General features: G+C 36.8%; 1 long non-coding RNA gene, 5 other non-coding genes and 2 pseudogenes across 6 annotated transcripts; all 8 read right to left on the bottom strand.

The window, feature by feature from the left end:
• Positions 1-8,929: 8,929 nt before the first annotated feature.
• On the bottom strand, positions 8,930-9,094 carry LOC141363465 (U1 spliceosomal RNA). The gene has a single exon (XR_012368956.1). It is a non-coding gene; the product is annotated as a U1 spliceosomal RNA (small nuclear RNA).
• Positions 9,095-10,168: 1,074 nt separating this feature from the next.
• On the bottom strand, positions 10,169-10,359 carry LOC141363477 (U2 spliceosomal RNA). Its single transcript, XR_012368969.1, has one exon. It is a non-coding gene; the product is annotated as a U2 spliceosomal RNA (small nuclear RNA).
• Positions 10,360-22,447: 12,088 nt separating this feature from the next.
• On the bottom strand, positions 22,448-22,612 carry LOC141363464 (U1 spliceosomal RNA). The gene has a single exon (XR_012368955.1). It is a non-coding gene; the product is annotated as a U1 spliceosomal RNA (small nuclear RNA).
• Positions 22,613-23,685: 1,073 nt separating this feature from the next.
• Positions 23,686-23,876, bottom strand: LOC141363476 (U2 spliceosomal RNA). The gene has a single exon (XR_012368968.1). It is a non-coding gene; the product is annotated as a U2 spliceosomal RNA (small nuclear RNA).
• A 9,642-nt stretch (positions 23,877-33,518) lies between these two features.
• LOC141363463 (U1 spliceosomal RNA) lies at positions 33,519-33,683 on the bottom strand. Its single transcript, XR_012368954.1, has one exon. It is a non-coding gene; the product is annotated as a U1 spliceosomal RNA (small nuclear RNA).
• A 2,254-nt stretch (positions 33,684-35,937) lies between these two features.
• On the bottom strand, positions 35,938-36,114 carry LOC141363422 (U2 spliceosomal RNA; annotated as a pseudogene).
• A 3,837-nt stretch (positions 36,115-39,951) lies between these two features.
• LOC141363428 (U2 spliceosomal RNA) lies at positions 39,952-40,075 on the bottom strand (annotated as a pseudogene).
• A 15,088-nt stretch (positions 40,076-55,163) lies between these two features.
• On the bottom strand, positions 55,164-63,071 carry LOC141363366 (uncharacterized). Its single transcript, XR_012368877.1, has 3 exons — positions 62,804-63,071; positions 62,063-62,101; positions 55,164-61,857 (listed from the first exon to the last, which is right to left on the bottom strand). It is a non-coding gene; the product is annotated as an uncharacterized lncRNA (long non-coding RNA).
• Between the last annotated feature and the right edge of the window lie 3,738 nt (positions 63,072-66,809).

Genomic DNA, 66,809 nt, shown 5'->3' with positions numbered 1-66,809 from the left:
ATTAAGTTTATTTTTCTTACCCCACCGGCAGATATTTTTACTTGTTTTAAATATAAACCTGTTGCTTTTTAGAATGTATTTCAATTATTACAACACATAATATCTTAAGCCACTTTGCTTAACAAGTAAATGCATCTCGATTTAAGAATGGTCAGATATTTACTAGAAAACAAGACAAAAACTTCCAAACATGAATTTACAGACGGCTGGAAATTTTAAACAAAATAACTAGACATACCTATTCGGGTCTGCTCCCGTTTGCTGTGATGAAGGGGGTCTTAGTCCAAAGCACATTTTGAGGAATACTTACACATTTTACTTCTTATTTCTTTAGAATTAATTATTATTTATTTTCAATTACAAAGTATGCGATCTGATTTTCTAATCGCGGTGTGTTTTATTCCTCGTTTGCTTGCATGGATTTGCTTTATTTATTTTGCTTGTTGCATTTAAATGCACATTTGATTTGTTGCCGCATTATCCTGTGTTAATGTATTTCAACGTGCTTATAAACAAAAAGTGCGTTATTATAACCAATTATATAGCTGTGAAATATATAAAAGTATTCCCAAAAACCCAGGTAAAAAAGTAAAATAAAAAATAAACCATTTTGATTTAGCAAAAGTTTACAAATAAATGCACTCCCTGTACACAACAAGCACGTCTGGTTACCATTCATGTTTTGCATGATTTAAGTCTCGTCGCATACATGTTTGCGTAAGGATTTGATATTTATTTTTTGTGGAAGTTTATTAAACTAAAAGGCTTTGTATTTTTGCTCCGTGAGCCGCTTGGACGCTGTTTAAATAGTCATCGGGAGTTAACTGTATTTTGCTGTCCTGCAGTTTTTTTCTTTCTTTACGTGTGTATATAAGTGTATGTACCATTTATATAACTATTTCCACATGTAATATCTGAGCGGTGGTTTTTGAGACTTAAACAGAAGGCGAGAGTATGTTTGTGTGTTTTGGTTTATTTTTGGTTCGTCACTGCTTTTAAGAACTATGCACTGATTTGCTGTGTGGTTTGTCCCTTCTGTTAAAAAGTGGATTTAATCTAGTCTCTCCAATTGTGGGTAAATAACCGGTGGGCCGTAAATTTTATCTTTTAAATATTTTTAAGCACTTTCTGTAAAAAATAAATTTGTACTATTTTTGGAGAGTCACGTCTCTGTCTTTAATCCCATCCGAACCAGCAGGGTCCTTTTCATATTTTTGTAACTTTTTTGTTTGTTTATTTTTTCTCTTGGGTTCAATCTATTTTCCTGTGTGAATAAATAACCCAGGTGACCTAGTCGGTTCCTTTTCATACCTTTAACCAAAGGTTACACATGCAAGCAAACGAGGAATAACACATACGATTAGATCATCACGTCACATACTTTGGAATTAATAAGAAACAATTATTCAGTCTAAAGAAATGAGAAGTAAAACGTGTATGTACTTCTTCAAATGGGCACACTTTGGACAACGACCCCCGTCATTACAGTAAAATGTTTCCCTACTTCCGGTCAAAGCCGCCATTTTGTGAAATGGGCATATAGGCGACGCTGGAGCATGCCGCCATTGTCTCTGTTCAACAAAACAATTGTGTTTATATATAGATCTATTCGATTTTTTTTCGATTTCAATCACCGAATACAAGGTACAACACGATGCCATCTGGCCCTTCTCTCTGGTTTATGTTTGTAAGGAAAATAGAGGGCGAAATTCCATTTCAGTCAAACATTCCTTCGTGCCACGCTGCTTTTTTTCTTTGAACGAAAAAAAAACCCGTGTGCTCCGCCTAAGTGCGTTATTATAATTCATTATATAGCTGCGAAATATATAAAAGTATTCCCAGCAAACACAAAACGTTTTTATAACGTTTTTGTATTTGCTGGGTTGGCATCACTTTCTTTAGCTCACACAAAATTCTACCAAAAAACAGCATATCATTTTCTACTAAATAACTGCATACACTGTGGATTAAAAATGTCCGGAATGCGAACCTGGTAAAACCCAGGTAAAAAAAGCAAATAAAAAATAAACCATTTTGATTTAGCAAAAGTTTACAAATAAATGCACTCCCTGTACACAACAAGCACGTCTCGTTACCATTCATATTTTGCGTGATTTAAGTTTCGTCGCATACATTTTGGAATAAAATAAGGCTTTTAATGTATGCAGACTTCATTCTCCATTAAGGGCTTATCAATCATAATGAACGCTGTTAACTATTCTCATTGAATGGTCTAAATCCAATGCTGGTAAAGAAATCAAATGTCCATTTAAACGCAACAAGCAAACAGCTATGCTTCCAGGTCTGTCGACGTTGCTGTGGTTTTTCGACAGCTGTAATATGAAGGGTAGAGTGAAAAAAGTGTTTAAGTGTTTTAACATCCAAATCTGTTCGTTTACTTGCTACTTTTTTCCTGTTTTCGAGTAAAAAAATAATTCTTAAATCGAGATGCATTTTCTTGTTAAGCAAAGTGGCTTAGATTTTAAGTCTTGTTTACTGAAATCAATTCTAAAATGTAATAGGTTAAGGCCTAAATCAAGTAAAAATATATGCCAGTGGGTTAAGGGAAATAAACCTAAATTGAGTTTATTATTGAATTCAGTTGAAACTGAAATTAAGTTTATTTTTCTTACCCCGCCAGCAGATATTTTTACTTGTTTTAAATATAAACCTGTTGATTTTTGTAATTTATTTCAATTATTACAATACATAACATCTTAAGCCACTTTGCGTAACAAGTAAATGCATCTCGATTTAAGAATTGTCAGATATTTACTAGAAAACAAGACAATAACAGCAAGACAGACCTTAATTTACTTTTTTCTTCCAAACATGAATTTACAGACGGCTGGAAATTTTAAATAAAACAACTAGACATACCTATTCGGGTCTGCTCCCGTTTGCTGTGATGAACGGGGTCTTGGTCCAAAGCACATTTTGAGGAATACTTACACATTTTACTTCTTATTTCTTTAGAATTAATTATTATTTATTTTCAATTACAAAGTATGCGATCTGATTTTCTAATCGCGGTGTGTTTTATTCCTCGTTTGCTTGCATGGATTTGCTTTATTTATTTTGCTTGTTGCATTTAAATGCACATTTGATTTGTTGCCGCATTATCCTGTGTTAATGTATTTCAACGTGCTCATAAACAAAAAGTGCGTTATTATAACCAATTATATAGCTGTGAAATATATAAAAGTATTCCCAAAAACCCAGGTAAAAAAGTAAAATAAAAAATAAACCATTTTGATTTAGCAAAAGTTTACAAATAAATGCACTCCCTGTACACAACAAGCACGTCTGGTTACCATTCATGTTTTGCATGATTTAAGTCTCGTCGCATACATGTTTGCGTAAGGATTTGATATTTATTTTTTGTGGAAGTTTATTAAACTAAAAGGCTTTGTATTTTTGCTCCGTGAGCCGCTTGGACGCTGTTTAAATAGTCATCGGGAGTTAACTGTATTTTGCTGTCCTGCAGTTTTTTTCTTTCTTTACGTGTGTATATAAGTGTATGTACCATTTATATAACTATTTCCACATGTAATATCTGAGCGGTGGTTTTTGAGACTTAAACAGAAGGCGAGAGTATGTTTGTGTGTTTTGGTTTATTTTTGGTTCGTCACTGCTTTTAAGAACTATGCACTGATTTGCTGTGTGGTTTGTCCCTTCTGTTAAAAAGTGGATTTAATCTAGTCTCTCCAATTGTGGGTAAATAACCGGTGGGCCGTAAATTTTATCTTTTAAATATTTTTAAGCACTTTCTGTAAAAAATAAATTTGTACTATTTTTGGAGAGTCACGTCTCTGTCTTTAATCCCATCCGAACCAGCAGGGTCCTTTTCATATTTTTGTAACTTTTTTGTTTGTTTATTTTTTCTCTTGGGTTCAATCTATTTTCCTGTGTGAATAAATAACCCAGGTGACCTAGTCGGTTCCTTTTCATACCTTTAACCAAAGGTTACACATGCAAGCAAACGAGGAATAACACATACGATTAGATCATCACGTCACATACTTTGGAATTAATAAGAAACAATTATTCAGTCTAAAGAAATGAGAAGTAAAACGTGTATGTACTTCTTCAAATGGGCACACTTTGGACAACGACCCCCGTCATTACAGTAAAATGTTTTCCCTACTTCCGGTCAAAGCCGCCATTTTGTGAAATGGGCATATAGGCGACGCTGGAGCATGCCGCCATTGTCTCTGTTCAACAAAACAATTGTGTTTATATATAGATCTATTCGATTTTTTTTTCGATTTCAATCACCGAATACAAGGTACAACACGATGCCATCTGGCCCTTCTCTTTGGTTTATGTTTGTAAGGAAAATAGAGGGCGAAATTCCATTTCAGTCAAACATTCCTTCGTGCCACGCTGCTTTTTTTCTTTGAACGAAAAAAAAACCCGTGTGCTCCGCCTATACAATTCGTTTTCCTGTTTATGATTATTTTATGCTTAAAACAAGCAAATAAATCTGCCTAAAGGGTAAGAAAAAAAGTCGTGAACTTTTCCCATAAATACTATTTCAAGAAAAACTGTCCTACCCCACTGGCCGATTTTTTGCTTGTTTAAATTCACTTCGATTGCATATATAAAAATATTGTCTACAAACTAGATCACCGGGCAGATGTTTATCTTTTTAGTATCCACCGAAGACACATGCGAACCTGCATATGGGCCAAACTTTTCCACAATACACATTCGTTGTGTGCACGCGCCATTGTCTTTGTTCAACGCGACAGCGTGCTCCGCCTAAATAATTTGACCCATTTTAACATGGGTTTGTTTCTCGTTGTTGTTTTTTCTTTGAAAACAATCTATATAGCGCTCTCCACAATCGTTTTGGTGTTAGCTTTACGTGGAATAGAAACACACAAAAGTACTGAGCGAACGAGAAACATATTATAGAACGCGCAACATCATATAGATCACGGATTGGAAACCAAACTGGCAACCACGCACAAAAGAAGCAAACTCTGGTTTTAAACTCACCTTATTTGTGCCCGGAAAGCGCCCGAGTCGATGAACGGAGTGGACGGAGCAAGCCTCGCTTCCATTTCCGAAGGTCAAAAATCCATTTAAACTTGTAGTCCCCGGTGTCCACTTGTTCTTGTCCAAAAAGCCGAGAAGCGATACCGCAATGGGAGCCGGAGAAGGCGCTGGCTGTCGGGATGGAGGTTAACGGGTCAGAGGTCTGGCACTGAAGGTCTGGGTCCATTCCTCACCGTGTGCATTTCACTCTATACGTGTAAAAAACATACAAATACATAAAATACATACAGAAACAGTTATCACTTACACAAAAAGAACATGAAGGTAAAGCTTCAGTTAATTTGCCTGCTGATTGCTTTTTGCATGCACATAAAAAACTGAACAAAACTGATATACTAAACAAAATAGGCCCTAAAATTGAGGAACACCAGTTGTATAGCTATTTTTTAAATATGAAATAAGACAATAAATTACAAATAACATTTGAATGCCTGCAGCTTGTTCATGTCCACTCCACAAAAAAAAACAGTGTGACCCTTCTATTTGGTTTCAAGTTTGAAAGTTTCGAACCTATGCAACACTCTTAAGACAAATGCTCCTAAAAAGTACCAAATAAGGGTTCCTCAGCATGTAACCACAGCAGAACCCGTTTTTTGGTACTATATGGAAACTTTTTATAAGGTTCTATAAAGAATCTTGCCTTGAAAAGTGCTCGCCTCAATGGTGCTATAAAAAAACATTAATTTATCAGCTGTCAGGAGTGACATTTTTGTTACTTATCCACTTTTTAATGTATAACACTTGATAAAGATTATTTATTGTCAATTCTTCACATGTTTCAAGCATACAAAGCAATCGAAATACAAGGTGCATCAGCATTCAGTTAATATGCCACCTGGAGCTGGAATCAGCTTTCAGAAGAGATCAGATGTGTTTCAACGGTAGACACTTTTAAATCTAGATGAAAAACACGACGGTTTAACTTTGCATTTACTGAATGATTTAAAACAGTACGAATGAAACAGTATAAAAGAATACAACAGTATGAACCTGTAGCTGGAATCAGCTTTCGGATGAGATCAGATGTGTTTCAACAGTAGGCACTTTTAAACCTAGATTAAAAACACATCAGTTTAACTTTGCATTTACTGAATGATTTAAAACAGTACGAATGAAACAGTATAAAAGAATACAACAGTATGAACCTGTAGCTGGAATCAGCTTTCAAATGAGATCAGATGTGTTTCAACAGTGGGCACTTTTAAACCTAGATTAAAGACACATCGATTTAACTTTGCATTTACTGAAGAATATAAAACAGTACGAATAAAACAGTATAAAAGAATACAACAGTATGATCGGTTTAACTTTGCATTTACTGAATGATTTAAAACAGTACGAATAAAACAGTATAAAAGAATACAACAGTATGAACCTGTAGCTGGAATCAGCTTTCAGATGAGATCAGATGTGTTTCAACAGTAGGCACTTTTAAATCTAGATTTAAAGACACATCGGTTTAACTTTGCATTTACTGAAGAATTTGAAACAGTACGAATGAAACAGTATAAAAGAATACAACAGTATAAACCTGTAGCTGGAATCAGCTTTCAGATGAGATCAGATGTGTTTCAACAGTAGGCACTTTTAAATCTAGATTAAAGACACAACGGTTTAACTTTGCATTTACTGAATAAACAGTACGAATAAAACATTATAAAAGAATACAACAGTATGATCGGTTTAACTTTGCATTTACTGAATGATTTAAAACAGAACGAATAAAACAGTATAAAAGAATACAACAGTATGAACCTGTAGCTGGAATCAGCTTTCAAATGAGATCAGATGTGTTTCAACAGAAGACACTTTTGAATCTAGATTAAAAACACATCGGTTTAACTTTGCATTTACTGAATGATTTAAAACAGTACGAATAAAACAGTATAAAAGAATACAACAGTATGATCGGTTTAACTTTGCATTTACTGAATGATTTAAAACAGTACGAATAAAACAGTATAAAAGAATACAACAGTATGATCGGTTTAACTTTGCATTTACTGAATGATTTAAAACAGTACGAATAAAACAGTATAAAAGAATACAACAGTATGAACCTGTATAGCTGGAATCAGCTTCAGATGAGATCAGATGTGTTTCAACAGTAGGCACTTTCAAATCTAGATTAAAAACACCATCGGTTTAACTTTGCATTTACTGAATGATTTAAAATAAAACAGTATAAAAGAATAAAACAGTATGAACCTTGCCTGTTATAAAGGGAATGAAGCTTACGGTATGGTGCTTACCTGCAGAAATAAAGTACAAAAAGAACACACAGAACTTCAATTTTCAACCTGTTTGTGATTACCACACAATCCCGTCACCTGGCTGTGGTCTTCATTTGGTGAACGGTTCTTCACTCATAATTGACCTATACAAGAAATAGAGAAGAATATTAAGCAATTCTGCTCTTACATTTAGATGTGCCCCAAGAACACAGACACACCGGCTCCAAAATGTTGAAACAGTACATTTCTGTTATTTTAATGTGGCAAATGTGTCAGCTTTAAAAGAATCATACCTTACCTTTTAAACAGGATGCGCACTGCATTAAATACCTTTACTCCCAGCATAAGCAAGCAATTTTCAAAATGCTTTAAAAGTAAATGGTGATTATTTTACTTGTTTGCCTGTTTTTGACTACCATAGAATCCTGTCGCCTGGATTCCAACCTATCATTTTCAGGCTTGTAAAGCAAATAATGAAATACATTATCATTGACTTCCATAGTAGGAAAAAAATATTTTGGAAGTATCGTGATAAATGATGAAGAAAATATTTTGAAAAATGATGGTTAGCACACAGTCGATGGTACCTATTAAATTTCATCATATTTTTTTATTCCTACTATGGAAGTCAATGGTCACTATCTGCTGTGGGTTTACCATCATTCCTCAAAATATCTTCTTTTGTGTTAATCAGAAAAAACGAACGCATACAGGTTTAAAACAACACGAGGATGAGTAAATGATGACAGATTTATCATTATTATAAATTGAAATATTTTCTTACTGCAAGTCATTTAGGTAATCAAGAAAATACTTTACCCGTTGTCTTTGCAAGTTAAACAAATACAGCTTTGCTTCCAGGTCTGTCGACGTTGCTGTGGTTTTTCGACAGCTGTAGTATGAAGGGTAGCGAATGAATGAATACATTGCACAAAAAATCCTTTTTAACTATGCAAATATCTAAAAAGTCTTAAAATAAGATGCATTATTTTGATGAGCAAAAGGACATAAGAAAATAAGCCTAGCCTTTCGGGAGAAAAAACATAAAATTTAAGTGAATTTGGGCTTAAAACAAGCAAATAAATCTGCCAATGGGGTTAGAAACAAATCTAGATTTAAACACCTAATTCAAGAAAAATTGTCTTAGCCCATTGGCAGATTTGTTGGCTTGTTTTAATGTACATTCATGTACAATATTTCGTTTTGTCTTGTATTTCTAAGCATTTTGTACTGCCCAACGTTGTCTAGGTTGTTTAACGGTTGTCATTTTCTTTTAAAAGCTTTATAATTTATTAGTTTGGATGATTGCCATTCCTGAGAACCGCTTACATTGTAAGTAAAAGAATCATCTAAGCATTATTTTGTTGAATGTCTCTTAGACATGTAGCTGTTTGATTGTGGTTCTATTTAATGGCCAGTCTATACTTGGGGAACGGTCAAACGTCTATTAGATTTTCACTGACAGCCCAAATTAAGCCTTGTTTTAGCCTAGACACATATTCGCGGTCTATTAGAAGTTATGTAGTCGTTTAATAGCCGCTTTTTGATGACCAATGCGTTCTTGTGCCGTGGTTAGGCGTCTCTTGGATTTTCCGTAAAAAGACAAACGAATCTATTTTTAACACAAAGGCCAGGGGAGAGCGCGAACGCAGTCCCCCACTATCAGAAATTTTGCAGTCGAGATTCCCACATTTGGGGAATTCGCAAAGGGTCAGCACAACCGGAGTGCAATGGCTGAGCCTCGCCCTGGGTGAACCACCTTCATGATCATGGTATCTCCCCTGCCAGGTAAGTATGAGCAACAGCCTTTGAGGCCAGACGGCCGCATCTTCCTGTGACCGATCGCATCGACGGCGCCCCCGAAGGCCGTCCGACTACCATTTCATTACTGTGTGTGACCAGGTGGAAAGGCGCACGAAGCCAGGTCTGAAACCAAATATTCTTCGAGATCTACCCATTTTCCGTTTCCAGCCCGGTTAAACCGTGCAGAGAGAAAAACGTGAAACAATTTAAATCAAATGGATTTAAATAGCGCATTTCAATATATCGTTTCGTTATTACAAAGTAACTTTACGTGGAATAGAAACAAAGAAATGTACAGAGCAATCGAGAAACAACGAAAGCATAGCAATTTTAGAACGTGGATAAATAAAAACACAAGGGCTCAATGACTTACCCGTTGTCGTTGTGAGTTAAACAAATACAGCTATGCTTCCAGATCTGCCGACGTTGCTGTGGTTCTTCGACAGCTGTAGTACAGTGAAAAAAAAAGTTTTCAGGTGTTTTGAACATCCCAATCTGTCTCGTTCGCTTTTTCAGCTGTGTCGATGATGTTTAAGTCGTCATCGTGTCACCTCCAAAATACGAATGCATACAGGTTGAAAACAACACGAGGATGAATAAATGATGACAGAGTTATCATTATAAATTAAAATATTTTCTTACTGCAAGTCATTTAGGTAATCAAGAAAATACTTTACCCGTTGTCTTAAACAAATACAGCTATGCTTCCAGGCGTGTCGACGTTGCTGTGGTTTTTCGACCGCTGTAGTATGAAGGGTAGTGGAAAAAAAGTTTTCAGGTGTTTTTAACATCCCAAACTGTCTCGTACGATTTTCTTGCGCCTTCAGCTGTGTCGAGGCTGTTTAATTCGTCCTGGTATCACCTCCGCAAACTGTAAGGAAAATAATTAAATACATTACAAAAACATTTCGTTATCAGCGTGTTCATTTCCATGCAAGCTTTTCGTTAAACCAATAATGCCAACGAATACACAGCACTTTTAAAACACACGAATTAAAAAACACTCTGTCATTCACGCACAAAAGAAACAAATTCTGTTTTTTACCTAACTTATTTGTCCCCGAGAAGGGGAGCGCACCGTTCATGGAAACACTGCAATACCACGTCGATGCATGGAGTGGAAGGAGCAAGCTCCGCTTCCATTTCCGAAGGTCAAAAATCCATTTAACGTATAGTCCCCGGGTAGGAGACGTATCAGACATTAAACTGATAAGAACAGATACTACACTTGATCTTAGCCAAAAGGCCGAGAAGCGATACCGCAATAGACGCAGCCAAAGGGGAGCCGGCGAAGGCGCTGGCTTTCGGGGTGGAGGCTAGCGGGCATTTAACTCTAATATGAAGTAGTATGTAATATGAAGGGTAGAGTGAAAAAAAAGTGTTAAAGTGTTTTAAACATCCACATCTGTTCGTTTACTTTGTATTTTTTTCCTGTTTTCGAGTAAAAAAGAATTCTTAAATCGAGATGCATTTTCTTAAGCAAAGTGGCTTAGATTTTAAGTCTTGTTTACTGAAATAAATTCTAAAATGTAATAGGTTAAGGCCTAAATCAAGTAAAAATATATGCCAGTGGTTTAAGGGAAATAAACCTAAATTGAGTTTATTATTGCATTAAGTTGGAACAGAAATTAAGTTTATTTTTCTTACCCCACCGGCAGATATTTTTACTTGTTTTAAATATAAACCTGTTGCTTTTTAGAATTTATTTCAATTATTACAACACATAATATCTTAAGCCACTTTGCTTAACAAGTAAATGCATCTCGATTTAAGAATGGTCAGATATTTACTAGAAAACAAGACAAAAACTTCCAAACATGAATTTACAGACGGCTGGAAATTTTAAACAAAATAACTAGACATACCTATTCGGGTCTGCTCCCGTTTGCTGTGATGAAGGGGGTCTTAGTCCAAAGCACATTTTGAGGAATACTTACACATTTTACTTCTTATTTCTTTAGAATTAATTATTATTTATTTTCAATTACAAAGTATGCGATCTGATTTTCTAATCGCGGTGTGTTTTATTCCTCGTTTGCTTGCATGGATTTGCTTTATTTATTTTGCTTGTTGCATTTAAATGCACATTTGATTTGTTGCCGCATTATCCTGTGTTAATGTATTTCAACGTGCTTATAAACAAAAAGTGCGTTATTATAACCAATTATATAGCTGTGAAATATATAAAAGTATTCCCAAAAACCCAGGTAAAAAAGTAAAATAAAAAATAAACCATTTTGATTTAGCAAAAGTTTACAAATAAATGCACTCCCTGTACACAACAAGCACGTCTGGTTACCATTCATGTTTTGCATGATTTAAGTCTCGTCGCATACATGTTTACGTAAGGATTTGATATTTATTTTTTGTGGAAGTTTATTAAACTAAAAGGCTTTGTATTTTTGCTCCGTGAGCCGCTTGGACGCTGTTTAAATAGTCATCGGGAGTTAACTGTATTTTGCTGTCCTGCAGTTTTTTTCTTTCTTTACGTGTGTATATAAGTGTATGTACCATTTATATAACTATTTCCACATGTAATATCTGAGCGGTGGTTTTTGAGACTTAAACAGAAGGCGAGAGTATGTTTGTGTGTTTTGGTTTATTTTTGGTTCGTCACTGCTTTTAAGAACTATGCACTGATTTGCTGTGTGGTTTGTCCCTTCTGTTAAAAAGTGGATTTAATCTAGTCTCTCCAATTGTGGGTAAATAACCGGTGGGCCGTAAATTTTATCTTTTAAATATTTTTAAGCACTTTCTGTAAAAAATAAATTTGTACTATTTTTGGAGAGTCACGTCTCTGTCTTTAATCCCATCCGAACCAGCAGGGTCCTTTTCATATTTTTGTAACTTTTTTGTTTGTTTATTTTTTCTCTTGGGTTCAATCTATTTTCCTGTGTGAATAAATAACCCAGGTGACCTAGTCGGTTCCTTTTCATACCTTTAACCAAAGGTTACACATGCAAGCAAACGAGGAATAACACATACGATTAGATCATCACGTCACATACTTTGGAATTAATAAGAAACAATTATTCAGTCTAAAGAAATGAGAAGTAAAACGTGTATGTACTTCTTCAAATGGGCACACTTTGGACAACGACCCCCGTCATTACAGTAAAATGTTTCCCTACTTCCGGTCAAAGCCGCCATTTTGTGAAATGGGCATATAGGCGACGCTGGAGCATGCCGCCATTGTCTCTGTTCAACAAAACAATTGTGTTTATATATAGATCTATTCGATTTTTTTTCGATTTCAATCACCGAATACAAGGTACAACACGATGCCATCTGGCCCTTCTCTCTGGTTTATGTTTGTAAGGAAAATAGAGGGCGAAATTCCATTTCAGTCAAACATTCCTTCGTGCCACGCTGCTTTTTTTCTTTGAACGAAAAAAAAACCCGTGTGCTCCGCCTAAGTGCGTTATTATAATTCATTATATAGCTGCGAAATATATAAAAGTATTCCCAGCAAACACAAAACGTTTTTATAACGTTTTTGTATTTGCTGGGTTGGCATCACTTTCTTTAGCTCACACAAAATTCTACCAAAAAACAGCATATCATTTTCTACTAAATAACTGCATACACTGTGGATTAAAAATGTCCGGAATGCGAACCTGGTAAAACCCAGGTAAAAAAAGCAAATAAAAAATAAACCATTTTGATTTAGCAAAAGTTTACAAATAAATGCACTCCCTGTACACAACAAGCACGTCTCGTTACCATTCATATTTTGCGTGATTTAAGTTTCGTCGCATACATTTTGGAATAAAATAAGGCTTTTAATGTATGCAGACTTCATTCTCCATTAAGGGCTTATCAATCATAATGAACGCTGTTAACTATTCTCATTGAATGGTCTAAATCCAATGCTGGTAAAGAAATCAAATGTCCATTTAAACGCAACAAGCAAACAGCTATGCTTCCAGGTCTGTCGACGTTGCTGTGGTTTTTCGACAGCTGTAATATGAAGGGTAGAGTGAAAAAAGTGTTTAAGTGTTTTAACCTCTTAAACCCTGAGGACCCAGTCCCGGGTACAAAATTTCGTATTTTGACTCAAATAAAATATTCTTTTAATCTTTAATGGTCCACCATGGACCCCAGTAACACATATGAGATACTGTTTGAAAGCTTAGACTCTCTACTTTCTCCAGATATGCATCACTTTGAGAAATCTTTTACTGTAAGAAAGTTATTTACACTTAATTTACACTATCACCCCCCCCCCCCATAATTTTTTATATGATTTAATATTCACATATTTCATATTTTTCAAGTATGACAAACATGGGCAAGTCTTATATCAAATGAAAGCTCTCATTCTCAGGAATAAGGCTACAGCGTTATTTTTGTTCTATTATCAACACATATCCAACAATAGTTGAATGAATAATAAGGTAAAAAACCGTCTTTTGTAAACATATGGGATAATTGAGTGTGGACTGCCTCAGATAGCACATATAGCCACAAATGATACACCATCTTTTCTCTTAGGTCCTACTCTAAAAAATGAGTCCATTCACAGCATTTTCTTAGGTTGTGTGCATGAATAATCCCTTGTTATTTATTATATGTCCAAAACAAAAAATTAATATTTATATGAAAAATGTATTTTCGGACACTTCAGTAAAATGAAAATAACTTTTAAATGCGACATGCTAAAGAGATCATTCTTTTTTTGGGTGTTTACTGTCTGCTGCTGGTAACAACCAGAACTGTCTGCAGTCTGCTAGAGCACCCAGAACCAGAGTTATACACTATCAGAGGCAGTATTTACAACATATAAAAAGAAAATTTGGTGTTTCATCATATGAAAAACAACATAAATAACACTATTTGTCACAAACAGCAGCTTTTTATGTAACTTCAAAGGGTTTTCTTTAAAATGATATAAAGCAATTGCATTTATTCCACTGTATGTGGTTATGGGAGCACTTCAAATGTTTTTAGGCAGAAATTGTATACAAAAAGGGTATTATTCCTCCCATCAGTTGGAGTAAAATAACTTTTGCATAGATTATGATAGAGAAAAAAATCTTTTTTCCTCTGTAAGCTGGCAATTGCTGGAATCAAACAAAACTGTCTGCAGGGAGCTGAGGCACTCAGGGCCAGAGTTATACACTTTTAAATAAAAACTTTAGAAAAAAAACATCAAAAAGCGCCTATTTATTTTTGTGTTTATTAGAGGACTGACATCACATACAACCATGTTTAGCACTTTCAACAGTGTTTTATGTAATTTCAAAGGGTTTCCTGTAAAATGATACCAAACATTTGTATGTAAACCTCTGCATGTGGGTATGGGAAGCTTTTGAAATTGGGTAGGCCAAATCCAGGCGAAAATCCCCAAAATAGCTTCAGGGTGGAAGAAGTTAAACATCCAAATCTGTTCGTTTACTTGCTACTTTTTTCCTGTTTTCGAGTAAAAAAATAATTCTTAAATCGAGATGCATTTTCTTGTTAAGCAAAGTGGCTTAGATTTTAAGTCTTGTTTACTGAAATCAATTCTAAAATGTAATAGGTTAAGGCCTAAATCAAGTAAAAATATATGCCAGTGGGTTAAGGGAAATAAACCTAAATTGAGTTTATTATTGAATTCAGTTGAAACTGAAATTAAGTTTATTTTTCTTACCCCGCCGGCAGATATTTTTACTTGTTTTAAATATAAACCTGTTGATTTTTGTAATTTATTTCAATTATTACAATACATAACATCTTAAGCCACTTTGCGTAACAAGTAAATGCATCTCGATTTAAGAATTGTCAGATATTTACTAGAAAACAAGACAATAACAGCAAGACAGACCTTAATTTACTTTTTTCTTCCAAACATGAATTTACAGACGGCTGGACATTTTAAATAAAACAACTAGACATACCTATTCGGGTCTGCTCCCGTTTGCTGTGATGAACGGGGTCTTGGTCCAAAGCACATTTTGAGGAATACTTACACATTTTACTTCTTATTTCTTTAGAATTAATTATTATTTATTTTCAATTACAAAGTATGCGATCTGATTTTCTAATCGCGGTGTGTTTTATTCCTCGTTTGCTTGCATGGATTTGCTTTATTTATTTTGCTTGTTGCATTTAAATGCACATTTGATTTGTTGCCGCATTATCCTGTGTTAATGTATTTCAACGTGCTCATAAACAAAAAGTGCGTTATTATAACCAATTATATAGCTGTGAAATATATAAAAGTATTCCCAAAAACCCAGGTAAAAAAGTAAAATAAAAAATAAACCATTTTGATTTAGCAAAAGTTTACAAATAAATGCACTCCCTGTACACAACAAGCACGTCTGGTTACCATTCATGTTTTGCATGATTTAAGTCTCGTCGCATACATGTTTGCGTAAGGATTTGATATTTATTTTTTGTGGAAGTTTATTAAACTAAAAGGCTTTGTATTTTCTCGTTTGGCTCTCAGCGAAGGCGGTCGCATTTTATCTCCTCTCCTCCCCGTACCTTCCCTGCTTTGCTCCTATCGTGTTGTATAGTTTTGTGTCTTAACTTTGAGAGACTCTCTCCGCACTGCTCTTGAAAACTAAAAATCATGGATTTGATCAACTGGTCTCTCAACGCAATTGACACCATATTCTCGACGAGAAGCTTGGGTTCGGGGGAACCTGTCTGCCCTGCCGGAACGTTCGCTGCTGGCTACACGATGGACGCATGGGAGAAGTGGCGGGTCGTGTGTCTGGCGGCTCTTTCCGTGGAGGACGTTGAAGATATCTATCTATTCGGAACCATGATAACCTGGGGTTTGCTGACTGGATTATGCTTTGCCCTGGTTTATCGAGAAATTAAGAAAACGGTGACAGCTGCCAAAAGTCCAAAAAAGCTGCCCGGGATGATTGAAGCGGTGGGCAGAGCGGTCAGCGCTCAGGCTGGGACTATTAACCGCATTTTGGATAACAACTTGGAAATGACCCGCAATATGGATACCATCAAGGAGATGCAAACGGATTTGAAAAACATCAAGGAGATGTTAATGGATTTGAGAAAACTGATGGACCAGAATGGACTAAGAGAGTAGTTGTGTAAAGGAATGCGGCTACTCGCCCCAAGACCAAATAATTGCAATCTTATCTGCTTTCGGCCCCCTTATCCAGCACTGGCCTCGGCCAAGGCCGCTGCTGGAACAACAACTCCCTCGGAAGAGCACTGCAGCGAGACATCTCTTGCATTACCTACCCCCTCTCCCACAGACACCTGATGATTGTTGACTCTGTTTGGACCTAATCAAGGTTGTCTCCATGGCAATTGCTGTGTTAACGCTTTAACAACCTGCGGACTGAGGCACCGAGATTTGGGATGCCGGGCAAAGCGACTCTCTCAAGGCCTACACACACACACGAACTCTTACACACATATATATATATATATGCAATCACCACCCAGTACCCAGATCCCTCGCCTTCGCAGCTTCGTACCCCTCAGCGGGACAGACGGGTCTGTGACCAGCGCCTAACATGGCTGCAGGACCGGATGGCTGCTGGCCTTGCTGGGCTATCTCTACCCCCATTCCTTACCTAACGTGTTGCAAGTTTTGTGTGTTGTTCATGTTGTAAGGTGTACTATGTGCTTATGTTGCTGAGGTGTTTTTTTTTCCCTGTTCCCAGACTGTACTCCCTTTGGAGCATAGTCTGGGGGTTTGTATTTTTTTTTTTTAACCTACCCTCCCTCATGTAATGCTGTATTTCTTCCTAATGCCCTGTCAACCTGTTCTGTCTACCCCTTGTCAGTTCATGTATTGTATGTATGGACAGGTTGATGGATAATTTCACTGGTACTTGTACCATGTGACAATAAAGTGCTTGATTGATTTTTGCTCCGTGAGCCGCTTGGACGCTGTTTAAATAGTCATCGGGAGTTAACTGTATTTTGCTGTCCTGCAGTTTTTTTCTTTCTTTACGTGTGTATATAAGTGTATGTACCATTTATATAACTATTTCCACATGTAATATCTGAGCGGTGGTTTTTGAGACTTAAACAGAAGGCGAGAGTATGTTTGTGTGTTTTGGTTTATTTTTGGTTCGTCACTGCTTTTAAGAACTATGCACTGATTTGCTGTGTGGTTTGTCCCTTCTGTTAAAAAGTGGATTTAATCTAGTCTCTCCAATTGTGGGTAAATAACCGGTGGGCCATAAATTTTATCTTTTAAATATTTTTAAGCACTTTCTGTAAAAAATAAATTTGTACTATTTTTGGAGAGTCACGTCTCTGTCTTTAATCCCATCCGAACCAGCAGGGTCCTTTTCATATTTTTGTAACTTTTTTGTTTGTTTATTTTTTCTCTTGGGTTCAATCTATTTTCCTGTGTGAATAAATAACCCAGGTGACCTAGTCGGTTCCTTTTCATACCTTTAACCAAAGGTTACACATGCAAGCAAACGAGGAATAACACATACGATTAGATCATCACGTCACATACTTTGGAATTAATAAGAAACAATTATTCAGTCTAAAGAAATGAGAAGTAAAACGTGTATGTACTTCTTCAAATGGGCACACTTTGGACAACGACCCCCGTCATTACAGTAAAATGTTTTCCCTACTTCCGGTCAAAGCCGCCATTTTGTGAAATGGGCATATAGGCGACGCTGGAGCATGCCGCCATTGTCTCTGTTCAACAAAACAATTGTGTTTATATATAGATCTATTCGATTTTTTTTTCGATTTCAATCACCGAATACAAGGTACAACACGATGCCATCTGGCCCTTCTCTCTGGTTTATGTTTGTAAGGAAAATAGAGGGCGAAATTCCATTTCAGTCAAACATTCCTTCGTGCCACGCTGCTTTTTTTCTTTGAACGAAAAAAAAACCCGTGTGCTCCGCCTATACAATTCGTTTTCCTGTTTATGATTATTTTATGCTTAAAACAAGCAAATAAATCTGCCTAAAGGGTAAGAAAAAAAGTCGTGAACTTTTCCCATAAATACTATTTCAAGAAAAACTGTCCTACCCCACTGGCCGATTTTTTGCTTGTTTAAATTCACTTCGATTGCATATATAAAAATATTGTCTACAAACTAGATCACCGGGCAGATGTTTATCTTTTTAGTATCCACCGAAGACACATGCGAACCTGCATATGGGCCAAACTTTTCCACAATACACATTCGTTGTGTGCACGCGCCATTGTCTTTGTTCAACGCGACAGCGTGCTCCGCCTAAATAATTTGACCCATTTTAACATGGGTTTGTTTCTCGTTGTTGTTTTTTCTTTGAAAACAATCTATATAGCGCTCTCCACAATCGTTTTGGTGTTAGCTTTACGTGGAATAGAAACACACAAAAGTACTGAGCGAACGAGAAACATATTATAGAACGCGCAACATCATATAGATCACGGATTGGAAACCAAACTGGCAACCACGCACAAAAGAAGCAAACTCTGGTTTTAAACTCACCTTATTTGTGCCCGGAAAGCGCCCGAGTCGATGAACGGAGTGGACGGAGCAAGCCTCGCTTCCATTTCCGAAGGTCAAAAATCCATTTAAACTTGTAGTCCCCGGTGTCCACTTGTTCTTGTCCAAAAAGCCGAGAAGCGATACCGCAATGGGAGCCGGAGAAGGCGCTGGCTGTCGGGATGGAGGTTAACGGGTCAGAGGTCTGGCACTGAAGGTCTGGGTCCATTCCTCACCGTGTGCATTTCACTCTATACGTGTAAAAAACATACAAATACATAAAATACATACAGAAACAGTTATCACTTACACAAAAAGAACATGAAGGTAAAGCTTCAGTTAATTTGCCTGCTGATTGCTTTTTGCATGCACATAAAAAACTGAACAAAACTGATATACTAAACAAAATAGGCCCTAAAATTGAGGAACACCAGTTGTATAGCTATTTTTTAAATATGAAATAAGACAATAAATTACAAATAACATTTGAATGCCTGCAGCTTGTTCATGTCCACTCCACAAAAAAAAACAGTGTGACCCTTCTATTTGGTTTCAAGTTTGAAAGTTTCGAACCTATGCAACACTCTTAAGACAAATGCTCCTAAAAAGTACCAAATAAGGGTTCCTCAGCATGTAACCACAGCAGAACCCGTTTTTTGGTACTATATGGAAACTTTTTATAAGGTTCTATAAAGAATCTTGCCTTGAAAAGTGCTCGCCTCAATGGTGCTATAAAAAAACATTAATTTATCAGCTGTCAGGAGTGACATTTTTGTTACTTATCCACTTTTTAATGTATAACACTTGATAAAGATTATTTATTGTCAATTCTTCACATGTTTCAAGCATACAAAGCAATCGAAATACAAGGTGCATCAGCATTCAGTTAATATGCCACCTGGAGCTGGAATCAGCTTTCAGAAGAGATCAGATGTGTTTCAACGGTAGACACTTTTAAATCTAGATGAAAAACACGACGGTTTAACTTTGCATTTACTGAATGATTTAAAACAGTACGAATGAAACAGTATAAAAGAATACAACAGTATGAACCTGTAGCTGGAATCAGCTTTCGGATGAGATCAGATGTGTTTCAACAGTAGGCACTTTTAAACCTAGATTAAAAACACATCAGTTTAACTTTGCATTTACTGAATGATTTAAAACAGTACGAATGAAACAGTATAAAAGAATACAACAGTATGAACCTGTAGCTGGAATCAGCTTTCAAATGAGATCAGATGTGTTTCAACAGTGGGCACTTTTAAACCTAGATTAAAGACACATCGATTTAACTTTGCATTTACTGAAGAATATAAAACAGTACGAATAAAACAGTATAAAAGAATACAACAGTATGATCGGTTTAACTTTGCATTTACTGAATGATTTAAAACAGTACGAATAAAACAGTATAAAAGAATACAACAGTATGAACCTGTAGCTGGAATCAGCTTTCAGATGAGATCAGATGTGTTTCAACAGTAGGCACTTTTAAATCTAGATTTAAAGACACATCGGTTTAACTTTGCATTTACTGAAGAATTTGAAACAGTACGAATGAAACAGTATAAAAGAATACAACAGTATAAACCTGTAGCTGGAATCAGCTTTCAGATGAGATCAGATGTGTTTCAACAGTAGGCACTTTTAAATCTAGATTAAAGACACAACGGTTTAACTTTGCATTTACTGAATAAACAGTACGAATAAAACATTATAAAAGAATACAACAGTATGATCGGTTTAACTTTGCATTTACTGAATGATTTAAAACAGAACGAATAAAACAGTATAAAAGAATACAACAGTATGAACCTGTAGCTGGAATCAGCTTTCAAATGAGATCAGATGTGTTTCAACAGAAGACACTTTTGAATCTAGATTAAAAACACATCGGTTTAACTTTGCATTTACTGAATGATTTAAAACAGTACGAATAAAACAGTATAAAAGAATACAACAGTATGATCGGTTTAACTTTGCATTTACTGAATGATTTAAAACAGTACGAATAAAACAGTATAAAAGAATACAACAGTATGATCGGTTTAACTTTGCATTTACTGAATGATTTAAAACAGTACGAATAAAACAGTATAAAAGAATACAACAGTATGAACCTGTATAGCTGGAATCAGCTTCAGATGAGATCAGATGTGTTTCAACAGTAGGCACTTTCAAATCTAGATTAAAAACACCATCGGTTTAACTTTGCATTTACTGAATGATTTAAAATAAAACAGTATAAAAGAATAAAACAGTATGAACCTTGCCTGTTATAAAGGGAATGAAGCTTACGGTATGGTGCTTACCTGCAGAAATAAAGTACAAAAAGAACACACAGAACTTCAATTTTCAACCTGTTTGTGATTACCACACAATCCCGTCACCTGGCTGTGGTCTTCATTTGGTGAACGGTTCTTCACTCATAATTGACCTATACAAGAAATAGAGAAGAATATTAAGCAATTCTGCTCTTACATTTAGATGTGCCCCAAGAACACAGACACACCGGCTCCAAAATGTTGAAACAGTACATTTCTGTTATTTTAATGTGGCAAATGTGTCAGCTTTAAAAGAATCATACCTTACCTTTTAAACAGGATGCGCACTGCATTAAATACCTTTACTCCCAGCATAAGCAAGCAATTTTCAAAATGCTTTAAAAGTAAATGGTGATTATTTTACTTGTTTGCCTGTTTTTGACTACCATAGAATCCTGTCGCCTGGATTCCAACCTATCATTTTCAGGCTTGTAAAGCAAATAATGAAATACATTATCATTGACTTCCATAGTAGGAAAAAAATATTTTGGAAGTATCGTGATAAATGATGAAGAAAATATTTTGAAAAATGATGGTTAGCACACAGTCGATGGTACCTATTAAATTTCATCATATTTTTTTATTCCTACTATGGAAGTCAATGGTCACTATCTGCTGTGGGTTTACCATCATTCCTCAAAATATCTTCTTTTGTGTTAATCAGAAAAAACGAACGCATACAGGTTTAAAACAACACGAGGATGAGTAAATGATGACAGAATTATCATTATTATAAATTGAAATATTTTCTTACTGCAAGTCATTTAGGTAATCAAGAAAATACTTTACCCGTTGTCTTTGCAAGTTAAACAAATACAGCTTTGCTTCCAGGTCTGTCGACGTTGCTGTGGTTTTTCGACAGCTGTAGTATGAAGGGTAGCGAATGAATGAATACATTGCACAAAAAATCCTTTTTAACTATGCAAATATCTAAAAAGTCTTAAAATAAGATGCATTATTTTGATGAGCAAAAGGACATAAGAAAATAAGCCTAGCCTTTCGGGAGAAAAAACATAAAATTTAAGTGAATTTGGGCTTAAAACAAGCAAATAAATCTGCCAAAGGGGTTAGAAACAAATCTAGATTTAAACACCTAATTCAAGAAAAATTGTCTTAGCCCATTGGCAGATTTGTTGGCTTGTTTTAATGTACATTCATGTACAATATTTCGTTTTGTCTTGTATTTCTAAGCATTTTGTACTGCCCAACGTTGTCTAGGTTGTTTAACGGTTGTCATTTTCTTTTAAAAGCTTTATAATTTATTAGTTTGGATGATTGCCATTCCTGAGAACCGCTTACATTGTAAGTAAAAGAATCATCTAAGCATTATTTTGTTGAATGTCTCTTAGACATGTAGCTGTTTGATTGTGGTTCTATTTAATGGCCAGTCTATACTTGGGGAACGGTCAAACGTCTATTAGATTTTCACTGACAGCCCAAATTAAGCCTTGTTTTAGCCTAGACACATATTCGCGGTCTATTAGAAGTTATGTAGTCGTTTAATAGCCGCTTTTTGATGACCAATGCGTTCTTGTGCCGTGGTTAGGCGTCTCTTGGATTTTCCGTAAAAAGACAAACGAATCTATTTTTAACACAAAGGCCAGGGGAGAGCGCGAACGCAGTCCCCCACTATCAGAAATTTTGCAGTCGAGATTCCCACATTTGGGGAATTCGCAAAGGGTCAGCACAACCGGAGTGCAATGGCTGAGCCTCGCCCTGGGTGAACCACCTTCATGATCATGGTATCTCCCCTGCCAGGTAAGTATGAGCAACAGCCTTTGAGGCCAGACGGCCGCATCTTCCTGTGACCGATCGCATCGACGGCGCCCCCGAAGGCCGTCCGACTACCATTTCATTACTGTGTGTGACCAGGTGGAAAGGCGCACGAAGCCAGGTCTGAAACCAAATATTCTTCGAGATCTACCCATTTTCCGTTCCCAGCCCGGTTAAACCGTGCAGAGAGAAAAACGTGAAACAATTTAAATCAAATGGATTTAAATAGCGCATTTCAATATATCGTTTCGTTATTACAAAGTAACTTTACGTGGAATAGAAACAAAGAAATGTACAGAGCAATCGAGAAACAACGAAAGCATAGCAATTTTAGAACGTGGATAAATAAAAACACAAGGGCTCAATGACTTACCCGTTGTCGTTGTGAGTTAAACAAATACAGCTATGCTTCCAGATCTGCCGACGTTGCTGTGGTTCTTCGACAGCTGTAGTACAGTGAAAAAAAAGTTTTCAGGTGTTTTGAACATCCCAATCTGTCTCGTTCGCTTTTTCAGCTGTGTCGATGATGTTTAAGTCGTCATCGTGTCACCTCCAAAATACGAATGCATACAGGTTGAAAACAACACGAGGATGAATAAATGATGACAGAGTTATCATTATAAATTAAAATATTTTCTTACTGCAAGTCATTTAGGTAATCAAGAAAATACTTTACCCGTTGTCTTAAACAAATACAGCTATGCTTCCAGGCGTGTCGACGTTGCTGTGGTTTTTCGACCGCTGTAGTATGAAGGGTAGTGGAAAAAAAGTTTTCAGGTGTTTTTAACATCCCAAACTGTCTCGTACGATTTTCTTGCGCCTTCAGCTGTGTCGAGGCTGTTTAATTCGTCCTGGTATCACCTCCGCAAACTGTAAGGAAAATAATTAAATACATTACAAAAACATTTCGTTATCAGCGTGTTCATTTCCATGCAAGCTTTTCGTTAAACCAATAATGCCAACGAATACACAGCACTTTTAAAACACACGAATTAAAAAACACTCTGTCATTCACGCACAAAAGAAACAAATTCTGTTTTTTACCTAACTTATTTGTCCCCGAGAAGGGGAGCGCACCGTTCATGGAAACACTGCAATACCACGTCGATGCATGGAGTGGAAGGAGCAAGCTCCGCTTCCATTTCCGAAGGTCAAAAATCCATTTAACGTATAGTCCCCGGGTAGGAGACGTATCAGACATTAAACTGATAAGAACAGATACTACACTTGATCTTAGCCAAAAGGCCGAGAAGCGATACCGCAATAGACGCAGCCAAAGGGGAGCCGGCGAAGGCGCTGGCTTTCGGGGTGGAGGCTAGCGGGCATTTAACTCTAATATGAAGTAGTATGTAATATGAAGGGTAGAGTGAAAAAAAAGTGTTAAAGTGTTTTAAACATCCACATCTGTTCGTTTACTTTGTATTTTTTTCCTGTTTTCGAGTAAAAAAGAATTCTTAAATCGAGATGCATTTTCTTAAGCAAAGTGGCTTAGATTTTAAGTCTTGTTTACTGAAATAAATTCTAAAATGTAATAGGTTAAGGCCTAAATCAAGTAAAAATATATGCCAGTGGTTTAAGGGAAATAAACCTAAATTGAGTTTATTATTGCATTAAGTTGGAACAGAAATTAAGTTTATTTTTCTTACCCCACCGGCAGATATTTTTACTTGTTTTAAATATAAACCTGTTGCTTTTTAGAATTTATTTCAATTATTACAACACATAATATCTTAAGCCACTTTGCTTAACAAGTAAATGCATCTCGATTTAAGAATGGTCAGATATTTACTAGAAAACAAGACAAAAACTTCCAAACATGAATTTACAGACGGCTGGAAATTTTAAACAAAATAACTAGACATACCTATTCGGGTCTGCTCCCGTTTGCTGTGATGAAGGGGGTCTTAGTCCAAAGCACATTTTGAGGAATACTTACACATTTTACTTCTTATTTCTTTAGAATTAATTATTATTTATTTTCAATTACAAAGTATGCGATCTGATTTTCTGATCGCGGTGTGTTTTATTCCTCGTTTGCTTGCATGGATTTGCTTTATTTATTTTGCTTGTTGCATTTAAATGCACATTTGATTTGTTGCCGCATTATCCTGTGTTAATGTATTTCAACGTGCTTATAAACAAAAAGTGCGTTATTATAACCAATTATATAGCTGTGAAATATATAAAAGTATTCCCAAAAACCCAGGTAAAAAAGTAAAATAAAAAATAAACCATTTTGATTTAGCAAAAGTTTACAAATAAATGCACTCCCTGTACACAACAAGCACGTCTGGTTACCATTCATGTTTTGCATGATTTAAGTCTCGTCGCATACATGTTTGCGTAAGGATTTGATATTTATTTTTTGTGGAAGTTTATTAAACTAAAAGGCTTTGTATTTTTGCTCCGTGAGCCGCTTGGACGCTGTTTAAATAGTCATCGGGAGTTAACTGTATTTTGCTGTCCTGCAGTTTTTTTCTTTCTTTACGTGTGTATATAAGTGTATGTACCATTTATATAACTATTTCCACATGTAATATCTGAGCGGTGGTTTTTGAGACTTAAACAGAAGGCGAGAGTATGTTTGTGTGTTTTGGTTTATTTTTGGTTCGTCACTGCTTTTAAGAACTATGCACTGATTTGCTGTGTGGTTTGTCCCTTCTGTTAAAAAGTGGATTTAATCTAGTCTCTCCAATTGTGGGTAAATAACCGGTGGGCCGTAAATTTTATCTTTTAAATATTTTTAAGCACTTTCTGTAAAAAATAAATTTGTACTATTTTTGGAGAGTCACGTCTCTGTCTTTAATCCCATCCGAACCAGCAGGGTCCTTTTCATATTTTTGTAACTTTTTTGTTTGTTTATTTTTTCTCTTGGGTTCAATCTATTTTCCTGTGTGAATAAATAACCCAGGTGACCTAGTCGGTTCCTTTTCATACCTTTAACCAAAGGTTACACATGCAAGCAAACGAGGAATAACACATACGATTAGATCATCACGTCACATACTTTGGAATTAATAAGAAACAATTATTCAGTCTAAAGAAATGAGAAGTAAAACGTGTATGTACTTCTTCAAATGGGCACACTTTGGACAACGACCCCCGTCATTACAGTAAAATGTTTCCCTACTTCCGGTCAAAGCCGCCATTTTGTGAAATGGGCATATAGGCGACGCTGGAGCATGCCGCCATTGTCTCTGTTCAACAAAACAATTGTGTTTATATATAGATCTATTCGATTTTTTTTCGATTTCAATCACCGAATACAAGGTACAACACGATGCCATCTGGCCCTTCTCTCTGGTTTATGTTTGTAAGGAAAATAGAGGGCGAAATTCCATTTCAGTCAAACATTCCTTCGTGCCACGCTGCTTTTTTTCTTTGAACGAAAAAAAAACCCGTGTGCTCCGCCTAAGTGCGTTATTATAATTCATTATATAGCTGCGAAATATATAAAAGTATTCCCAGCAAACACAAAACGTTTTTATAACGTTTTTGTATTTGCTGGGTTGGCATCACTTTCTTTAGCTCACACAAAATTCTACCAAAAAACAGCATATCATTTTCTACTAAATAACTGCATACACTGTGGATTAAAAATGTCCGGAATGCGAACCTGGTAAAACCCAGGTAAAAAAAGCAAATAAAAATAAACCATTTTGATTTAGCAAAAGTTTACAAATAAATGCACTCCCTGTACACAACAAGCACGTCTCGTTACCATTCATATTTTGCGTGATTTAAGTTTCGTCGCATACATTTTGGAATAAAATAAGGCTTTTAATGTATGCAGACTTCATTCTCCATTAAGGGCTTATCAATCATAATGAACGCTGTTAACTATTCTCATTGAATGGTCTAAATCCAATGCTGGTAAAGAAATCAAATGTCCATTTAAACGCAACAAGCAAACAGCTATGCTTCCAGGGGCCTATACCATGAAGCTGGTTTAGTTGGTTAGCCAGCTTTGTTTAGGATTAGTTTGTGCAAATCCTGGGTTTTGGGTACCATGAAAATAGCTTTTACCAACAAGGCCTGCACATTGGCTTGGTTTTGTCAACCTGAAACTAATCCTGTAACCCTGAGTTTGTTTAACCATTTTCATGGTACGGGCCCCAGGTCTGTCGACGTTGCTGTGGTTTTTCGACAGCTGTAATATGAAGGGTAGAGTGAAAAAAGTGTTTAAGTGTTTTAAACATCCAAATCTGTTCGTTTACTTGCTACTTTTTTCCTGTTTTCGAGTAAAAAAATAATTCTTAAATCGAGATGCATTTTCTTGTTAAGCAAAGTGGCTTAGATTTTAAGTCTTGTTTACTGAAATCAATTCTAAAATGTAATAGGTTAAGGCCTAAATCAAGTAAAAATATATGCCAGTGGGTTAAGGGAAATAAACCTAAATTGAGTTTATTATTGAATTAAGTTGAAACTGAAATTAAGTTTATTTTTCTTACCCCGCCGGCAGATATTTTTACTTGTTTTAAATATAAACCTGTTGATTTTTGTAATTTATTTCAATTATTACAATACATAACATCTTAAGCCACTTTGCGTAACAAGTAAATGCATCTCGATTTAAGAATTGTCAGATATTTACTAGAAAACAAGACAATAACAGCAAGACAGACCTTAATTTACTTTTTTCTTCCAAACATGAATTTACAGACGGCTGGACATTTTAAATAAAACAACTAGACATACCTATTCGGGTCTGCTCCCGTTTGCTGTGATGAACGGGGTCTTGGTCCAAAGCACATTTTGAGGAATACTTACACATTTTACTTCTTATTTCTTTAGAATTAATTATTATTTATTTTCAATTACAAAGTATGCGATCTGATTTTCTAATCGCGGTGTGTTTTATTCCTCGTTTGCTTGCATGGATTTGCTTTATTTATTTTGCTTGTTGCATTTAAATGCACATTTGATTTGTTGCCGCATTATCCTGTGTTAATGTATTTCAACGTGCTCATAAACAAAAAGTGCGTTATTATAACCAATTATATAGCTGTGAAATATATAAAAGTATTCCCAAAAACCCAGGTAAAAAAGTAAAATAAAAAATAAACCATTTTGATTTAGCAAAAGTTTACAAATAAATGCACTCCCTGTACACAACAAGCACGTCTGGTTACCATTCATGTTTTGCATGATTTAAGTCTCGTCGCATACATGTTTGCGTAAGGATTTGATATTTATTTTTTGTGGAAGTTTATTAAACTAAAAGGCTTTGTATTTTTGCTCCGTGAGCCGCTTGGACGCTGTTTAAATAGTCATCGGGAGTTAACTGTATTTTGCTGTCCTGCAGTTTTTTTCTTTCTTTACGTGTGTATATAAGTGTATGTACCATTTATATAACTATTTCCACATGTAATATCTGAGCGGTGGTTTTTGAGACTTAAACAGAAGGCGAGAGTATGTTTGTGTGTTTTGGTTTATTTTTGGTTCGTCACTGCTTTTAAGAACTATGCACTGATTTGCTGTGTGGTTTGTCCCTTCTGTTAAAAAGTGGATTTAATCTAGTCTCTCCAATTGTGGGTAAATAACCGGTGGGCCGTAAATTTTATCTTTTAAATATTTTTAAGCACTTTCTGTAAAAAATAAATTTGTACTATTTTTGGAGAGTCACGTCTCTGTCTTTAATCCCATCCGAACCAGCAGGGTCCTTTTCATATTTTTGTAACTTTTTTGTTTGTTTATTTTTTCTCTTGGGTTCAATCTATTTTCCTGTGTGAATAAATAACCCAGGTGACCTAGTCGGTTCCTTTTCATACCTTTAACCAAAGGTTACACATGCAAGCAAACGAGGAATAACACATACGATTAGATCATCACGTCACATACTTTGGAATTAATAAGAAACAATTATTCAGTCTAAAGAAATGAGAAGTAAAACGTGTATGTACTTCTTCAAATGGGCACACTTTGGACAACGACCCCCGTCATTACAGTAAAATGTTTTCCCTACTTCCGGTCAAAGCCGCCATTTTGTGAAATGGGCATATAGGCGACGCTGGAGCATGCCGCCATTGTCTCTGTTCAACAAAACAATTGTGTTTATATATAGATCTATTCGATTTTTTTTTCGATTTCAATCACCGAATACAAGGTACAACACGATGCCATCTGGCCCTTCTCTCTGGTTTATGTTTGTAAGGAAAATAGAGGGCGAAATTCCATTTCAGTCAAACATTCCTTCGTGCCACGCTGCTTTTTTTCTTTGAACGAAAAAAAAAACCCGTGTGCTCCGCCTATACAATTCGTTTTCCTGTTTATGATTATTTTATGCTTAAAACAAGCAAATAAATCTGCCTAAAGGGTAAGAAAAAAAGTCGTGAACTTTTCCCATAAATACTATTTCAAGAAAAACTGTCCTACCCCACTGGCCGATTTTTTGCTTGTTTAAATTCACTTCGATTGCATATATAAAAATATTGTCTACAAACTAGATCACCGGGCAGATGTTTATCTTTTTAGTATCCACCGAAGACACATGGGAACCTGCATATGGGCCAAACTTTTCCACAATACACATTCGTTGTGTGCACGCGCCATTGTCTTTGTTCAACGCGACAGCGTGCTCCGCCTAAATAATTTGACCCATTTTAACATGGGTTTGTTTCTCGTTGTTGTTTTTTCTTTGAAAACAATCTATATAGCGCTCTCCACAATCGTTTTGGTGTTAGCTTTACGTGGAATAGAAACACACAAAAGTACTGAGCGAACGAGAAACATATTATAGAACGCGCAACATCATATAGATCACGGATTGGAAACCAAACTGGCAACCACGCACAAAAGAAGCAAACTCTGGTTTTAAACTCACCTTATTTGTGCCCGGAAAGCGCCCGAGTCGATGAACGGAGTGGACGGAGCAAGCCTCGCTTCCATTTCCGAAGGTCAAAAATCCATTTAAACTTGTAGTCCCCGGTGTCCACTTGTTCTTGTCCAAAAAGCCGAGAAGCGATACCGCAATGGGAGCCGGAGAAGGCGCTGGCTGTCGGGATGGAGGTTAACGGGTCAGAGGTCTGGCACTGAAGGTCTGGGTCCATTCCTCACCGTGTGCATTTCACTCTATACGTGTAAAAAACATACAAATACATAAAATACATACAGAAACAGTTATCACTTACACAAAAAGAACATGAAGGTAAAGCTTCAGTTAATTTGCTTGCTGATTGCTTTTTGCATGCACATAAAAAACTGAACAAAACTGATATACTAAACAAAATAGGCCCTAAAATTGAGGAACACCAGTTGTATAGCTATTTTTTAAATATGAAATAAGACAATAAATTACAAATAACATTTGAATGCCTGCAGCTTGTTCATGTCCACTCCACAAAAAAAAAACAGTGTGACCCTTCTATTTGGTTTCAAGTTTGAAAGTTTCGAACCTATGCAACACTCTTAAGACAAATGCTCCTAAAAAGTACCAAATAAGGGTTCCTCAGCATGTAACCACAGCAGAACCCGTTTTTTGGTACTATATGGAAACTTTTTATAAGGTTCTATAAAGAATCTTGCCTTGAAAAGTGCTCGCCTCAATGGTGCTATAAAAAAACATTAATTTATCAGCTGTCAGGAGTGACATTTTTGTTACTTATCCACTTTTTAATGTATAACACTTGATAAAGATTATTTATTGTCAATTCTTCACATGTTTCAAGCATACAAAGCAATCGAAATACAAGGTGCATCAGCATTCAGTTAATATGCCACCTGGAGCTGGAATCAGCTTTCAGAAGAGATCAGATGTGTTTCAACGGTAGACACTTTTAAATCTAGATGAAAAACACGACGGTTTAACTTTGCATTTACTGAATGATTTAAAACAGTACGAATGAAACAGTATAAAAGAATACAACAGTATGAACCTGTAGCTGGAATCAGCTTTCGGATGAGATCAGATGTGTTTCAACAGTAGGCACTTTTAAACCTAGATTAAAAACACATCAGTTTAACTTTGCATTTACTGAATGATTTAAAACAGTACGAATGAAACAGTATAAAAGAATACAACAGTATGAACCTGTAGCTGGAATCAGCTTTCAAATGAGATCAGATGTGTTTCAACAGTGGGCACTTTTAAACCTAGATTAAAGACACATCGATTTAACTTTGCATTTACTGAAGAATATAAAACAGTACGAATAAAACAGTATAAAAGAATACAACAGTATAAACCTGTAGCTGGAATCAGCTTTCAGATGAGATCAGATGTGTTTCAACAGTAGGCACTTTTAAATCTAGATTAAAGACACAACGGTTTAACTTTGCATTTACTGAATAAACAGTACGAATAAAACATTATAAAAGAATACAACAGTATGATCGGTTTAACTTTGCATTTACTGAATGATTTAAAACAGTACGAATAAAACAGTATAAAAGAATACAACAGTATGAACCTGTAGCTGGAATCAGCTTTCAGATGAGATCAGATGTGTTTCAACAGTAGGCACTTTTAAATCTAGATTTAAAGACACATCGGTTTAACTTTGCATTTACTGAAGAATTTGAAACAGTACGAATGAAACAGTATAAAAGAATACAACAGTATAAACCTGTAGCTGGAATCAGCTTTCAGATGAGATCAGATGTGTTTCAACAGTAGGCACTTTTAAATCTAGATTAAAGACACAACGGTTTAACTTTGCATTTACTGAATAAACAGTACGAATAAAACATTATAAAAGAATACAACAGTATGATCGGTTTAACTTTGCATTTACTGAATGATTTAAAACAGAACGAATAAAACAGTATAAAAGAATACAACAGTATGAACCTGTAGCTGGAATCAGCTTTCAAATGAGATCAGATGTGTTTCAACAGAAGACACTTTAAAATCTAGATTAAAAACACATCGGTTTAACTTTGCATTTACTGAATGATTTAAAACAGTACGAATAAAACAGTATAAAAGAATACAACAGTATGATCGGTTTAACTTTGCATTTACTGAATGATTTAAAACAGTACGAATAAAACAGTTTAAAAGAATACAACAGTATGATCGGTTTAACTTTAGATTTACTGAATGATTTAAAACAGTACGAATAAAACAGTATAAAAGAATACAACAGTATGAACCTGTATAGCTGGAATCAGCTTCAGATGAGATCAGATGTGTTTCAACAGTAGGCACTTTCAAATCTAGATTAAAAACACCATCGGTTTAACTTTGCATTTACTGAATGATTTAAAATAAAACAGTATAAAAGAATAAAACAGTATGAACCTTACCTGTTATAAAGGGAATGAAGCTTACGGTATGGTGCTTACCTGCAGAAATAAAGTACAAAAAGAACACACAGAACTTCAATTTTCAACCTGTTTGTGATTACCACACAATCCCGTCACCTGGCTGTGGTCTTCATTTGGTGAACGGTTCTTCACTCATAATTGACCTATACAAGAAATAGAGAAGAATATTAAGCAATTCTGCTCTTACATTTAGATGTGCCCCAAGAACACAGACACACCGGCTCCAAAATGTTGAAACAGTACATTTCTGTTATTTTAATGTGGCAAATGTGTCAGCTTTAAAAGAATCATACCTTACCTTTTAAACAGGATGCGCACTGCATTAAATACCTTTACTCCCAGCATAAGCAAGCAAATTTCAAAATGCTTTAAAAGTAAATGGTAATTATTTTACTTGTTTGCCTGTTTTTGACTACCATAGAATCCTGTCGCCTGGATTCCAACCTATCATTTTCAGGCTTGTAAAGCAAATAATGAAATACATTATCATTGACTTCCATAGTAGGAAAAAAAATATTTTGGAATTATCGTGATAAATGATGAAGAAAATATTTTGAAAAATTATGGTTAGCACACAGTCGATGGTACCTATTAAATTTCATCATATTTTTTTATTCCTACTATGGAAGTCAATGGTCACTATCTGCTGTGGGTTTACCATCATTCCTCAAAATATCTTCTTTTGTGTTAATCAGAAAAAACAAACGCATACAGGTTTAAAACAACACGAGGATGAGTAAATGATGACAGAATTATCATTATTATAAATTGAAATATTTTCTTACTGCAAGTCATTTAGGTAATCAAGAAAATACTTTACCCGTTGTCTTTGCAAGTTAAACAAATACAGCTTTGCTTCCAGGTCTGTCGACGTTGCTGTGGTTTTTCGACAGCTGTAGTATGAAGGGTAGCGAATGAATGAATACATTGCACAAAAAATCCTTTTTAACTATGCAAATATCTAAAAAGTCTTAAAATAAGATGCATTATTTTGATGAGCAAAAGGACATAAGAAAATAAGCCTAGCCTTTCGGGAGAAAAAACATAAAATTTAAGTGAATTTGGGCTTAAAACAAGCAAATAAATCTGCCAAAGGGGTTAGAAACAAATCTAGATTTAAACACCTAATTCAAGAAAAATTGTCTTAGCCCATTGGCAGATTTGTTGGCTTGTTTTAATGTACATTCATGTACAATATTTCGTTTTGTCTTGTATTTCTAAGCATTTTGTACTGCCCAACGTTGTCTAGGTTGTTTAACGGTTGTCATTTTCTTTTAAAAGCTTTATAATTTATTAGTTTGGATGATTGCCATTCCTGAGAACCGCTTACATTGTAAGTAAAAGAATCATCTAAGCATTATTTTGTTGAATGTCTCTTAGACATGTAGCTGTTTGATTGTGGTTCTATTTAATGGCCAGTCTATACTTGGGGAACGGTCAAACGTCTATTAGATTTTCACTGACAGCCCAAATTAAGCCTTGTTTTAGCCTAGACACATATTCGCGGTCTATTAGAAGTTATGTAGTCGTTTAATAGCCGCTTTTTGATGACCAATGCGTTCTTGTGCCGTGGTTAGGCGTCTCTTGGATTTTCCGTAAAAAGACAAACGAATCTATTTTTAACACAAAGGCCAGGGGAGAGCGCGAACGCAGTCCCCCACTATCAGAAATTTTGCAGTCGAGATTCCCACATTTGGGGAATTCGCAAAGGGTCAGCACAACCGGAGTGCAATGGCTGAGCCTCGCCCTGGGTGAACCACCTTCATGATCATGGTATCTCCCCTGCCAGGTAAGTATGAGCAACAGCCTTTTGGCGCTTTTCCATTGCATAGTACCCCACGGTTTGGTTTAGTTTGGGTCGGGTCAGCTTACTTTTGGGAGCTTTTCCATTGGGATCACTTCGTAGTACCCGATACTTTTTTTCGTACCACCTCGGTTGGGGTTCCAAGCGACCCGAGCTGATACCAAACGTGACGCGTAAACACTGTAGTTCACTGATTGGTCTGAGAGAATCGTCATCGGCGCCGTCATCCTATTATGTAAAATATTAGCTTTAGCTTAAGCTTGCTGCTAACTTGCGCTGTCTCGAGCAAACATGTTGTCATCTGTGCTCTGTTTTAAGTTTCCAAACACCCTTTTAGCGATTAAAAACGTCCACAGGTTGTGAATCAGGAACACATAAAAGTTTTTTCCAGACTTGCAGTTTGTGGCGGCACATTCGCGACGTGCACGTCAGTATTATTTATGCTTTAATGCAACTTCATTGAGGCTCAGCGGAGCGCCGTCGACAGACGCCACGGGTGTTTGAACAGAAACTGTTATGTGAGAGAGAGGTAGTTATAAACGCGATGTGCAAAGTAAACTTCTATTTGTGGTGGCCAATTTTAATTTTGTGGCGGCACATTCGCGACGTGCACGTCAGTATTATTTATGCTTTAATGCAACTTCATTGAGGCTCAGCGGAGCGCCGTCGACAGACGCCACGGGTGTTTGAACAGAAACTGTTATGTGAGAGAGAGGTAGTTATAAACGCGATGTGCAAAGTAAACTTCTATTTGTGGTGGCCAATTTTAATTTTGTGGCGGCACATTCGCGACGTGCACGTCAGTATTATTTATGCTTTAATGCAACTTCATTGAGGCTCAGCGGAGCGCCGTCGACAGACGCCACGGGTGTTTGAACAGAAACTGTTATGTGAGAGAGAGGTAGTTATAAACGCGATGTGCAAAGTAAACATCTATTTGTGGTGGCCAATTTTAATTTTGTGGCGGACTGATAAATAAATAAATGTATGGGAATGTACAAGGACGCTCTCTCTTGTATGATGTCACAGCCGTATGCAGCGCAAATATAACGACACGCCTATAATTCCTCCCACTGCGAAGTGATACTAAACTCGATGGAAAAGCTAACCACGCCAAAGTGAGGTGAGCTGACCCGACCCAAACTAAACTAAACCGTGGGGTACTATGCAATGGAAAAGCGCCATTTGAGGCCAGACGGCCGCATCTTCCTGTGACCGATCGCATCGACGGCGCCCCCGAAGGCCGTCCGACTACCATTTCATTACTGTGTGTGACCAGGTGGAAAGGCGCACGAAGCCAGGTCTGAAACCAAATATTCTTCGAGATCTACCCATTTTCCGTTTCCAGCCCGGTTAAACCGTGCAGAGAGAAAAACGTGAAACAATTTAAATCAAATGGATTTAAATAGCGCATTTCAATATATCGTTTCGTTATTACAAAGTAACTTTACGTGGAATAGAAACAAAGAAATGTACAGAGCAATCGAGAAACAACGAAAGCATAGCAATTTTAGAACGTGGATAAATAAAAACACAAGGGCTCAATGACTTACCCGTTGTCGTTGTGAGTTAAACAAATACAGCTATGCTTCCAGATCTGCCGACGTTGCTGTGGTTCTTCGACAGCTGTAGTACAGTGAAAAAAAAAGTTTTCAGGTGTTTTGAACATCCCAATCTGTCTCGTTCGCTTTTTCAGCTGTGTCGATGATGTTTAAGTCGTCATCGTGTCACCTCCAAAATACGAATGCATACAGGTTGAAAACAACACGAGGATGAATAAATGATGACAGAGTTATCATTATAAATTAAAATATTTTCTTACTGCAAGTCATTTAGGTAATCAAGAAAATACTTTACCCGTTGTCTTAAACAAATACAGCTATGCTTCCAGGCGTGTCGACGTTGCTGTGGTTTTTCGACCGCTGTAGTATGAAGGGTAGTGGAAAAAAAGTTTTCAGGTGTTTTTAACATCCCAAACTGTCTCGTACGATTTTCTTGCGCCTTCAGCTGTGTCGAGGCTGTTTAATTCGTCCTGGTATCACCTCCGCAAACTGTAAGGAAAATAATTAAATACATTACAAAAACATTTCGTTATCAGCGTGTTCATTTCCATGCAAGCTTTTCGTTAAACCAATAATGCCAACGAATACACAGCACTTTTAAAACACACGAATTAAAAAACACTCTGTCATTCACGCACAAAAGAAACAAATTCTGTTTTTTACCTAACTTATTTGTCCCCGAGAAGGGGAGCGCACCGTTCATGGAAACACTGCAATACCACGTCGATGCATGGAGTGGAAGGAGCAAGCTCCGCTTCCATTTCCGAAGGTCAAAAATCCATTTAACGTATAGTCCCCGGGTAGGAGACGTATCAGACATTAAACTGATAAGAACAGATTTTTCTTTCGAAAATTTTTTTATTGTCATCACATCTTTTTTCCAAAAACAAACATGGCTTTAAAGAAACACTCACATTCACAGTCACAGTCATTAATTTCAATAAAATATCTTTAAAACGTCAGACAATACATAACATTTAAGACTTTTTTAAAGAGATAGGACTATTAAAATCTTTTCTGGGTGTTAAAAGGGTAAAAAGCCAATGAGTTTAAGAATAAAACAATGCATGAAGTTTTAAACAATTATAAAACAACAACCTAAATCAATTTAAAAAGTCCTTTATTGTCCAGGGCCGGGGTGAGCCCTTACCAACGTGGCCATCCCCCCACTCTACAGAACAAACTTTTTTATTTTTATTTTTTCCCTGGTGCCCAGCGGAGATCCCCACCCTCCGGCCCGCTGTTCCCGTAGCCGGTGGTGGTCTGGGTGCATCTACGGGCAGCCCGGCACGGTGGCAAGCGGGGACCTCCCTGTGTGACCCCGGCCCCTTCGTCCGAATGATTATGTCCGGTGCCCCTGCAACACCGTTCTGACCATCCGCTCGCGTGCGTGGAGGGGCACCGTAACACGTTTCCCCACCAGCAGGTTCCTGGTGGTCCAGATGGTGTCCTTAATGGCATTTAGGGTGAGCCAGAGCGAGGTGAACTCTTGTGCTGACAACACCCTCAGGCCCAGACCCACCCCCAGGACTGCGAGCTTGTAGTCCATCTGGACCCCACCTGCTGGCAGGCACGGGAAAAACAGGGGACCGGTTCTGGCCCACAGGTCCCTCGCATTACCGCACTCCCAGAGCAGATGTCGAACAGTCTCTGGTAGATTACACCCAGTCTGTGGACAGACTGGGTTCTTGGCCATACCCCGGGAGTGCATTACCGCCCTGACTGGGAGGATCTCATGGGCCACCAACCACGCCAAATCTTTGTGTCTGTTCTGAAGAGCGGGGTGGGCAGCGTTCCTCCATACTTGTTTGGCCTCCTCTAAAGTGAGGCCTGGAACTGGGCTCACTGACTCCTGGTCCTGTACAAGAGAGACAAGAGATTTGTGATTTGTTAAAATATTTACATCTTGAGTCTCTAAAATATATTTCTTTAAAAATGTCTTGATAAAACTGTACTGTTGGGGCAAATTAAAAGATACTGGAGTTTTTAAATCAACTGGTAAAACTTTTAAAAATCTCAGGTAGGACCCCATCCAATATCTGACCATAGCTGTCGTCTTGTTCTCGTTGGATGGGGTCACTGCATAACTAATGTGCAGTGCAGTAAATCGGCTTGTTAAAAACAGTTGTGGGTCTGGGAGGCCTATCCCACCATTTTCTGGTCTTTTCTTTACGACCTCTCTCTTTAGACGTTCCCATTTGGACCCCCACAGGAAATAAAACACGGCCCTCTCCACGTCTGTAAAAAATTGTTTAGGAGGACTAAAAACAGAACATACAATGTTTCTCTTTTAAAGTTCATGCTTTTTAAAACCTTACTGCTCATGGCCCTCACTGTCTCTACAATCAATGTGAGAAGTGTGAGGACTAACATCCGAGCACAGAGTGTTTTATCCCTTTTAAAGTCTTTTAAGTCAGATGTGTTTTTATTGCAAGAGTGTTCTCTGCCCTTTTTAACTAATTACAGAAGGTGGGAGGAACTATGGACCCCAGGACCCTCACTGTGGAGTGGATCAAATTTTAATAAATCAGATGGTGTTGCAATTTTAATAAATAATCCTAACATCTTGGTGAAGGGCAGCACGGTGGTGAGGGACGGACGGGCCATTTTAGCAAATCTGACTTTTTTCGACAGGGATTTTAAGATTCTCAACGTGTATGGTTTTACAGATAAAAATGAAAGGCATGAACTTTTAGAGGTTTTGCAGCCTCACATGCTAGGTAGGGCTCCCCTGGTGGTGGCAGGGGATTTTAATTGTGTTTTAAGCCAAAAGGATAGGAAGAGGGTAGGGGAAGATTTTAAGGTAGATAAAACATCGGTTTTATTGCAGGGTTTAGTGAGAGATTTTAAGTTAGTCGACTGTTTTAAACTAATGCATCAGAGAGAGGAGGGCTTCACCTGGTTCAGTGGTGATGGCACTAAAGCCTCTCGAATCGACTATGTTTTTACAAGAGACTGCCCGCCAACCGATGCTACATTGACCCCCCTGTTCTTTTCTGATCACATGATGCTGTCTTGCACCCTTTCACTGCCCACTGGTGTGACGGTAGGGGGAGGGCTGTGGAAGCTGAACTGTTCCCTTCTCGAGGATGAGGAGGTAGTTAGAGAATATAGGGAGCAGTTTAGCCAATGGCAGACCCTCCAAGACTTTTATGATTCACGTACACAATGGTGGGAGATGGTAAAAGACAGGACAAGGCAATTTTTTAGAAAAATAGGAAAGATGAAAAAAGACAGGGAGAAAAGACGCATGATGGGGCTGCAAAAAAGACTGCAGAGGTATTTTAATCTTTTAAATGAAGGATTGGATTTTAGTCAAGAAATCAAAGAAGTTAAAGAGGAAATGTCAGCTTTAAGTGAAACTCAAAGCAAAGGAGTAATTTTAAGAAGTAGAGAAAGAGATATTGAGGAAGGGGAAAAATGCACCAGATATTTTTTTAAGAAGATTGTTACAAAGGCTAAAGCAATAACATCACTAAAAACAGGTGGGAGGGAAGTGCATACAACAAAAGAAATTTTAAATGGAGTGACGGAATTCTATGAAAGTTTATATTGCAATAAAGAAGTAGAAAACGAGACAATAAAGGAAGTTTTAGAGTTTGTAGAAAAAAAGGTAAGTTGTGAAAATGTGTTTTTATCTCAAGATTTAACCATTTTAGAATTACATACTGCTCTTAAAGGTTTTAAACGAGGGAAGTCCCCAGGAATGGATGGACTCCCCCTGGAGTTTTATGTGACGTTTTGGGATATTTTAGCACATGATTTATTGACGGTTTTTAAGGAATTTGAGACTCTAGACAAACTTCCTGACAGCTTCAGAATAGGGATAGTTTCACTTTTACATAAGAAAGGAGACAAGACTGACCTTAAGACGTGGCGACCAATCACACTTTTAAATTTTGACATTAAACTTTTTAGTAAAATTTTAGCAACACGAATGTCTACTGTTTTAGAGGACGTAATCCACCCGGATCAAGCATGTGCTGTGCCCGGGAGGAAGATCACGGACAGTCTGGTGCTGATTAGAGATGCCATCTGTTTTGCGAGAGACAGAAACATTCGGCTAGCAGTCCTAAATTTAGATTTTGAAAAAGCATTCGACCGGGTCTCGCACAAGTACCTGTTTCAGGTACTGGAAAAAATGGGTTTCCCAGGGAGATTCATAGCTTGGGTGGGATTGCTGTACAACGGCTTAGTCAGCAGAATTCTAGTTAACGGGCATCTTTCCAAAGCTGTAAATATATGCAGCGGCGTCCGTCAGGGGTGTCCTTTATCTCCCCTCCTGTATGTGGCATGTATGGAACCACTGGCACAGATCTTGAGAAGCGATAAATGGATTAAAGGACTAGACGTGCCTGGGACTGGTGGACTGACAGCGACCTGTGTTTTATATATGGATGACGTAACCCTTTTAACAACTGATGTTTTATCTTTACGAAGAGCAATGGACTTGACTGACTGGTACGGTCGGGCCTCAGGCGCTAAACTCAACAGAAGTAAGTCTGAGGCCCTGCTCTTCGGGCCGTGGGGAAACATTGACACAGGAGGACTGGATGTGGATTTTAAAGAAACAGACCTAAAAATTTTAGGAGTTAAATTTGACAAGGAGGGTGGTGGACGGGGAAACTGGACTGACTTGTTAGGGAAAGTTAGGAAAAGACTGGGGTTTTGGGGACAGAGACAGTTGACATTACATGGAAAAGTGTTGATTTTTAAAGCTGTAATTTTACCATTGCTTTTACTTGTATGTTCTGTTTTTAGTCCTCCTAAACTGATAAGAACAGATACTACACTTGATCTTAGCCAAAAGGCCGAGAAGCGATACCGCAATAGACGCAGCCAAAGGGGAGCCGGCGAAGGCGCTGGCTTTCGGGGTGGAGGCTAGCGGGCATTTAACTCTAATATGAAGTAGTATGTAATATGAAGGGTAGAGTGAAAAAAAAGTGTTAAAGTGTTTTAAACATCCAAATCTGTTCGTTTACTTTGTATTTTTTTCCTGTTTTCGAGTAAAAAAGAATTCTTAAATCGAGATGCATTTTCTTAAGCAAAGTGGCTTAGATTTTAAGTCTTGTTTACTGAAATAAATTCTAAAATGTAATAGGTTAAGGCCTAAATCAAGTAAAAATATATGCCAGTGGTTTAAGGGAAATAAACCTAAATTGAGTTTATTATTGCATTAAGTTGGAACAGAAATTAAGTTTATTTTTCTTACCCCACCGGCAGATATTTTTACTTGTTTTAAATATAAACCTGTTGCTTTTTAGAATGTATTTCAATTATTACAACACATAATATCTTAAGCCACTTTGCTTAACAAGTAAATGCATCTCGATTTAAGAATGGTCAGATATTTACTAGAAAACAAGACAAAAACTTCCAAACATGAATTTACAGACGGCTGGAAATTTTAAACAAAATAACTAGACATACCTATTCGGGTCTGCTCCCGTTTGCTGTGATGAAGGGGGTCTTAGTCCAAAGCACATTTTGAGGAATACTTACACATTTTACTTCTTATTTCTTTAGAATTAATTATTATTTATTTTCAATTACAAAGTATGCGATCTGATTTTCTAATCGCGGTGTGTTTTATTCCTCGTTTGCTTGCATGGATTTGCTTTATTTATTTTGCTTGTTGCATTTAAATGCACATTTGATTTGTTGCCGCATTATCCTGTGTTAATGTATTTCAACGTGCTTATAAACAAAAAGTGCGTTATTATAACCAATTATATAGCTGTGAAATATATAAAAGTATTCCCAAAAACCCAGGTAAAAAAGTAAAATAAAAAATAAACCATTTTGATTTAGCAAAAGTTTACAAATAAATGCACTCCCTGTACACAACAAGCACGTCTGGTTACCATTCATGTTTTGCATGATTTAAGTCTCGTCGCATACATGTTTGCGTAAGGATTTGATATTTATTTTTTGTGGAAGTTTATTAAACTAAAAGGCTTTGTATTTTTGCTCCGTGAGCCGCTTGGACGCTGTTTAAATAGTCATCGGGAGTTAACTGTATTTTGCTGTCCTGCAGTTTTTTTCTTTCTTTACGTGTGTATATAAGTGTATGTACCATTTATATAACTATTTCCACATGTAATATCTGAGCGGTGGTTTTTGAGACTTAAACAGAAGGCGAGAGTATGTTTGTGTGTTTTGGTTTATTTTTGGTTCGTCACTGCTTTTAAGAACTATGCACTGATTTGCTGTGTGGTTTGTCCCTTCTGTTAAAAAGTGGATTTAATCTAGTCTCTCCAATTGTGGGTAAATAACCGGTGGGCCGTAAATTTTATCTTTTAAATATTTTTAAGCACTTTCTGTAAAAAATAAATTTGTACTATTTTTGGAGAGTCACGTCTCTGTCTTTAATCCCATCCGAACCAGCAGGGTCCTTTTCATATTTTTGTAACTTTTTTGTTTGTTTATTTTTTCTCTTGGGTTCAATCTATTTTCCTGTGTGAATAAATAACCCAGGTGACCTAGTCGGTTCCTTTTCATACCTTTAACCAAAGGTTACACATGCAAGCAAACGAGGAATAACACATACGATTAGATCATCACGTCACATACTTTGGAATTAATAAGAAACAATTATTCAGTCTAAAGAAATGAGAAGTAAAACGTGTATGTACTTCTTCAAATGGGCACACTTTGGACAACGACCCCCGTCATTACAGTAAAATGTTTCCCTACTTCCGGTCAAAGCCGCCATTTTGTGAAATGGGCATACCCAGCTAACAAATTTAGGTTCTAAAAACGTTTTCCAAACGTTCTATTTTGGTTGTGGGAACGTTGTTTTGGAACGTTATTTAAACGTTAAAATGTCCAGTTTTCTTGTCGTGATTATAACGTTATTTAAAGGTTCTAAAAACGTTCTATATAACGTTTTCCTAACTATATTTTCACCCATTATACAACGTTCTTAGAACATTTATTTATAACGTTCTTAAAACGTTAAAATGTCCAGTTTTCTTTTCGTAATTATAACGTTATTTAAAGGTTCTAAAAACGTTCCATATAACGTTTTCCTAACTTTATTTTCACCCATTATAGAACGTTCTTAAAACATTTATTTATAACGTTCTTAAAACGTTAAAATGTCCAGTTTTCTTGTCGTGATTATAACGTTATTTAAAGGTTCTAAAAACGTTCCATATAACGTTTTCCTAACTTTATTTTCACCCATTATAGAACGTTCTTAAAACATTTATTTATAACGTTCTTAAAACGTTAAAATGTCCAGTTCTCTTTTCGTGATTAGAACGTTATTTAAAGGTTCTAAACACGTTCCATATAACGTTTTCCTAACTTTATTTTCACCCATTATAGAACGTTCTTTAAACATTTCTTTGTAATGTTCTTAAAACGTTAAAATGTCCAGTTTTCTTGTCGTGATTAGAACGTTATTTAAAGGTTCTAAAAACGTTTCATATAACGTTTTCCTAACTTTATTCTCACCCATAATACAACGTTCTTAGAACATTTATTTTTAACATTCTTAAAACGTTAAATTGACCAGTTTTCTTTTCGTGATTAGAACGTTATTTAAAGGTTCTAAAAACGTTTCATATAACGTTTTCCTAACTTTTTCCTCATCCATAATACATCGTTCTTAGAACATTTATTTTTAACATTCTTAAAACGTCAAAATGTCCAGTTTTCTTGTCATGATTAGAACGTTATTTAAAGGTTACAAAAACATTTTTCACAACATTCACATACTGTATAACATTCTTTTAATGGTTATTTTTAAATTATATCAACAATATAGTTATCATTTTAAACATTTGTGTTCAAAGGTTATAAAAAGTTTCTTACAATATTTTCAAAACTTTATTTTCACAAATATAATATTCTTTTAACATTAATTTTTATAATCCAAAACAATACAATATCCAGCTTTCTTACTTTCCATTATTTAAAGGTTACAAAACATTTTTGAGCATTTCACCAACTTTATGTCTTAGTACAATATCCTTGCAAAAATGTTTAACAAACATCAATTTAATTCAATTCAATTATATTTATACAGTGCTTTTCACAATAGTTCATCATACCAAATCATCTGTACATGTAATAGAATATAAGACGACACAGAAAAGCAAAGAACCTCAAAGTTTTAAATACAGTTAAGGATGGAGTATTTGAGGTTACATGGAGTTATTTCTTATATAAATAATATAATAAGAATTACTCCATTCCAAGCTAAATTATGAACATACAGTAATAGAACAGTGATAGAACAGTGTATGTAATATACTCCAACTCCAAACTATATACCAGTATTAACATAATTTTCTAAAGACGTTATAAGGTTAATATCAGCAGTTTCCTAGTAAGCAAGCCACACAGAAACATTGGTCAAGGGGGAAACTTCTTCAGGGAGACAGAAATAAAAACCCAGTGAGAAAACCAGGCTTAGCCAGGAGGTGCAGTTCCCATCTTACATGTTACAGCTGTAGTGTGGTGCAGTTTGTAACCGAGGAAAGAGACCCTGTTATTAATTTCAGCTACAACATATGTTACGGTAATGTAGTATAGAATTTAGTATATACTATGCTATATAATACTAACACATATAAATATAAATATATACATATATACATATAAACATATAAACATATATATATTCAGGCGTCACAGTTCGGTACAATGGAGGTAAAAGCAAAATAAAAAAGTGAGGTATGCAGAAGAGCATCTCTAAACCCACAACACGCCGAACCTTGAGGTGGATGGGCTACAGCAGCAGAAGACCACACCGGGTGTCACTCCTGACAGTAAAGAATAGGAAAACGAGGCTACAATTCGCACAAGCTCACCAAAATTGGACAAAAGAAGATTGGAAAAACGTTTCCTGCTCTGATGAGTCTCGATTTCTGCTGCGACATTCTGATGGTAGGGTCAGAATTTGGCGTCAACAACATGAGAATGTGGATCCATCCTGCCTTGTATCAATGTTCAAGCTGCTGGTGCTGGTGTAATGGTGTGGGGGATATTCTCTTGGCACGCTTTGGGCCCATTAGTACCAATTGAGCATCGTGTCAATGCCACAGCCTACCTGAGCATTGATTCTGACCATGTACATCCCTTTATGACCACAGTGTACCCATCTTCGGATGTCTACTTCCGGCAGAATAAATAATCTCAGACTGGTTTCTTGAACATGACAGTGAGTTCACTGTACTTAAATGGCCTCCACAGTCACCAGATCTCAACCCAATAGAGCACCTTTGGGATGTGGTGGAACTGGAGATTCGCTTCATGGATGTGTAGCCAACGTGTCTACAGCAACTGCATGATGGTATCATGTGAATATGGACCAAAACCTCTGAGGAATTTTTCCAGTACCTCGTTGAATCTATGCCACGAAGGATTAAGGCAGTTCTGAAGGCAAAAGGGGGTCCAACCCGGTACTAGTAAGCTGTACCTAATAAGGTGGCCGGTGAGTATATGTGAGCAGTCATCAATTTAGCAGCATGAGGATGGGCATCAGGCGGATGAATGGTGGGATGAGCATCCCTCCAAATTGGAATTGGACCTGTCCGTCTCAGATTTCCTCGGTGAACAAGGATGAGACAGGGAAACAGAAACAAGGTGCAATTAGTAAAGAGGCCCATCACATGTAGTGTTAAAGGCATTCATACAGTATAATAGATGCGGCATAAGTATGTATAGGAGATGAAGTAGGTAAATGCTTGGTTAAAGAGATAAGTCTTAGGCGGGGCAATAGTTTACTCTTTTATTTGTTCATTTTTTACTCATTTATTAAAAGTCACTTGATTTGTGGACAAAAAAGAAGCTGATTTAGAAGGCAACACTGTCATGACCACAACCTTCTTAAAACTGATGCTAATAATCGGAGCGCGCCATTAAAGGGACACTTCACCCATTTGCATTAAGCTTTGTATAGTCAGAATATGACTTACCCTTGTTCCTCGATGTGGAACATACTTTAAGGTGTCTGCAATGAAGGCGCAACCAGGTTCGACTTTTTGTGAAATGCAGAATAGATCATTTAATAACACAATATAGCTTGAGTAAAAGTGTGATTATAGCTTTTTATAGAAAATGTTTATTCTGTTTCTCGAATCTGACTGGCTGAGAGTCTTTTCCAACCGCCAGAGATATTCCACCAGTACCATCCCGTGAACTGCTTTACCATTTCTATCATTTGCCACTGGTCATTTTAAAATTAGTAATGGAGGCTTGAAGCCGTACAATTACATATTTGCGATTGGATAATGCAGCCACCAGAGCAGACTGTCTAGGACAGTGTTTCCCAACCCTGGTCCTCGGGCACACCCTCCCAGAAAGTTTTAGATGTCTCCTTATTTAAAACACCTGATTCGACTTTCTTTTCTTTCTTTCTTTTTTAACGGCATACCAGCTTCAAAGGCTATATTCATGGCGAGAATACAGTATAATTAAATCAAAGGAAGATTAAAATAGATGTTTCAAATTTATTTCCTCTAAAAATCTTAAAACCATGCTTGGGCTCACTTGATTAAAAACCTTTTTAAAACTATCAACAGAGTAAAAACGATTTCTCACAGGAGTAAATGTAATACAGTCTAAAAGGATATGTTTAATGGACAATGGATTTTGACAAGATGAACAATTTGGATGGTTTTACCCGATTCGACTCATCAGCCTCCTTCTAAAATGGTAAACATGTGCCCCTAACAAGCTGATGAGTTAAATCAGGTGTGTTAAATAAGGAGACATCTAAAGCTTTCTGGGAGGGCGTGCCCGAGGACCAGGGTTGGGAAACACTGGTCTAGGACTAGCCTTAAGTCTTGTCTGTGAAAACAGGGTTTGTGTGTAAATTCATGTCAGACACTTAAAACAAGTGCGAAAGTACTAGGATAAACAAGTGCATACAGAATAGTATGTAATTTTTTTGTGTCACGCTCTTCCCTCTTTCTTGTCACATGCAATAAAAACTCATCCGTATCAGGAATCCATAGCAGAAGCAAGTAGTTTGGCACTAATGAGTCAAACTAATGTTTAATATTGCTCTAGTAGTTGTGTGATTTGGCTTTATAGCAGCGTGCTGTAGGCTTGCCGCGATGGTCGGTGATAACCGGTGCTTCAGCCTCTCACCGGTTAGATCACTTGCCCACCGCGACACCGTCTTTCACCGTCGTTTTGATATTTTCGTGTAATTAAATCATTTAGTTTCGTTAGAGAGAGCAAACGCTTACAACTGAGTGTGTATGCTGACAGCGGAGCTGAACGCACATCACGTCACAGAGCAGCAGGTGTCAGATTTCATTTATTCCTGTCAGAGTGTGCGAGGCAAGCTGACTGACTAGATGATGACAGAAGCCGCGTGCTTACTCGTTGTTGTTATAATATACATATATGATGTCTAATATAACCGAGATCGTTTTGTTCTTGTGTTTTTCATCAAGAAAAATAATAAACCCATCATTCAAGCAGCGCTATATGGCGAAGTAGCCGGTTGCTCTGCTTGGGACTGGCGGGTTCTGTGAGAATTACCTGCACACATTGACTCAAGCACTTAATTAAACCAGCTGTTGCGCTCGCATTGCACGCAAATTCATACGCGATTTAACGCAGCGTACGCAAGCACTGCATTTAAACAGTTGCGTAATTCAAAAGTGAAAGTAAAATGTGCACGTCTGCATGCGCATTTATAAGCCCCTCCCACACGGTGAAACCGGGATTACCGGGTTTGTGACGCGCCGATTAACCGGTGGGAAAATTCTGTCACCGCGGCAACCCTAGCGTGCTGATATAGTTTGTAAAAACAAACTGGTATAGAATGATATAAAATGATGCGCTGTCATTTGTACAACTGTAACAATAGAAGAGAATGGGGTTGGCGTTTACTAATGATGATATGTTTGTTATCGTTTACTTTAGTACTTATGCTTGTTTTTTAATTGTCTTTGACATGTATAAATACACAGTTTCCCAGACAGGGCTTATCCAGAATAGTCCCAGACCAAATAAGTCCCAGACTAAAATGCATGTTTGAGCTGCCTTAAAGGTGTAGCGGAGGATTTTCTCAAATTTTTGAAAAGAACCGACTTCTTCACTTTTTAAAAAAATGCAATTGCGAAACACTCCTGATTGACAACTAGGAGGACCAATAGTCTTGATGATCCACCCGGAAAAAGAAAATCCTCCGCAATACCTTTAATTTAAAAACATCTTGCACTGATATATTTTAACATGTTTTGTCTTAAGATTCACCCCAGTACTGGTTTTTGTAAGGTATGTTTGTAAAAAACTACTATTATCCTAATTAGAGCTGGGCATAGATTAATCTAGATTAATCACATGCAAAATAAAAGTTATTTTTTGCATAATATATGAGTTTGTGCTGTGTGTAATAATTATGTTTAAATAAATACACACACATTCATGTATGTATTTAAGAAACATTTACAAGTGTATATACAGTCTTGTTCAAAATAATAGCAGTACAATGTGACTAACCAGAATAATCAAGGTTTTTAGTATATTTTTTTATTGCTACGTGGCAAACAAGTTACCAGTAGGTTCAGCAGATTCTCAGAAAACAAATGAGACCCAGCATTCATGATATGCACGCTCTTAAGGCTGTGCAATTGGGCAAGTAGTTGAATTAGTTGAAAGGGGTGTGTTCAAAAAAATAGCAGTGTGGCATTCAATCACTGAGGTCATCAATTTTGTGAAGAAACAGGTGTGAATCAGGTGGCCCCTATTTAAGGATGAAGCCAACACTTGTTGAACATGCATTTGAAAGCTGAGGAAAATGGGTCGTTCAAGACATTGTTCAGAAGAACAGTGTACTTTGATTAAAAAGGTGATTGGAGAGGGGAAAACCTATAAAGAGGTGCAAAAAATGATAGGCTGTTCAGCTAAAATGATCTCCAATGCCTTAAAATGGAGAGCAAAACCAGAGAGACGTGGAAGAAAACGGAAGACAACCATCAAAATGGATAGAAGAATAACCAGAATGGCAAAGGCTCAGCCAATGATCACCTCCAGGATGATCAAAGACAGTCTGGAGTTACCTGTTAGTACTGTGACAGTTAAAAGACGTTGGTGTGAAGCTAATCTATTTTTAAGAATCCCCCGCAAAGTCCCTCTGTTAAAAAAAGGCATGTGCAGAAGAGGTTACAATTTGCCAAAGAACACATCAACTGGCCTAAAGAGAAATGGAGGAACATTTTGTGGACTGATGAGAGTAAAATTGTTCTTTTTGGGTCCAAGGGCCACAGGCAGTTTGTGAGACACCCCCAAACTCAGAATTCAAGCCACAGTACACAGTGAAGACAGTGAAGCATGGAGGTGCAAGCATCATGATATGGGCATGTTTCTCCTACTATGGTGTTGGGCCTATTTATCGCATACCAGGGATCATGGATCAGTTTGCATATGTTAAAATACTTAAAGAGGTCATGTTGCCCTATGCTGAAGAGGACATGCCCTTGAAATGGTTGTTTCAACAAGACAATGACCCAAAACACACTAGTAAACGGGCAAAGTCTTGGTTCCAAACCAAAATAATTAATGTTATGGAGTGGCCAGCCCAATCTCCAGACCTTAATCCAATTGAGAACTTGTGGGGTGATATCGAAAATGCTGTTTCTGAAGCAAAACCAAGAAATGTGAATGAATTGTGGAATGTTGTTAAAGAATCATGGAGTGGAATAACAGCTGAGAGGTGCCACAAGTTGGTTGACTCCATGCCACACAGATGTCAAGCAGTTTTAAAAAACTGTGGTCATACAACTAAATATTAGTTTAGTGATTCACAGGATTGCTAAATCCCAGAAAAAAAATGTTTGTACAAAGTAGTTTTGAGTTTGTACAGTCAAAGGTAGACACTGCTATTTTTTTGAACACACCCCTTTCAACTAAAACCCCAATTGCACAGCCTTAAGAGCGTGCATATCATGAATGCTGGGTCTTGTTTGTTTTCTGAGAATCTACTGAACCTACTGGTAACTTGTTTGCCACGTAGCAATAAAAAAATATACTAAAAACCTTGATTATTCTGGTTAGTCACATTGTACTGCTATTATTTTGAACAAGACTGTATATTTATTTATATTTTTATATATTCTATATTATATATAAATAAAAAAATTATATATAAATAAAACATTTCTTAAATGTACATATATGTATGTGTGTGTGTTTACATATACATAATATTTACACACAGCACAAACTCATATTTTGCAAAAAATTACTTTTATTTTGTATGAGATTAATCTAGATTAATCTATGCCCAGCTCTAATCCTAATATAACTAAGGCCTAATATAATATCCTAATATAACTGGATTAATCCAAACCCTGTCCAGGAAACTGCCCCAAAGTGTTTAAATAGTGTTTCTGCAGGTGAATGTTGTGCCAGATTTTTCCTGTCACAAATATTTGATCGACTGCTCAAATCATTAGATTAGCCTTTCCTACTAATTCTAAAAGCCGATCAGAAACAGAAATAATGGTTGCATACGTAAGAAATAATTGATGACGGGCAGCTGGATTATTCAAAATAATGCACACTCAAGGTGGTAATGCGGCACGTCACGAAGCTGAGTGTGCATTATTTTTAAATAACTCAAAGGATCAGAGTCAATTATTCCTCTTATGCCACGGTTACAAAAGACATTGCTTGGGTGGTTACATTTGACAGGTCAGGTGTGCATTTATCGAAAAATAATGCATACCTGTGAAACATTTGTTAATCAGAAGCATTCAACAGCCATGTGGTATAATTGATTATAACATTACATTGACGCATTCGGCAAACGCTATTATCTTAAGCGACTTACAGTGCATTACAAGGTATTATGTATTTTTTCAGTATGTGTTCTTAGAGTTTCGAACCAATGACCTTTTGCATTGCTAATGCAATGCTCTACCTCTGAGCCATATTGCCATACAGCCATATTGTTGACATAGAACTGTCAGTCTGTCAATTGACAAGCGAGGCAGCGTGGGTATTATGCATGGTATTATCGATGTAATTTTTTAAAACCGCGCGATGGTGTGTGGTGTAATACACGGCTGTTCTAACAACAGCAAAAAGAACCCCGGAATTAGTTTTTATGCGATACAGACTGTCAGAAAACATGAAAGGAAGGAGACAGAGGAGTTGAACCAGCGAAGGAGAGACTCCCAACAGCAAAGTCTGTCCCCATCATTTTACCACAGGTAACGTTAGGGATATATGCCTCACAGCAAAGTCTGTCCCCATCATTTAATCACATATGGTTAGCTGTAAGCAGTGGCTGAAACTGCTCTTTCAAATAAGCTGCCATAAATTGAGACAGTTATTAAATTAGAATTAATGACTTTATGAACATAGGTCTGGCATTGATACTAGGTAGGGAATTAAGGGCCGTTCACATTATAACGATAACTATGAAAAATATAGTTTTGAAAATCGTTTTATATTAAAGCAACACCAAAGAGTTTTGGCTCTTTGCTCCCCCTACAGGTTAGAAGCGTAATTGTCCATTACCCACTGTCATAAATACTGAGGCATAGCTGGCTCTGATTGGATTGTAGGTCTGCCGTAAAGCAAGTTTTTGTAGTATTCACTCGGACTACAGGACCGCTACCCGACGGTTGGAAACTTCTTTAGTGCGGTTTTGGCCGATAGAGGGCTGCAAAGCGAATGTGAAAGTGCTGTTCACCCTGTTTAGAGTGGATGAACGACTGAAACTGTTTTGAAAGCGTTATTTTAAGGTAAAAAAAAAACTCTTTGGTGTTGCTTTAAAGAGAATAGCGGAGCTCCCACCAAAACTATAACGATGCAGATACAATGAATTGAACTTCAAGTGCACGAGCACTTAAAATGACAGTGAAGCTCATTGAGGTCTATAACATAAGATTACCCGCAGTTGCTGTGAAAATTGACGTAATGTTTTTTAATCTATTACATTAACTAACTGTTATGCCAAAAGGTAAGAGATTACACAAACTATTATATTCACTGTTTAGAGTTATGCGAAACGCAGCGTGTTGAGGACATACAAGCAATATTAAAGGCAAGTGATTTGCGCGAGGGCCGTGAGCGAATTAGCATAAACGTATTGTTTGGTGATGTGGACGATAATATAGTTATCGTTATAATGTGAACGGCCCTTCAGTGCTTGTATGATGTATGCGGATACTGTATGAACGATATAGTTATAAATATCCAGATAAGTTACGCCTGGCAATAAGGACGGATCTTTACTTAAGGCTATTGGGTCTATTTGATATGGTTCCACACCAATCAAGCTTATCTTCTCTTAATACTGACGAGATGATGCCATTTAGGCTACTGCTCCCCTCAACTCAAATCTACGTGCGGCTAGGGGCAGGACAGATGTCATGTCAACAAGATGGCCGCGGTTAGCTACTTCCAGTGTTTGCGAATAAGCCCTATACCGGGAGTGCAGAATTATTAGGCAAGTTGTATTTTTGAGGATTACTTTTGTTATTGTACAACTACAGTGCTCTTGGTCAATTCAAAATGTTAACAAACCCTCAAACCGGAACATTTAAAGGAGCATTTCACCCATAGAAACATTAATCTTCATTGAAAGTGTCTCATATTTGTAGTCGAAATGTAACATACATTTCGAATTTGGTGCCAATTTGACTGAGAAAAGGGCTGTTTGTAGTCTCACCCGCTCAACAAAGATATTGGACTTCCTTCTTTCAATGATGCAAAATGATGATTTTTACATCATTGAAAGAAGGAAGTGCAACACTGAAATATATATTTCTCCTGTTTCAGCAGCAACTGAGGAAATTATGCACGACCATTCAAAAACATGACTAGGGTTCTAACTATACAAAGATTAATGCAAATGGGTGAAGTGTCCCTTTAAGTAGTAAAAGTGAAATTTTGGCTTTCTTAAGAGAATATTTCTATGTACATCATTATTAGGCAACTATTAGTGTGCAGAATTATTAGGCAACTAAATGAAAAACAAAGATTTTACCATCTCACTTGTTTTTTTTCACCTGTTAAAGTGAGAATAATAAACAAACTCTACATTTACAAAAAAAATTTATAAAACAATAAAAAATATATAAACTCAGTCTCCAATATAGCCACCCTTCTTTTCGATAACAGTCACAAGGCTTCCATTCACGGATTCAGTCAGTTTCTTGATCTGGTCTGAACCAACATTTTGTGCAGCCACAACCACAGCCTCCCAGACACTGTTCAGAGAGGTGTACTGTTTACCTTCACTGTAAATGTCCTGCTTAAGAAGGGATCAAAAGTTCTCAATAGGGTTTAAGTCAGGTGAAGAAGGGGGCCATGTAATTAGTTTTTCATCTCTAAGGCCTTTACATGCCAGTCATGCAGTGGAGTACTTTGATGCATGTGATGAAGCGTTGTCTTGCATAAAAAAGTCTTCTGGAAAGATGCAGATTTTTTTCCTGTACCACTGCTTGAAGAAAGTGTCTTCTAAAAATTGGCAGTAGGTCTGCGAGTTGTTTTTTATTTCCATTTTCAACCCAAAAAGGTCCAACAAGCTTATCTTTAATAATACTTGTCTGTGCCTGCCTGCCTGTAATGTAGAAGACACTTTCTTCAAGCAGTGGTACAGGAAAAAGTTTGCTTCTTTCAAGAAGACTGATTATTTTGCAAGACAACGCTCCATCACATACATCAAAGTACTCCACTGCATGGCTGGCCAGTAAATGCTTTAAAGATGAAAAACTAATGACATGGCCCCTTCTTCACCTGACTTAAACCCTATTGAGATATTTTGATCCCTTCTTAAGCAGGACATTTACAGTGAAGGTAAACAGTACACCTTTCTGAACAGTGTCTGGGAGGCTGTGGTTGTGGCTGCACAAAATATTGGTTCAGACCAGATCAAGAAACTGACTGAATCCGTGAATGGAAGGCTTGTGACTGTTATCGAAAAGAAGGGTGGCTATATTGGTCACTGATTTTATATATTTTTTTATTTTTTATTGTTTTATTAATTTTTTTGTAAATGTAGAGTTTGTTTATTATTCTCACTTTAACAGGTGAAAAAAAACAAGTGAGATGGTAAAATCTTTGTTTTTCATTTAGTTGCAGGGCTCCAAACAAAAAAAATCAATTAAGGAGCCATTGGGCTCCTATAGGGGAAAAAAACAGGCGCCAAATAATTTTTTTAAGAGCCACATAACAATGCACTTACTTTTAGCAGGCATGAAAATGGTCAGGGGTGAAAAGGGTGCTCGAGGGGCGACGTGGCCTCTGATGGGGCCGGGAGGTGGGGGACTCTCCCAGAATAAATATTATGGCCTCATAAGGGGTAACTTAACTTGTTTATTCTTAAGGCATGTGATTGGCCAAGGACAAAAAATGAGGAAGGAACCCAACATCCCCCCACACCCCTGCACGCGCAGAAACAAAATGCACACCACATAACAAATGCAAAAAAATACATTATGACCATTATTTCAATTATTTAATTCTGACGGACAATATAGGTTGTAAATTTAAAATGTAAACATTTGACTAGTAGGTTATCCAAAACCATGTTTAATTAAATGGGTTAATACATGTGGAAAGCTGTAACAAGTAGCATTCCCTTACCATTTGACATCTGCAATAATTTTATTTTGCCATAATCTGACCATCAGTCACAAGGCCATACAATTTTAAGTTGGCCTTGGAATAGGGTGGACCTGAATGCCTACAGTACATGTATTTTAAAATTACTTAATTTTACAATATAGTACTGGTTAAATTAATTCCATTATGGTTTTTGAGTCATGAGTTGAATAATTTTCAGATAAGCAAAAAAGTGATGTTGGAAAATTAAATAAGAACAAATCAAGAAATTACAAACATATAAAATAGAAAAGAACAAATTTACAAATAAAGTAAGATCTAACAGTATTGATTAGGTAGAGAAACAGTATCAAATTAATACAGCACTGTTTTCATTCTATAAATTAAATATAATTGATCTTTTTAAAGCTATAAAAGTGATTTTCCTTTTGTCTTCTGTAGTCTGATTTACATAACGACTCAAACATAAGCTTTTCTTATAAGATGAACTGTCCCTTTAAGAACGGAGAAGCACTGATCTTTACACTAGCTGCGTTTACATGGACATTTGTAATCCGTTTAAATGATCAATCGGAATAAAAATGCTCCATGTAAACACCTCAATTGGACTAAAAAGTGGCAATCTGATTAAAAATCTAATCCGCTTGTTAGGGGTGGTTTATACCTTTTGTAATCCGCTCAAAAGGACATGTATACACTTGACCGGATGGATAACTGAAACTGGGACGCTCTGCGCATGTGCCATCTTTTCTTTTTTTAATGGGGGTTGGTAAACCCACTGAAAGGCGCATTTCCGCCACCTGCAGGACGGGAGTGTTGAGCATGTTCACACGTGCAATGACGTAGAATTGCCGTAATGACATGTGACGCAAATATTTGAGTTTGTTTTGTTGAAGGAAGTCACAAGAAGTGATTTGTCTTGTTAATCTTGTTCCTATTATCCTTCCAATTCCCCATAAAGTGATACAAGACAGCGTTGTCCGGTCAGTCCATGATTTATTCTCTGATCCACAAACGCGTGTGTTTGGAATCGCTCTCGCGAACGGTCTCTGCAGCACTGCGTGAAGTAAAATACGCTTTTTGGGCACACGTGAATGGGTGTTTTTGCTGCTGCTTTATAATCAGCTGAGGCACAAAGCAAATCTTGAAACAGCGTGAAACTATATTTGTGCAATGTGCGCATGTCAAATGATCAAATCTGATGTAAATCTTGTGTCATATAAACACGCACATCAATCCGATCACATTATTAAGTGCTTGGTTTTTACATTCAAAAACATAAAAGCAATAAGTAATACGCTATTTTGTAACATGGATTAGTGGCTGTCTTGAGAAATGGTTCGTTTGAAGTGGCGGGCCACATTGAACACCTGAACGTAAACACCCACTGCTATGATTGGACAGCTTCATTCCCCGTCATTACATGTAGGGAAATGTTTTAAAAGCATTAATGTGATAAAAATAACTGCCGAACACAAATATGTTTGAGCCACAAAAGATTCTGGGTGCTAAAGATTAGAGGTCGACCGATTTATCGGCCGGCCGATTAATTGGCCGATTTTTGGCATATTTTAAAAAATCGGCTTTGGCCGATTTTGCTGCAAAACTAGGCTGATTAATAGGCAGGCGCATCTGCGGGCACCTAAGCGCTGTTGTAGAACTCGTGACGCTGCCTCTTGCTGCAGGCAGCTCGCTCCCGTCTCGTGTGTGTGCAGCCATGCCTTGTTCACAAACAGCTTTACTAAATGATGGCGGATCGCGCGAATTAAGCAGCCAGTACAACAGCGCGACAGGCTTATGTCTCGCGGTGCATAGTCCGTGCAAAGATTAGGCTCATTTCATGTGATTAATGAGTGATGATGAGTTTTGTTTGCGTGACAGAGAGAGAAGAGCCGCGCGTGCACGCTTTCTGTCTCCCTGCTTTTATTACTCAAAACAAAACTGACTCGATGGCGAAAGGTCGAAAGACCAAATCATATCCACAAAGGAAATGTTTTTCGTGTTGTTACAGTAAGACTTTGTTTACAGTTTTGCGCTGCTCAGCCTGGATTAGAACACAGCGCGTCCGATTCGCGAACTGACTCCTTTGAACGGATTTGTTTGAATGAACGGTTGAAACAACAGATCTGTCCCAACACTAAACTCACAAGACGTCACTGTCAGCACAATCAGTCACTTATAGCGTCTCAGAAATGAGAATGTAAATGTGTTTAGAAAGATTTGCCCTAAATAACAGTCTCAACTAAAAACCATTTACTATGTTAACTTTATGATGAATAAATATTTTATCAGGTCTACCAAATAAGGATTTTATTCTACAAAGCAATAAAAGCCATGGTAAAAAACTGATCATAGATGATGACAGCAGAGTGTCAGGTAATATCTGTGTCTGATAAATGCATGGTGCAGAGGAGGTTGTAAAACTCTTCAGAAAGACCAGTCATATATTTTTAAATACTTTGACTTAAATAGTGACATTTTTGCATTTAAAATATCTGCTAATAATGATGAGAACATTTTGATTATTATGTACATATATACTTTGACTTAAATAGTGACATTTTTGCATTTAAAATATCTGCTAATAATGATGAGAACATTTTGATTATTATGTACATATAGAAAATCGGCCAAACATATCGGCCATCGGCTGCCCCGATTTCAAAAAAATCGGCATCGGCCAGAGAAAAAGCATATCGGTCGACCTCTACTAAAGATGATACACATAAATGACAATACGTATATTTAAGTAGAAACAAAACTCGACGTGACTAAATTACCGTATAAAACACAGTAAGTGTGCATCAGAATCTAAACTGCGGCTAATAAATCCTTTTCCATAACTTTGTATATTTCTATTGTGCTTGTGAGGTTGCTTTTACATTCACGTAATGTTAAATACCACAGTTATATAGTGATGCACCGATGTGAAAATTTTGGCCGATGCCGATAACCGATATGACCCTTGTCTCTTATGGCCGATACCGATATTTGCCGATGCCGATATCTCAGTATAAAAAACACATTTTAATGATAATCAAATAAAGAGCTATTTTCCAAAAAAAAAATTTTACTTTTGTAATTTATTCCCAGAAATGACTGATTGGGCACCTTTACCCATGTGCAAAATGTCATCAATTAGCTGATTGATATGTAAGCTTATTCTTTGTAAGCTTCGGGATGCTTATTTTTTAAGTGGGTGATCAAATTGGTTGTGTTGAACAATTTGTCCCGAACTCCCCCTCGTATCACCCGGCCCTCACTCTCATTGCATACAGCAGCAGGGGTGTCCAGACTTTTTTGTGTGGTGATCTACTTTTAAAATGATAAAGCCGACAAGATCTACATGCTAAAAAAACACTTTAAATGCGTGGACTATACTGCATATATCTCTACATTAGATTTAGGGCTGTCACCATTACTCTATTTTTTTGAGAAGTTGAAAAAAATCCTGGAGTTCATGTCGAGTACTGTATAAAATAGCAGAGACACGGTTTAGTAAAACAAACTAGAAAGAAAATGACAATAGTATCAGAAGCATATAAATCAGCACAATGCTGCAGCTCTCTCTCTCTCTCTCTTCCTCCCTCGTTCGCTCGGGCGCGCGTACACACACCGGGCGCGTGCATCAGCTGCATGAAGGAAAGAATGCGATTGCATCCTGGTAAATTTCGGAAGTTTACACTGCAGCGGGCAGGCATAAGATTTATAAAAACACATTTGAGAAGAAAAGCACAGCAACTCAAAAAGACTTTGTGTTTCACAATTACTCTAAGACAGTGGTGTCCAGACTTTTAGCCGACAAGTTCTACATGCTAAAAACACTTTAAATGCGTGGACTATACTGCATATATCTCTACATTGGATTTAGGGCTGTCCACCATCAGAGCATGTGAGTGAAGCAGAGCGGTGTGACGCTCCGCTAAATATTCCGCTCTACTGTTCAAGCGCTCCACTCAGTCACTCGCCGCCCAAGCAAGCGCTCCGTTAACTTTCCGCTCACGCTCGCAAATAAACCAATTCCCGCTCAGATATAATTTTTTTTAGTAAGCCTAATTGTTTTCTTGGATAATTGCATTTAATTAAAGTATTAGCTGATAAATCGCAGTTATGTACAGTTGTGTGTTGGCTATTATAGTTTAACTGATACGGAGCTCCGGATATAATTACAAATTGTTTCCACGACATTCACATGTTTTACTAATTTTAAGTAATAATAAATGTAATAAGTAATTACGAAATATTATAATAATTCGTTCCCCTTATGAGAAAGATTAACAAACTATTCTGTTATATAAATATTTGAAAAAACTAAAATAAATTGAAGAACAATTTCTTAACAAGAAGGTTTTTAAAGTGCAAATTTACAGTGCATCAGTAAATACAGAACACAGCTCTGTCTTAAAGAAATTAAAATTAGACAGTATTTATGAACCTGTAAATGTACAAAACGAATGCAATACAGAAGGCCATGAGTATTTATTTATGGCATTTTCAATAGTATATTGGTAGATAAATTAACGTGTATCTATATAGTATGAAAACGAATAAATCATTATTTTGGCTAAATTCATCTGGATATATCATTTTAGTCAGACTGATTTGTCATCATTTCAGAAGCTTAAATGCCATCTAAAACAACTTACATTTTATCCCGAGAGTTACTTGGTCAAAAATATTTAGAAATATAGCCGCGAGAGCAAATTATATCACAAAAATGTTTAGATCACACAGACCGAATGAAAAGCCGTTAATTAAGCGAACTCTCTGTAAAATAGAGGACGTGCTGAATCAGTCGAGTCGGCAGATTCAATGTTTATAATGTTCCACGCATGCTGTTGATGAAAAAAATAATATCTAAATGTCCAGGGAAGAGTCCAGTGTTCAGTCAGTTAATATTAAATGCGTTTTTGGCTGAATCTTTCTCATCCACGGAGCGGAGAACTATAAAGATTCTTATTTTAAATGGTTTTAATGCTGGTAAGCAATCAGTTAGCCTATATTATGGCGCTTTGTATTTGTGTTGATCAGTTAGATTAAAGTAGCCTAATTTTAATCTTTAAAACTGCATCTAGATGCAGACGACACTACAGTTATTCTGTCATCTTAGTTTCATTTCTTTCATTTCTATGTAAGGCTGGCGACTTCATTAAAACAATATTTGAACTCCATAACTTATTGCTAGCCATTTTTACAGATTCTCGAACTAGCAAATTACCAAAGAGCATTCTAAGATGAGCGAGCGGTGCTTAGCGTATTGAGCGAGCAGAGCGGAAATTTCGGAAATGCGCTCTGATGGAAATATTACCGCACCGCTCACATGCTCTGGCGGGCAGGCATAAGATTTATAAAAACACATTTGAGAAGAAAGGCACAGCAACTCAAGACTTACGTGTGTCACAATTACTCTCGCATTGAGCAGCATAAGGATACACAGTTAACTTATGTGCAATCTACCGGCATTGCCTTTGCGATCGCGATCGACGTATTGGACACCCATGTCACACAGCATAGCGAGGATTTTCTTCAGACACTTTGAAGAACGACCAGGCAAACGACAGAACCTGCTTCAGCACATGTGTAACTTATGCCCTTGTGCAAAAACAAACGTACTCGCCCCCACACTCACGTCTCCTACACACACGTCAAATACACAGGAATGATTATCGGCCTGTTCACATCGGCCCTATTTTGACATCGGACCGATGCCGATGTGTAAAAAAATGACCATATCGGCCGATATTATATCGGCGGCCGATATATCGTGCACCACTACAGTTATATGATAAAAAATAAGCTTTGTTGAGTGTTTGACCTTTCAAACACAATTCGCCTAAATTACCGTATACAACACAGTAAACGGGCATCAGAATCTAAACTGCGGCTGATAAATCCTTCCTTATAACTAACTTTGTATATTTCTACCTTTAAATTACAGTCGTATTGTTAAGTGTTGTACCTTTATTAATCGTTTAATGTTTTTAGTAAATTAAAACAGTCAAACAAACGTGTTTAGACACGGATGTTACAACAGGACATATCAAGCGATCTCTTCTAACAAAGCAATAGTGAAACGCAGTAACTTAAATAAAGTAAAATGTCTTACTGTGTATTATACTGCTGTGTCATTGTTGTCAGATCCAATATAAGTGGTGCTTTTAATCACAGTCTCTCTGCAAATCCAGCATCAACTTCTTTACAAATGAATCCGTGTACACAACGTTAACAAACGCTCCCCACACGAGCTGGAACTTCTTCAAAAGCAAACTTTATCCACGCATATTGCTAATGTTATGTTCCAAGCCTCCGAATTGAAGTATTTAGCTTCTGTGTTGTTCCCACGCGGTTCTTCCACAACCGAAAATGCGTTTCCATGGTATCATAACAGATCACCGCGTCAAAATAAAAGTATCTCAGAAAAAATGTATTTAAAAGTCATTTTGGTTACATTTGTCAATCTTTAAAGACATGTTTACTCGTTGAGACACACGTGTGTCACGCGAAGCTGTGGGCGGGGCTACAAAAGTAGACTTGTCCTTTCGGTTATGGGGAGGTGTTTCAATTCTACTTTGACGTCATAGATTTCCGAATTCCTCACTGGAGTGTTTAGCTGGCTTGGTGCCAAAAACGGTTATATTTCAGTAGCACGGACGTTTTCATTTCTGAAACTTGCAGGATGTTCATTTAAGTTGATGACCTCTTATATAACAAATTATCAAGTTAAAATTGAGTTTTTGATTCACCGCTCCTTTAATCGGAAGGATTTTAATCCGATGGAGGCAAAATGTGTCCATGTAAACGTAGCTACTGACACATCTGTTCAACTGCTCACTTATAAATGTCTGTTTTTATGAGTATACTTGCAGAGACTGTGGCATTACAAGATCATTTGTGCGTATATCTCCTGTCAAGCCCAAAGAAATCATGTGTTTGCGTGATTTTTAAAACGCGCATTGGGCTTGAGTGTGTGCACGTATGCGCACAAAAAAACGCTCCGTTTAGCATCTTTGTTGTTCAAATAGTCTAAAATCCAGGACGTTTTGAAATGTCTTTCGGCACGGTGTTCATTGACTGATGCGGAAAGATGAATCCCTGTGTCTCTTGCGTTCTCTCCCGCGCTCGTTCTGGCACAGCTGCTGGAGCCTGCTTTTTGTTAGCAGTAGCAGAGCGACGCAATCTCATTCATTTCAATGGAAACCTGGCGACTTCCGGCGACACGAGTGAAAGTGACCGTTGGCGACCGTATGCGCATGTCCAGCGACGCGAGAAAGTTAAGAAAAGTTTTACTTTATGCAAAGGTCGAGCGACTTTCGGGAGCGACTACCATTGAGAACAAAGCAGTGGAGTTCACGTCATCCTTCTCTCGTCAGTTACTGGCGTGGATGGTACTCATTTGTTTATGACAAGCAGATTTAGAAACGCCTCATTGAAAGAGACAAGCGACACACAGCAATAACGTCACTGGCTGTCTGAACGAGGGGTGACGTTCACACAACGCATCTCATTTCATGAAGTTAACAAAACAAATGAAGCGATAGGCTACTGGTTATAAAACATGCACATATAATGCAAATTTTACAATCAAAGGGAGTAAATTTGTATTGTCGCCAATGGCGACCTTGACAGAAATTTCACTCGGAAATAAATATATTTGGTCGCAAATGCGACCATTTTAGTCGCAGTTTGGAGCCCTGAGTTGCCTAATAATTCTGCACACTAATAGTTGCCTAATAATGGTGTACATAGAAATATTCTCTTAAGAAAGGCAAAATTTCACTTTTAGTACTTAAATGTTCAGGTTTGAGGGTTTGTTAACATTTTGAATTGACCAAGAGCACTGTAGTTGTACAATAACAAAAGTAATCCTCAAAAATACATCTTGGCTAATAATTCTGCACTCCCTGTAGAAGCAATATCAGTCGAGTTACAGAAACTTTTGAAACACTTACGAATAATCACAGTGCCAAAGGTATTTCTTTCCCTTTCGATCCATTGTATGGGGCAACTTGCAAAACCTTCCTTACAGCATCACCTGGACCATTGCTACCAAGCGGATCTGAAACAAAATAAATTATAATTTAGCACTTTGCAGGCTGCATTATTCCCATCTTAATCCCACATCACTTATAGCAGACCTCTAAAATGGTACACAATGTGTTCAATCTTGGACTTATGAAAAATTATGCAGACAACAGGTAAATACATCTTTAACAGATTTAACTAGTTATTTTACATTTTTTTAAGAATTATTCTCAACATACCGAGCCAGACTGAATTTCATGAAACCTTCAAAGATGTTACTAGGGGAGAAAAGTAATATTACAAACATATTCAAGAGCCACATGCCATGCTGTATTTTATACTAACAATATCTATTATATAAGCAGTAACATGCCTTATACTGCTGCTGCTGCAGTATTGTGTATAGCCTACTGTGCATTGTTAACTTACATGTATAAGTTACTGCTTATACAGTATGGTTTACAGATATACTGCAAACATTGTTTACTATTCACAAACATACAGAAACAGCAATACTGTTTCTGTTACAAGTACTGCACAGTAGTACTGAACTAACTTCCACAAAGAATAAATAAAAGTAACATTATCAAAGTCCCTGTAGTGTAGATTATTTTCGATGAGAAGCGAAATAACGTTAAACATGTAAGTAAACTTGAGTTGCAAGTTCTAATCATTGCAAAAGCGTGTCAACCAAGTTACCACATTTACAAATAACGTCCACACAGCGGTTATTCATGCTTGTCGTCTGCCCTCGTCTTTGGGAAAACAAAATATTTTTATTTCAGACCAGGTATTGGTCAGTAACTTCACAGTTTGCCACTAGCCAGACCCATAAACAAACACAATCCGACACATATGATGGAAAAAAGAGTGACTGGTCAATCGATGCTAAAACGTTTAACGTTACTCACTTTATGCCATATTAGCTAGGTCATACTTTTCAAAGAAAATAAAGAAAGATAAATAATATACACACTTACCTAACGCGGTTTGGCTCTCACCGCGTGGACTGTATCTGGAACGTTTCTTCATGCGCATGCGCGGTTCGTCTTGCGCGCCAATTTGTTTTTAAAAATATACATCACAATATAAAATATTAGATTATATAAATATATCAAAATAAATATATCCAGTGCTGAAAACGGACAGTAGTGATACATATAAGCGTTATTAGACGTTTATATTACTCTACTAATTTATAACCTATTTAAGAAAGCATCTGGGAACATTAAATATTTTAAATTTCAGATTATATAGATAGATTCCATAAACAAGATGCTTCACATTTTCGTTATTTTTTAGATACTACTTTAATATTTGTATTTTTTTTTTAATTTCATTTACTTTGCTCCTGTAAGTGTTTATAATTTCTTTTTATAATTAAGTCAAGATTCAAAACAGTGATCCACTTTTCCCATAAATTAAAAAAAAAATTAATTTAAGGATGTCCCCGTTTTTGGTGTGTTCTCCATAACCCACATAAAAGATGAAAACATTTAAAAAGGTTTTGACCCTGTTTTTAAATTTCTAGACAATAACAAATAAGATTTCAAGGATATTTTAATCATTAGGACATGTCCGTACTTGTCATTTGAAAAAGCTGGTCACCTTAATTTAAGGGCAACCTATCCATCACATAAATTTCATTAAAATTCTTATGCACTTATTGGTTTTCTCCTCTGTGGCTTGATTCTTTCTAGCATCATCTGACCATGTAATGTATATGAATGATTGAGCATCTTCCATTCCAACTTAGTTTCTCGTTTTTTTCTGTACCATTTCAATCACACAATGTCTCTCTGATTGTCAAAGCTTTTGTACATGTCATGTACACAGTTCACCAAAAAAAACCTTCCTGGTTCATAGTGTACAGGACAACAGGCCTTTGCACAACTGTAGGCAATAACCTGCATGGGTTATACACACACAGGGGGCTCAACTTGGTGACATAATCTTCCAAATGTAAAGCCATGCCACATTTTTTGTCTTTTTGTCATTTTCAACAAATTGATATTAAAGTGCCAGGCAGTTTCAATATCGAAAATTACCTTTATTGCAGTGTGTCATGTAGCTGTCCATCTATGGTGTGCAAACACACAAGTTTCTAAAGTAGGGAGTTGAACCATGTTACATACATTTTCTTTTTGAATCTCTGACCTGTTGTCTATTTACATATAAAGGCAATACTTTGCATAAGACTACAGTCTTGCACGGGAGAAATGAAAACCCTGATCTGCACACAGACCCTTACACTAGTTGGTGTGTTAACATCATGTCTAACACACTGTGTTTTACGCTGTAAGGGCAAGTTTGTGTTGTTTTCACTACCATGAAGATAAATCAAATTCAGAGGATAAAAACCCCTTTTTTGTTATTTTACTGATGATTGCTTCTCCAATCTAGGTGAGTTCAAGGCAGGATTTGCGAAACGTTTGACCCTGAAAGATGGTTCAGTACCTACTTTATTTGGACCAACAAACATCTCAGAGTGTTCTGAATGTCTAGTTAGCACTAGGCTAACGCATGTAGTTGCAACTATTATTTAATGTTAAGCTCTTGGCCTGGTACATTTATATAGGTGCTTACCTGGGGGTAAATTTTAGAGTCTGTAATTGTTCTTATTACTTGGATTAATGACAAATGATGTGCAATGATCTTGTTTTTTTTTATTTTATTTTAAAACAAGAGCGTTTTCTCTTAAGATTACAAGAACCTTCATCAAGTACAAATATCATCAAAAGGAAGTTTAGAAAATGCTGGATCTAGGAATGTTTTCTCTTAACAAAATGAGAACCTTCATCAAGTACTGTAAAAATAACATCAAAAGGATGTTTCAAGAACGTTGTTCTAAGAACGTTTTCTACTAAAAAAAATTCTTAACATTTTGACAACCTTCATCAAGTAGAAATAAAATCAACAGGACGTTTTGAGAACGTTGTTCTAAGAAATTTTTCTCCTAACATTATGATAACCTTCATCGTGTAGAAATAAACTCAACATGACTTTTCGAGAACGTTGATTTAAGAACGTTTTCCCGTAACATTATGACAACCTTTATGGTTTAGAAATAACCTCAAGAGGACATTCCAAAAACGTTGCTCTAAGAACGTTTCCCGCAACATTATGACAACTTTCATCATGTAGAATTAACCTCAAGGGGACATTCCGAGAATGTTGTTCTAAGAACGTTTTTCCGTAATATTATGACAACCTTCATCATTTAGAAATAACCTCAAGAGGACGTTCCAAAAAAGTTGTTCTAAAAATGTTCCCCGTAACATTATGACAACTTTCATCATGTAGAAATAACCTCAAGGGGACATTCCGAGAATGTTGTTCTAAGAACGTTTTTCCGTAATATTATGACAACCTTCATTGTTTAGAAATTAACCTCAAGAGGATGTTCCAAAAACGTTGTTCTAAGAACGTTTCCCGTAACATTATGACAACTTTCGTCATGTAGAAATAACCTCAAGGGGACGTTCCGAGAATATTGTTCTAAGAACGTTTTTCCGTAATATTATGACAACCTTCTTCGTTTAGAAATAACCTCAAGAGGACGTTCCAAGAACGTCGTTCTAAGAACGTTTTCCCGTAACATTAAGAGAACTTTCAATGTGTAGAAATAACCTCAAAAGGACGTTCCGAGAACGTCGTTCTAAGAACGTTTTTCTTTAACATTAAGAGAACTTTTATTGTGTAGAAATAACCTCAAAAGGACGTTCCGAGAACATTGTTCTAAGAACGTTTTCCAGTAACATTAAGAGAACTTTCAATGTGAGGAAATAACCTCAAAAGGACGTTCCGAGAACATTGTTCTATGAACGTTTTCTCGTAACATTATGACAACCTTCATCGTTTAGAAATAACCTCAAGAGGACGTTCCAAGAACGTTGTTCTAAGAACGTTTTCCCGTAACATTAAGAGAACTTTCAATGTGTAGAAATAACCTCAAAAGGACGTTCCGAGAACATTGTTCTAAGAACGTTTTCCCGTGACATTATGACAACCTTTGTTGTTTAAAAATAACCTCAAGAGGATGTTCCAAGAACGTTGTTCTAAGAACGTTTTTACGTAACATTAAGAGAACTTTCATTGTGTAGAAATAACATCAAAAGGACGTTCCGAGAACGTTGATCTAAGAACCTTTTCCAGTAACATTAAGAGAACTTTCAATGTGAGGAAATAACCTCAAAAGGACATTCCGAGAACATTGTTCTAAGAACGTTTTTTCGTAACATTAAGAGAACTTTTATTGTGTAGAAATAACCTCAAAAGGACGTTCCGAGAACGTTGTTCTAAGAACGTTTTCCAGTAACATTAAGAGAACTTTCAATGTGAGGAAATAACCTCAAAAGGACGTTCCGAGAACATTGTTCTATGAACGTTTTTTCGTAACATTAAAAGAACTTTTAATGTGTAGAAATAACCTCAAAAGGACGTTCCGAGAACGTTGTTCTAAGAACGTTTTCCCGTAACATTTTGACAACATTCATCGTTTAAAATTAACCTCAAAAGGACGTTCCGAGAACATTGTTCTAAGAACGTTTTCCCGTAACATTATGACAACCTTCATCGTTTAAAAATAACCTCAAGAGGATGTTCCGAGAACGTTGTTCTAAGAACGTTTTCCCGTAACATTAAGAGAACTTTCAATGTGTAGAAATAACCTCAAAAGGACGTTCCGAGAACATTGTTCTAAGAACGTTTTCCCGTGACATTATGACAACCTTTATCGTTTAAAAATAACCTCAAAAGGACGTTCCGAGAACATTGTTCTAAGAACGTTTTCCAGTAACATTAAGAGAACTTTTATTGTGTAGAAATAACCTCAAAAGGACGTTCCGAGAACGTTGTTCTAAGAACGTTTTCCAGTAACATTAAGAGAACTTTCAATGTAAGGAAATAACCTCAAAAGGACGTTCCGAGAACGTTGTTCTAAGAACGTTTTCCAGTAACATTAAGAGAACTTTCAATGTGAGGAAA

Source organism: Misgurnus anguillicaudatus, unplaced genomic scaffold (genome assembly GCF_027580225.2).
Source record: "Misgurnus anguillicaudatus unplaced genomic scaffold, ASM2758022v2 HiC_scaffold_34, whole genome shotgun sequence".
Lineage (NCBI taxonomy): Eukaryota > Metazoa > Chordata > Actinopteri > Cypriniformes > Cobitidae > Misgurnus > Misgurnus anguillicaudatus.
The sequence above is the reverse complement of the archived record's forward strand: the minus strand, read 5'-3'. Positions and strand labels throughout refer to the sequence as shown.